Below are 66435 nucleotides of genomic sequence, written 5' to 3' on the forward strand. Positions count from 1 at the left end.
TAGATAGGAGATAGGAGATAGATAGGAGATAGATAGGAGATAGATAGGAGATAGATAGATAGATAGATAGATAGGAGATAGATAGATAGATAGGAGATAGATAGATAGGAGATAGGAGATAGATAGATAGATAGGAGATAGATAGATAGATAGATAGATAGATAGGAGATAGATAGATAGATAGGAGATAGTGTTAAATATTATATATTTACAATATTCTCTAGCAGACATGGGGTTGACACTCTACTGACATCATAGTCTTATATTCTGGGGACATGGGTGCGGTTAGAGTAGACCATTTTAGAAATCTCTTTACATAGCTACAAGATGGAAGGTAACACCCACTCTCATGAATATAAATGAGTAAGAAATACACATGTCTGGGTCTGTCCTTGGGAAGACCAGGGGAAGACCAGGAGGTTTGTCTTTGGGAACACCAGGGTGGGTGGTCCAGGCAGATGGACATCCATGGACGTCGTAACCAGCCCAAGTCCACCAACCAGATGACAAGCATGAACCAAGCTGTAACTACAAGATATCCAGATGATTTAACTTCTCTGAAGATGTAAGCTATTGACAATTGACTGATATTTGTGTTATTTGGACACTTTCCCTATTCCTGTGTTTTCCTTCAAGATATTAATAAACCTCTACACTGATTTATAACAAGCTGACTTCTTCCTATCGTGGATAAGGCCTACAACACGTGACATAAGTCTATCCCACAATTTCAAGGCCAGGTACGGATATTTAACAGTGGACACAAGTCTCACCGGCAAATACAAGATATTTAACAGATAGATAGATAGATAGATAGATAGGAGATAGATAGATAGGAGATAGATAGATAGATAGATAGATAGATAGATAGATAGATAGATAGATAGGAAATAGATAGATAGGAAATAGATAGGAGATAGATAGATAGATAGATAGATAGATAGATAGGAGATAGATAGATAGGAGATAGATAGATAGATAGATAGATAGATAGATAGATAGGAAATAGATAGGAGATAGATAGATAGATAGATAGATAGATAGATAGAAGATAGATAGATAGATAGATAGATAGATAGATAGAAGATAGGAGATAGATAGATAGATAGATAGATAGATAGATAGATAGGAAATAGATAGATAGGAGATAGATAGATAGATAGATAGATAGATAGATAGGAGATAGATAGATAGATAGATAGATAGGAAATAGATAGATAGGAGATAGATAGATAGATAGATAGATAGATAGATAGAAGATAGATAGATTGGAGATAGATAGATAAGAGATAGATAGATAGATAGATAGATAGATAGATAGATAGATAGATAGAAGATAGATAGATAGATAGATAGATAGATAGATAGATAGGAGATAGATAGATAGATAGATAGATAGATAGATAGATAGATAGGAAATAGATAGATAGGAGATAGATAGATAGATAGATAGATAGATAGATAGATAGATAGATAGATAGATAGATAGAAGATAGGAGATAGATAGATTGGAGATAGATAGATAGATAGATAGATAGATAGGAGATAGATAGATAGGAGATAGATAGATAGATAGATAGATAGGAGATAGATAGATAGATAGATAGATAGATAGATAGATAGATAGATAGATAGGAGATACAGTCCTATGAAAAAGTTTGGGCACCCCTATTAATCTTAATCATTTTTAGTTCTAAATATTTTGGTGTTTGCAGCAGCCATTTCAGTTTGATATATCTAATAACTGATGGACACAGTAATATTTCAGGATTGAAATGAGGTTTATTGTACTAACAGAAAATGTGCAATATGCATTAAACCAAAATTTGACCGGTGCAAAAATATGGGCACCTCAACAGAAAAGTGACATTAATATTTAGTAGATCCTCCTTTTGCAAAGATAACAGCCTCTAGTCGCTTCCTGTAGCTTTTAATCAGTTCCTGGATCCTGGATGAAGGTATTTTGGACCATTTCTTTCTACAAAACAATTCAAGTTCAGGTAAGTTTGATGGTCGCCGAACATGGACAGCCCACTCTCAAATGATCTGAAAACAAAGATTGTTCAACATAGTTGTTCAGGGGAAGGATACAAAACGTTGTCTCAGAGATTTAACCTGTCAGTTTCCACTGTGAGGAACATAGTAAGGAAATGGAAGAGCACAGGGACAGTTCTTGTTAAGCCCAGAAGTGGCAGGCCAAGAAAAATATCAGAAAGGCAGAGAAGAAGAATGGTGAGAACAGTCAAGGACAATCCACAGACCACCTCCAAAGAGCTGCAGCATCATCTTGCTGCAGATGGTGTCACTGTGCATCGGTCAACTATACAGCGCACTTTGCACAAATAGAAGCTGTATGGGAGAGTGATGAGAAAGAAGCCGTTTCTGCACGTACGCCACAAATAGAGTCACCTGAGGTATGAAAAAGCACATTTGGACAAGGCAGCTTCATTTTGGAAACAAAAATTGAGTTGTTTGGTTATAAAAAAAGGCGTTATGCATGGCGTCCAAAAAGAAACAGCATTCCAAGAAAAACACATGCTACCCACTGTAAAATTTGGTGGAGGTTCCATCATGCTTTGGGGCTGTGTGGCCAATGCCGGCATCGGGAATCTTGTTAAAGTTGAGGGTCGCATGGATTCCACTCAGTATCAGCAGATTCTTGAGAATAATGTTCAAGAATCAGTGACGAAGTTGAAGTTACGCCGGGGATGGATATTTCAGCAAGACAATGATCCAAAACACCGCTCCAAATCCTCAGGCATTCATGCAGAGGAACAATTACAATGTTCTGGAATGGCCATCCCAGTCCCCAGACCTGAATATCATTGGACATCTGTGGGATGATCTGAAGCGGGCTGTCCATGCTCGGCGACCATCTAACTTAACTGAACGCGAATTGTTTGTCCAAAATACCTTTATCCAGGATCCAGGAACTGATTAAAAGCTACAGGAAGCGACTAGAGGCTGTTATCTTTGCAAAAGGAGGATCTACTAAATATTAATGTCACTTTTCTGTTGAGGTGCCCATACTTTTGCACCGGTCAAATTTTGGTTTAATGCATATTGCGCATTTTCTGTTAGTACAATAAACCTCATTTCAATCCTGAAATATTACTGTGTCCATCAGTTATTAGATATATCAAACTGAAATGGCTGTTGCAAATACCAAAATATTTAGAACTAAAAATGATTAAGATTAATAGGGGTGCCCAAACTTTTTCATAGGACTGTAGATAGATAGGAGATAGATAGATAGGCGATAGATAGATAGATAGGAGATAGATAGATAAATAGATAGATAGATAAATAAATAGATAGGAAATAGATAGATAAATAGATAGGAGATAGATAGATAGATGATAGATAGATAGAGACAGAGTGACACAGATAGATAGATAGATAGATAGATAGATAGATAGATAGATAGATAGATAGATATGAGATAGATAGGAGATAGATCTTCCATTGAAATTAATGTAATGGTATGTGCCCACTCCAACCATCGTTTTGTTCAGTATAGGGGGGCAAAACACCAATGTTCTCCTAATGAGTGGGGTCTCAAAGGGGATGGGATTCATGCGAATCCCTTGCCCAGTTTGCGGAAAAAAACTTAGTGCGGACACGCTGCGATTTGCAAAGCCGCTGCAGCTTTGCAAATCGCAGCATGTTAATTATATCTACGGAAATGCCGGCGGCTTTCCCATAGATATAATTGTAGCAGAAAGTCCGCAGAGGAAAACTCAGCAAACTTTCTGTTGAAAGCGCCACGGTTCTTTCCATGGTGCTTTAGCGCTGCGATTACGGCCTGTGGGGCCTTAGTCTAAGGTATGAAAGGTTCATGGCTGAAAGATTTACCCCAATTTAGCAGCTGCTAGCGTGTTAACCCCTTACACCTCTTGTCATGTTGCCGCCTGCTCTACAGCTGGAACAAGGATCCATTCATACTCACTTTTGTCCATCATAGTAGATTTTACATGGCTCCCAGATTCTCATCAATTTGACTCATTTGATCTTCGCGTTCATGCTGATGCCTTTTCAAGACGTCGTAAACGGGTGAATTCTCGTTGCGGTGACACTAATGATGAGTGGGAATAAGCGGCTTGTATGGTTTAAATTGTGGACAAATAGTTTGCAGCGAAATGTTCTCCATCGAAACCACATGTTCTATTATGTGACTGAGACACAAGCGCTCATAAATCTGCCGCTGCTCTGTGCGTGAGGGGAGAGTACAAAGTAACCGCCGCCTTATGAAATCGCTGTCTCGCTGCCGTTCAGGGATGACCTCACGTCACAAATTTTATTAATTAGGACAAAGATTTATTAATTGTTCAGTAGTATAAAAAAAATAAATCTAACGTCGCTGCTATTATGTATTTCTTTGAATGGGATTCTTTAGTATCAGCAACAATGTAATCATCTATACAATGTCATAGGATATAGAATGAGCTTTAGGTTACAGATTACGGAAGAATGGTAACATTTACAGCGGAGCAAATGTTCCAAAATTATTTGCCACCCATCGTTATAACCTGGGGTCTCAGACACCCAAAAAGAACTCACGTGTCCTGGGCTTTGTTATTGTATCCCTGGTGTCTTCCAGCTTTCTCAATACAATCCCGGTGAGTCCTATGATTGGACCTCATGGGCGGTGTCATGTTTTGTTAAAGGTCACCTGTAAGGCTAAGGTCACCTCCGTGCTGGGATTATCCAATCGGGGACCCCCTGAATGGAAACCTAATCCGAACGGACCCTATAGACCAGGGATAGGGAACCTTTGGCTCTCCAGCTGTTGTGAAACTACAACTTCCATGAAAAACACGACCACATCATAACACCATCGCCTCTGAATTTTACTGTTGGCACCACACACACTGGCAGATGACGTTCACCGGGCATTCGCCATACCCACACCCTGCCATCGGATCGCCACATTGTGTACCGTGATTCGTCACTTCACACAACGTTTTCCACTGTTCAATCGTCCAATGTTTACGCTCCTTACACCAAGCGAGGCGTCGTTTGGCATTGACCTGCGTGATGTGTGGCGCCCAATCACCTGACCATGTTCGAAGTCCGTGAGTCCCGCGGAGCGCCCTATTCTGCTCTAATGTCTACTGAGGTAGCTGATATGGAATACCTGGCAGTAGGGGGCAGCACAATGCACCTAATATGAAACACGTATGTTTTTGGGAGTGTCTGGATACTTTTGATCACATAGTGTATATTACAGAGATCAGTTTCCTTCTCCTTATCTTCACTCAGACTGTTTGTTTACATAGAATCCATCTCCATATTCACCTGACACACAGAAGTCTATGGAGAGGGAAAGGGGAGGAGTGGGCTGTTAGCTGATTTATCTATGTAGCGGGGAGGGGAAGTTTTTTAAGTCGAAACTATCTAAATTTGATAAAGATTTCATTAGTTCCCAGACTGGTGTTCTAGAATTCCCATTCTAGAAATGTAACTGGCGGCGAGGGACTCGTGCGCTCCATCGGTTGTTATTGCTTCACCACGAGGAGGGTTATGACAAATCTCCCCAATTTCGAGCAGCCACGACATAGGCTCCTCTATAATAAACATTTGTAATATTTAATATAGATTTCTTTTAATAAACACGATCGGATTCATAGAATAGAAGATTGTAATGGAGCTTTCTGCCTACTAATGGCAAATGAAAGGAGAAGACAATATGTGGGGTCTCCCTCGAGGACGTCAGACATGAGCTTCGTCCTCCTATACTTCAGATACTAGAACCTCCTTAGAGACGTGGAAACTCGATTGTGTAAAACACTCAATTCCGCATAGAAAACCCATTTTCTTAAAAAATAACCTTCTAATTTTAGAATGAAACCTTTTGAGGTTTTACAAAGTTGTCCAAGGTAATTCACGTGACCGTGTTCGGATCCTACTGGTCATAGAATTTACGTCATGGACACATTTGTATCATTATTGTAGTGGTTTTATATTATAAACGTTGGAGCATTTGGCTTCTGTAACTTCTATGTATTCCGATACATTGCAAGCTGCAGGACGCCATTCACTAGCCAATCTGTTAGAGTGGCCGTCTAATAGCCTCAAGCTCCAAATCTGTGAACAAAGACCCTGTTCAGTCTATTATATTACAAGCCAAAAAAAGGTGTCTTCGCCTTAGTAAGGCCGTACATCGATACAATACACAATCTATTGCAGCGTGTGTTGCCCACTTGAAGGAGTCTGAAGGACTTTCTATGGATAATCTATTGAATCTTTAACACTCTCCTTCAACTTTACCTTCTTCTAACAATCCCAACAGTGATGACAAGAAGCATCTTGTCAATTTGTCGCACTAGACTTCAAGGTTGCGATGCCTCATTCTTCCCGGTGGCTAATGACTTCCTTTGTTAGTGATCACATAGAGAAGAGATCCATGGTCACCACTAGTAACAATTAACGTCTACCTTTGTATAGGTCACCAGATGCTATATGGCTGCTAATAGCTCAGCTCCATCCTCAGACCAGCACAGGTTTCGGTTCCCTCGTTGCCGCTCGGCTTCTTCCTATTGGCTGCTTCGTATAGACACAAGCCCACCAGAAGATCAGTCTATGGAGGGAGGATTTATATTTATATTGCAGCAAGGACTGAATTTAAAGGGATTCTACCATTAAAATCAAATTTTTTATCGATCAAGTAGGAATAGCCCTAAGTAAGGCTGTTCTTCTCCTACCTTTAGATGTCTTCTCTGCGCCGCCGTTCAGTAGAAATCACAATTTTCGTCGGTATGCAAATGAGTAAGCGGCCATTTTCTTGTGGCCTGCGCAGTCGGCTCTGCCCGAGGCCTAGAAGTTTGAAACCAGTGCCAGAAGAAGAGGACGTTCCTGAAGAAGATGGAGGCGGTGCTGGAGAGTTCTCTCGCAGCATTGGAGACACCCCCAGTGCTGTTTGAGCGCTTGGGACCGCCCCCAGTGCTGCAAGAGAACTCATTTGCATATCGACAAAAATCGGGATTTCTACCGAACGGCTGCACAGAGAAGACAATGAAGGTAGGAGAAGAATAGACTTTCTTAAGGCTAATCCTATGATTTAGTGTCAAAAAATTTGATTTTAATGGTAGAATCCCTTTAAACACAAAAAACATTACTAAGGCTAGGTTCACACCTGAGCTGGTCTCTTCGTCATTCACGTCCGTCAGGGGACCTGAGCTACAGACAGCTAAAATAGGGATTACCTAAGGACACCATAGACTACAATGGGGTCCGCCATTTTTATACTGAAATGATAGAATATAGGATTTTTCTCTCCTCCAATTTCTGGTGATTTCTGATGGAGACTCCGATGTAGCTGTCAACCTCAACTTAGCAATTCGTAAGAAAAAAAAAAAAGAACATGCGGTGACGTGCCCATACTGAGGGGGTTGAACCTAAAGGCCTTGATCAATCACATGGTTATTGGTTCCCGGTCACTGTCCCATCTACACATGCCCGAGGTTTCAACCAAGAGACTAGTAAGACCTGCTCAGTTGACATCTTTCACTTAGGCTGAGTTCCACCGGAGTATTTTGGATTGGAATTTGACGCGGAGGTCGCCTCAGGTTCTGGTCCAAATTACGGGGCAGCCGCAACTGAATGCTGGGTGCACTGCAGTTGCGGCACTGCGATCCGGATTAGACCCGAATGAATGGGCCTAGTCGGGAGTGTCTTCCGGCAGATTCACGATGAGCATGTTGCTCCTTTTTACTGGGAGCCGGAACAAACCGTCTCTCGGAAAAAAGAACTGACCGACTCCCATTAATTTCAATAGGAGCCATCTTTTCAGTCAGGCGGATACGGCCTCAAAATCCTGACCAAAATACCCCTTGTGAACTCAGCCTTAGAGAGAAAGTGGCTGGAAACTGAGTTGTCCGTCTTATGGATTTTGTAGTGAATGGCATCCTGCAGCTTGCTATGTATTGGAATATATGAAAGCCGCAGAAGCTAAATGGTCCAGCATTTTAATAAAAACTAGAGATGAGTGGGTAGTGAAATATTCAAGATCCGATATTCGTTTCGAGTAGAGCCTCAATATTCGACTACTCGATTGAATATCGAATCCCATTATAGTCTATGGGGAAAAATGCTCGTTTCAGGGGAAACCACTATTCGACTAAAGGGGAGTCACCAAGTCCATGAGTAGCAGGAGGAGAGTGTTTAAGAGGAGCACTGTGCAGTTAAAGCGCACGGACCCCATTATAGTCTATGGGGTCCGTGTGCTTTAGCTGCACAGCGCTTGCAGTAGCTCTGATATTCCGTTTGGGGGGGTGGGGTGTCCTCCTGCGGAATGTGAACTAATGTGTACATCCCCTTACTCGTCCTGCAGAACCAGCATTGATTGGCCGAATGCTATACAATATATAGCATTCGGCAAATCAATGCTGGTTCTGCAGTAGGATCTTCTTTGCTAGTCGGGAGTGCTGGCAGCTTGCTTTTATGCGGGAGCTGACTTTCTCATAGGAATGCATTGGCCAGCGTTGATTGGCCGAATGCTATACAGTGTACAGCATTCAGCCAATCAACAATGGTTCTGCCGGAGGCTCGTCTGTGAGGAGGCGGAGTCTAAGATCAGACCACAATGGAGACTGCTGTGGTCCCATCTTAGACTCTGCCACCTCACAGACGAGCCTCCGGCAGCACCAGCGTTGATTGGCCGAATGCTGTACAATGTATAGCGTTTGGCAAATCAACGCTGGTTCTGAATCGAATCTTTACTGCGAATAGCGATAGTATTCGATCGAGTACGAGTATTTCGAATACCGTACTATTCTATGGAATACCTACTCAATCATCTGTAATAAAAACCCATGATCAGTATATCCTTGTTGCTCGTATATCCTACAATAGATACATCCCTATAGAGCTGATCAGCACCAGCGATAGGCAGGAGATCTTTCCATGGCGGCTGGCCTTAAGTGCATAGTATAAGTAGAATGACTCTGACCTAGGAGGGGATTACCACCTCTAGGATGCAGAATGTGGGTAACCGATTGTAGACGACATCATTTCCTTTCATCTACTTAATACTACTAACATATAAATAGCTGAGGGCGCCTGTAAAGATTCCTAACCTGCTGCTAATCGCACCTCTCATCCTTTACTGGGGGTTTAATGTTACCACAAAACTTATTTTAGGAATTCCCATTAAACTGTGTAATCCGCCAGACCGTTTATATCTAGCCAAAGTTATCAGATCAGATTACCGTGTCAAAGGTTTTCTTCTATGTTTATGACATTCTCTTTAGGAAGGATAATCCAGGAAAATCTCCAAATTCCTAATTAACCTTTCCAATACGAGAAAGATCTAAAGATTTAACCATTTAAGAAGATCTGTCGTCACTTTCGACGCGTTTTACTGACTACTTGTAATTCCCACAGATCAGAACCTCGGCTGCATCTATTCCATCGCTCTGTGATGTCCTCAAATATCTATTGACAACTGGGTGTGGCCATTGCCCTGGTTAAAGGTGTGTGTCCCATAGTGGGGCTCTGATTGGACAGTATATCAGACCATGTAAGGACATACGTCCAGCTGGTAACACCCAGTTGTCAATTTATTCTTTTTTTCTGGAGGAAAACAGAAGAACAAAACAAAAGTAGAGTTATAAGAAAAGATACTCCAGAATTATTTCATGGGGAACAGATATTTACTTGGACACATTGGATATGAGATGTCGATAGGATCCCTTTAAAGGGGACCTATCATTGGATACCCATAAGAAAGGCTAGTCTTCTCCTACCTTTAGATGTCTTCTCCGCGCCGCCGTTTGGTAGAAATCTGTGTTTTCTTCGGAATGCAAATGAGCTCTCTCACAGCACTGGGGGTTGACCCCAGAGTTCAAACAGCACTGTGGGTGTTCCCAATGCTGCGAGACAACTCTCCAGCACCGCCTCCATCTTCTTCAGGAATGTCCTCTTTACGCGCCTTCTTCCGGCGGTGGCTTCAAACTTCTAGGCCTCGGGCAAAGCCGACTGCGCATGCCCACCAGCCACAAGAAAATGGCCGCTTACAATACTGTGTAAGCGGACATTTTCTCATGGCCTGGACATGCATAGTCGGCTCGTCCCGAGGCCTAGAAGATTGAAACCCAGGACAGCAGAAGACACAGGGAGAGGCCGTTCCAGAGGAAGAAGAGGCTGTCGCTGCAGAGTTCTCTCGCAGAAATGGGGACACCCCCAGTGCTGTTTGAGCACTGGGGGCCCACCCTCAGTGCTGCGAGAGAACTCATTTGCATACCAAAGAAAACCCAGATTTCTACCAAATGGTGGTGCAGAGAAGACATCTAAAGGTAGGAGAAGACTAGCCTTTCTTAAGGGTATCCAATGATAGGATCCCTTTAAGTTTCCATTAGGCTTAGACTACTCATTGACCAAAGATTGTCCGGTTCGTCCTGCACTAATATTAGTGAATGGAGTCGCACTGTGACTGCCGCAACTTATAGTAGAAGAAAGCCAAGTAGTATTTGACTAGAGGTCACGGCTGTGGCACACTTGAGGTTACGATGCGACTCCATTCACAAACATCAGCAAAGTAGTCACAGGGTAACCTGTTAATCTTTGGTCCTGTGATGGGAGTCCCCTAAAAGGCATGTAGAACTGCTAATGGTGAGATGTAGATTTGATACTATAACTTCTCCTACTACCTGTTATAGCTCATAGTATGGAACTGGAAGCTGAACACTGCGGCCAACACCCCTCTATGTCCCCTGCCGTCGATTGTCATATTAGCAGCTGAACCCCTGTGTTCCCTGTAGGATTTCACCAAGACCAACTTACTTACTTTGCTTTCCGTTCCATACGTCTTCCCATAACACACCTACGTATTTTTTTCCAAAAAAACAAAGAAATTAAAAAGGAAAAATAAACCTTTAATCACAACCATAAAAAATAACGTATTTAAGACGCAGAACACTACGAACAGACGAGCTATTTACAAGGCGCAGCTCTGTACACTTATAGTACACACGGAAAAAAAAATATTAATAACACAGGAAAGCAATATTTACAGCTTAAAAATAAAATCGCGCTCGTAATGATCATTCACAGAAACCATTAGGACAAACCAGGGCTTACAGGAACCTCTTAAAGTTGTAGATTTTTTTTTTTTCTTTTCTAAATTGGTGCAGGGATCTCCGGCTATATTGCTAATGCTTTTTACATTACCACAACGTGTGGGGAAATCCTGCCTGCCAATAAAAGCCTTTGCCTGAGTCGTCTGTGTCTAACAATGCGAAAGGGAAACAAAATGCACTTTGCGAAAGCAAAAAAAAAAAAAAAAAGGAAAATGTACCGTCCGCACGGCCGCGCACCCTAAGAGCAGGTCGGGTCAGCGGAAAGATTTCTTATATGTGGAGTTAGGAGGGAGTGACAGCCATTTACTATAGGTGAGGATAGGTAATATACCAAGAGCGGAGTCAGACAGAAATAAGGAAATAGCGCCACTGATGTCCGCAGGTGGTGCCTGGTATTGCGTTTCTGCCCCATTCGCTTACATTACACAAAACCAGACGCCACTGGCACAGTTTCTGGATAGAAAAAGCTGGACGATTTTCTAATCTTGCAAAATTCCTCTAAAGGAGATGTCTAGGAATTTTAAGAGCATTTGCAAAGGGCAGGAAACCTTTAAACTTACCTAGGTAGGAGTCACAAAGAGCGCGCACTTAAGGGCCTGCACATCTGTTTAGTAAAGAACACCTTGGCTAAACCTGCGCATGCACATGTGGACTGGTGCATGTGCAGGCATCAGGAGTAAATACAGGGACAGCTTAACAACAGGGCCAAGGACCTGTGTGCGGTTTATTGTCCCAAACCACTGTGACAGGTTCCCTTTAAATCCCCATACTGCAGTGTCGCCCCTCCGGTGGTCCCTACTGGTCCAGCAGCAATTGAACCACATTGAACACTCATAGCAGTCACGTGCAAGCGTCACCGATGAGACGATCAGATGAGATTATTACATCGTATTATCCATCAAGTATTACAATATCTCAGAGGTCATGTGAGGATATCCAAACCTTCTCTACTGGTTACACAAGACACGGGAACACTCTAAGGAAATCAGATCTACTGTGTTTATGTTAAAGGGATGGTGAATACCAAAAAGATTCAGAGACTCCCTGTGTCACGGCTCCACCCCCTCCAGTCCTATAAGACTATTTAGTGCAAATTTGTCTGCTTTCCTCCAAAAACAATGCCACGCCGTCAGTAGGTTGTGCTGGTATGGCAGCTGTGGGTAGGGGAGGCACTGATTTTGGGTAGAAGCAATCATCTTTTTCTAATCCTGTACATCCCCTTTAAAGGGATTCTATCATTCAGACGACATTTTTTCTAAGTACCACGTCGGAATAGCCTTAAGAAAGGCTATTCTTCTCCTATCTTTTGTCGTCTTCTCCGTGCCACTGTTCACCTACAATTCTGGGTCTTGTTGGTATGTAAATGAGCTCTCTCGCAGAACTGGGGGCATCCCCAATGCGGCAAGAGAACTCTCTCCAGCGCCGCTTCCTCTTCTTCAGCAGCGTCTTCTTCCTCTCCTCCTTCCGGCGGCGACTCGAACTTCTAAGGCCTCCGGCCATGGGCAGAGCAGACTGCGCATGCCCATAGGCCACGAGAAAATGGCCGCTTGCATAGTATTGAAAGCGGCAAATTTCTCGGGGCCTGTGGCATGCGCAGTCTGCTCTGCCGAGGCCTAGAAGTAAGAAGACACCGCCGGAAAAAGAGAATGAAGAGGCCGTACCTGACAAAGATGGAGGCAGCGCTGGAGAGAGTTCTCTCGCAGCATTGGGGCCGCCCCCAGTGCTGTGAGAGAGCTAATTTGCATACCGAAAGAAACCGGGATTGTTGGCGAACGGCGGCGTGGAGAAGACGACGAAAGGTAGGAGACGAATAGCCTTTCTTAAGGCTATTCCAACGTGGTACTTAGAAAAAATGTCGTCTTGATGATAGGATCCCTTTAAGCCTACCTTCTACTTCCTAAGGCAAACAATAAAGCTTTTGGAAACCAATGACATGAACAGGAACGCGAGAGGTTCTACAAACTTACGGTATTTTTCTAGCGCACAGACTCGGCCTGGTGTAAAGAAAGATACTATTAAAACGGAATTTAAAAAAAGCGACCCATTAAGAGGCGGATTAGGATCTGTACTGTACAAGTCACTCAAAGTTTCTGTATAAAGTATGAAATGTATTTTATGTAAGACATGACAAGGCCTTCTAGTCCTTGGAGTGGAGAATCCGTTCCAGATGTGCCAGGCTATTTTTTCTTTGCCGCTTGCAAAAGCTGTTGAGATGATCCAAGGAACGAGAAAGGTTTTCTTTTCGCACCGGGTAAAGCTCCTTCCGAAATACTCCTGGGCAGGCGTCTTTGTGCAATGCTGTCCTTATTTTTTGATAATCCTACAAAAAATAATAAGAGGCCTTAACCAGACTTGAAGGAGGTGACACAAAACATAAAGTGAGATCCAGCTCGCAGCCATCTGCAACCGGATGTAGAGACAAGTGTAAAAGGGATATCCCAAAATCTGCTGCTCTACAGAGACCCTGCCGAAGCGTTGCGGACATGTACGATTAGTAAAGGCTTCTATTAGCAATGAAAAAACTATTCTGGAGCCGTTTTTTTTTTTTTTTGTTGTTGTTCCTCCGAGAAATTTAAGGATAAATTGGGTGTTACCATTCCCCTATCATTAAAAGTAATTTTTTTTTGTCCCTAACACATCTTCTTCTACTTTTAGATGTCTTCTCTGCACCGCTGTTAGGTATGTAATCCGACTTTCGTCGGTATGCAAATGAGTTCTCTCGCAGCACTGGGGGCGGGCCCCAGCGCTCAAAAAGCACTGGGTGCGTCCCCAACGCTGAGAGAGAACTCTCCAGCGCCGCCTCCATCTTCTTCAGGAACAGGCCGGCCTCTTCACGAGTCTTCTTCCGGCGGTGGCTTCAAACTTCTAGGCCTCGGGCAAGCCGACTGTGCATGCCTGCTGGCCACAAGAAAAATGGCCACTTGCACAGTATTGTACGCAGCCATTTTCTTGTGGCCGGCAGGCATGTGCAGTCGGCTTTGCCTGAGGCCTAGAAGTTTGAAGCCACCGCCGGAAGAAGAACCGTTCCTAAAGAAGAAGGAGGCGGCGCTGGAGAGTTCTATGGCAGCATTAGGAACACCTGCAGTGCTGCGAGAGAACTCATTTGCATACCGAAGAAAACCGGATTATATACCGAACGGCGGCCTGGAGAAGACATCTAAAGGTAGGAGAAGAATAGCCTTTCTTAAGGTTATTCCTGCATGTTAGGGTAAAAAAAAAAATACTTTTAATGATAAGATCCCTTTAAGAATTTTTGGTGAAGCCGTTTTCTTAATTTTCCATATTTTTATCTACTACTACTACTAATCCATAAAAGAGGTTTCCAGGATAACTCCCTTTTACCAATAGGAGGACAGGAAAGGTTCAGATTCCCTTTAAAGGGTTTGCCAAACGCACATTGGGTGAGGTAGTAGCTGAGGCCAGGGTCTGGTTTTCATTGAGTATTGTGCCCAGGTCTTACTCTATTTAATCCCTGATACCCATGTAGATTTGGATGACAAATGTCCTGTGTATCGTGCAGCTCAGTCCCTTTATTTCTTACGTCAGATTTAGTTGTTACTACAGTCACATGGAGCAAAAGGTAAAACTAAAATTCTGCAATTGGTAAAACTGCTGCAGCGATATTTTATTAGAGAAAACAATTAATTATTTCCATTGTTTTATTCTTGTCTTCTCTGATAACCAATTGCAGAATTTAAGAGGCGAATTCTGTGAAATCTGATCATAAAGGACATATCACGGTTAGAAAATATTTGCGATGACTGATCGCAAGAACGCGCGGTACTGATGATAACTGGGAAATGTCAGGCTTTCATCACCGTCAAAAGTGAAAGATTAATGTCATAATTTATGGTTTGGAGCTCACCCGCTGCCCTTTTCACTCTCAGCGCTTTGCAGTCGACAGGGTTGTCCTGCTTTACACGTTTCGGGACAGGAAGTAGAACGTTCTCCTCTTTCATGGCACTGCCGGTGGCAAGACTGAAAATGCACGAGAAAAAGAAAAAAAAATAAATGTCATTAATATCAGAGCAGAGTAAATGAATACATTTGAGAGTCACTTAAAGGGGTTGTACAGAAATGTAACCCTGGTTTATTGAGGTCTCTATACTGCCTACAGATTACAGCGCCATAGATTGTATTGTGGCTGTGCTTGGCACTGCAGCTCAGCCTCACATATTTGAATGGCACTGAGGATAGGGAATAACTTCCTGATGAGTGGTGGTCCGACTACTGTTCCCCCACCCACAGATCACGACCATGCCACTGCATTCATTCTCTACGAGACAGTAGAATACAGATCTCGTGTCTCAATGGACTGGCAATGCAATCCATCAGGCTGGGAGAAAAGGACCCCTATTGTCTGGATTGGCGGGGGTCCCAGCGGTCCAATTTCCACTAATCAGGAAGTTACCCCCTATCCCATTGGTAAGGGTTATCCTCCAAATCTTGGACAACCCCTTTAATCCCTCTTTCACCTCTGTTAAATGAAATATTTGTGAGGATACACCAATGTGATAGTCAATATCATCCTTATTACACAAGGCGTAAGATATACGGTTATTTCCTACTACTGACCACTTCTACAACCAAATAAAATCTCACCTTAATAACTTTCTCTTTCTCTCGGCAGCGGACGTCATCGCCATGTAGGACGGCTTCTCACCTAATTTTCCTAGATTCTTGCTCAATAAAGATGGAAGTCCTAGTCTGAGAGAATAAGATAGATCGTATTACTTGGAGGTTCTCATAGACAGTATGAGAAATTCATGGTATGGTCACGACCAACACATCATCAGAAGTGAATGGCCGAACTTCTGGGAGAGAGATTTCTTTGTCCAGATGCTGTAAAATTTAGCTTGAAACTTAATGAGTGACCTACAGTGCCTTTCCCTTGTAAATCGCTGCCTTCAATGTCAAGGTGTCACTATTTCTGTCATTATGCAAAGGCATGGCTGGTAATAGAGATGAGCGAACACTGTTCGAAACTGCAAACACCTTCATTGTGCCAAGAAACTGAAATGGAGGCACAAAGTTCACAAGGCGGAAACACTGATAGGTGTCACCTGAATCTCTCCATATGCAGGACTAGGGTGACATGCTGGTTCTGACGACAGTAACCTATCTATCTGCAGGGATGGGGGGATATGCTGGTTCTGGTGACAGTAACCTATCTATCTGCAGGACTGGGGTGATATGCTGGTTCTGGTGACAGTAACCTATCTATCTGCAGGGCTGGGGTGATATGCTGGTTCTGGTGACAGTAACCTATCTATCTGCAGGGCTGGGGTGATATGATGGTTCTGGTGACAGTAACCTATCTATCTGCAGGGCTGGGGTGATATGCTGGGTCTGGTGACAGTAACCTATCTATCTGCAGGGCTGGGGTGATATGCTGGTTCTGGTGACACTAACCTATCTATCTGCGTGGCTGGGGTGATATGCTGGGTCTGGTGACAGTAACCTATCTATCTGCGTGGCTGGGGCGATATTCTGGTTCTGGTGACAGTAACCTATCTATCTGCTGGACTGGGGTGATATGCTGGTTCTGGTGACAGTAACCTATCTATCTGCAGGGCTGGGGTAATATGCTGGTTCTGGTGACACCTATCTATCTGCAGGACTGGGGTGATACACTGGGGTCTGGTGACAGTAACCTATCTGCAGGGCTGGGGTGATATGCTGGTTCTGGTGACAGTAACCTATCTATCTGCAGGGCTGGGGTGATATGCTGGTTCTGGTGACAGTAACCTATCTATCTGCAGGGCTGGAGTGATATGCTGGTTCTGGTGACAGTAACCTATCTATCTGCAGGGCTGGGGTGATATACTGGGGTATGGTGACAATAACCTATCTGCAGGGCTGGGGTGATATGCTGGTTCTGGTGACAGTAACCTATCTATCTGCAGGGCTGGGGTGATATGCTGGTTCTGGTGACAGTAACCTATCTATCTGCAGGGCTGGGGTGATATGCTGGTACTGGTGACAGTAACCTATCTATCTGCACACTGGGGTGATATGCTGGGTCTGGTGACAGTAACCTATCTATCTGCAGGGCTGGGGTGATATGCTGGTTCTGGTGACAGTAACCTATCTATCTGCAGGGCTGGGGTGATATGCTGGTTCTGACGACACACTCCCTTTAATATAGCAGCATTGAGAAGGCACGAGATAAATACAGACATGGTTGGGAGGGATCTACTTGAAGACAGTTACCTTTGCAGCATGCTAGTAGGAGGCTGGATCCCTGTGCCACGTGTCTCCGGGTTTAGGTTGCCCTCAGAGAGTATAACAGTGGAGTTCATATCCGTGGGCTCAGGCCCCACCTTTAAGTTAAACGTGAAACCTAACTTCTGGATATCCTTGTCGTGAGCCATAAAGCCGCTGGCACTTCCCAGATTCTGTCTGACACTTGGGATATTCGCCACCTCTTTAGTAATGGTGATGGTTTTGTTCATACTTTCGGGGGTGTACACAATGGGGGTGAGCTCCTCGCTGATGGAATCCTCTGCGTTATTGCTTTTGGTGACTTGAGGTGCTCCAACATTTTGAGAATCTTGTGGAGAATCCATAAGTTTCCTTCTGGTTCTCTTAAGAGGGAGAACAACTTCTACTGGCTTTGGAGGAAGATTTTCCTTTATGGCTATTAAAGGGGCATCTATAGAACAGGAAAGAAGAACGGTTACTGAAGCTTTAAAGCGACTGTCTGACCAATGGTGCCCCTTATGGGTCCTGGCGGCTGCTATACCCCGCCCCTGGTATTTCGGCCTCCTCAGACTATATACTAGTCAAGCACTTGCTCGCCAGGGTATGGAGAGATTATTTCTGGTACAGCAAGAGCACGAGGAATATAAAAAGTACAGACTAATAATCCGCCACCGCCAACAATAATTATCAGGGAATTGGCCACATACACATTCATGATCAGATCCACTGACGACCGATCAAGACCAAAGATGGTGAGAGAAACTCTTTAAAACTGCAAAATGTTAAAGGGATCCTATCATTTAAACTTAATTTTTTTTATGCCTACCACGTAGGAATAACCTTAAGAAAGTCTATTCTTCTCCTACCTTTAGATGTCTTCTCCGCGCCGCCGTTCGGTTAAAATCACGTTTTCCGCCAGTATGTATATGAGTTCTCTCGCAGCACTGGGGGCGGTCCTCAGTACTCACTCAAACAGCACTGGGGGCGTCCCCAATGCTGCAAGAGAACTCTCTCCAGCGCTGCCTCCATCTTCTCCACGCGTCTTCAAACCTCTAGGCCTCGGGCAGCTAACTGCGCATTCCCGCCGGCCACAAGAAAATGGCCGCTGACAATACTGTATAAGCGGCAATTTTCTTGTGGCCGGCAGGCATGCGCAGTCGGCTTTACCCGAGGCCAAGAAGTTAGAAGCCACCGCCGGAAGAAGACTCGTGAAGAGGCCGTTCCTGATGAAGATGGAGGTGGCGCTGGACAGTTCTCTGGCAGCATTGGGGACGCCCCCAGTGCTGTTTGATCGCCAGGCACCGCCCCCAGTGCTGCAAGAGAACTCATTTGCATACTGGCAAAAAACGGGATTTTAACCGAACGGCAGCGCGGAGAAGACATCTAAAGGTAGGAGAAGATTTGACTTTCTTAAGGTTATTCCTACGTGATAGGCAGAAAAAAAATTGAGTTTAAATGATAGGATCCCTTTAAATTATATTTGAAAATGTTAAACATTTAGACAGTGTTAAAATGTGGTTATGTTCATGGGAAATCCTTTTAACTAAACAAGAAGTTGAACCTGTCAGCAGGCAGTTGTCTCCTATGTATGGCCAGAGCCTGGACGGTCACTATAACAATGTCTATGTTCTAATATTTCTATATCTGTCCATACCCTGTTTATTTCATGACAGGCTTTCCTATAATGGTTGCCTTTGTTCTGTCGTCTGGTTCTGGTCTCGTGACATTAAACATCCCATAGACTTGTTTGGGGTAAAAAGTGTCAGAATCTGAGAATTTTCGATAATGAGAAGTTAGACGATTGCCTGTGTAAGTAACTTTGTTTCACCTTCGTGTTTTGCCCTTTGACCACAAGTTATTGGCTGGCTACATTCTGCACAATAAGAGTTACATTGGACGTCGGGGGAATGATTTCTGAGGTGATGGGAAGTAACTAAAAAGACCCCTCAATGCCTGCTCTGTGTGAACACTAACAAGACTTGTCTCAAATGAGATAGATCACAAAAAAAATAAAAATGAAATTAAGACCCTACAGCTTTTCCGTCACTTAATAGATAATATTTCACCGAGCAGAACAAGGTTTTGATCAGAAACAGATTTCAGGCTCTTGTGCAAGTCAGTAATAGAAGATTTCAGTCCGAGGCTCGTAGGAGGCAAGGACATGGAGCGAGGAGAGTCTCGCGGTCTTAAAGGGAACAGAATATACTTAGGATTATGGGGGTTTGGGCTCCAAACTCAATGACCTGCGTCCTAAAGAAAAATCTCCAAAACGGGGCTACATAAAAGTGTTGCATTCGACGCACACGTGTATACACCTCGCATCGTAAGGACAGGCCATTGGTTTTGGGGCCAAAAACCGGACCGCGTTTCACAGTTAAGTGCTTGCCGTGTCTGAGTTCCAGCACGTAGCCCCATGTGTAAGCGGCCATTTTCTTGTGGCCTGTGGGCATGTGCAGTCGGCTCTGTCGCAGGCCTACAAGTTTGAAGCCAACGCCTGGAAGAAGACGCGCAGAGAGGCCGTTCCTGAAGGAGATGGAGGCGGCGCTGGAGAGTTCTCTGGCAGCAGTGGGGATGCCCCCAGTGCTATTTGAGCGTTGAGGCCCGCCCCCAGTGCTGCAAGAGAACTCATTTGCATACCGACGAAAACTGGGATATATACGGAACGGCGGCGCAGAGAAGACATCGAAAGGTAGGAGAAGAATAGCCGTTCGTTCAAAAAATGTGATTTTAATGGTAGAATCCCTTTAATACATTAAAAAGCCAATACCACACAGCAAAACAGTCAACTCCAAAATATCGAGCAGGGCACTCTCAGTATCTTCCTATTACTGGTGAACCCATAAGAAACTAATAGGGGAGTAGAGTCACCGTGTTGGCGTCGCACCCCATGTAGCTAAATCCAGAAATACACAGATATAGATTCCAGGCTACTATTCATGCAAAGGGAACCGCAGACACAGACACCCCTATCAGACAATAGATACCCAATAAAGTTGTGTTAGAGCAATCTCATTGGTCTCTCAACCCAACCTCAGCCCCTATAGCCGTGATGGCGAACCTATGACACGTGTGCCAGAGGTGGCACTCAGAGCCCTCTCTTTGGGCACCCATCCGTGGAGCAGATTGTACTGTGTGGGGGCCACCGTGGAGCAGATTATACTGTGTGGGTGCCACCGTGGAGCAGATTATACTGTGTGGGGGCCACTATGGAGCAGATTGGACTGTGTGGGTGCCACCATGGAGCAGATTATACTGTGTGGGGCCACTGTGGAGCAGATTGGATTGTGTGAGGGTCACAGTGGAGCAGAAAGCTCTATAACCCCCATTCGTATGACCATATTTTGCAGGTCTGTAATTGTGTGCAATTGTGGACCCGCACATTATTAAGGTTAAATTGCCGTGTTAGCACTTTGTGATAAATTAGTGGGTTTTGGGTTGCAGTTTGAGCACTCTGTCTCTAAAAAGTTCACCATCACTGCCTTATAGCAATCTTGGAGACAAATGGAAATGGTATTAGGCTATGCATGGGCTCCCTATATCACAATGGATCAGCCGCTCTCAAGGGAATGCCAGCTCCTCCCTACTACCATCTATTTAATTCTAAACCCCCGTACAGTGGAGCCTTGGACACATAGGGCTGATGACAAATGCAACCCCTGGTTGTGCGGGGTTGGAAGTGCTTTCTAGTGGTTTAGCCAAATGTATGAGGCCTCAGACGTCTTATGAATAGCAAATCTGAAGAAGCAGTATTTTTTGTATTGTATGGCTGGGAGGGGGTCACTCGCACCCTTCAAAACTGGCTTGTGTATGGTGCAGCTCTTGGCCGTGAGTTTATCAACATTGTAAAAAAAATATAGTCAATTCTGCAAAAAATAATCAATAAAATGAAAAAGCAAGGTAAAGGCAACAAAAGGCAGAATGACAAACACAGAATTTTTTTTTCTTCTAAATAAACTTTTCAAACATGTGAATGGGAGCTAGAAAAACAAAAAAAAACCCCACAAGTACATTAACAAAAACCAAAATAAAACTTGCGACGCTTCAGCAACAATGTAGCAGATCATTTCCATTTCCATTTGAATGCAGCATTGAAAATACACACAAAAAAAAAAGTAGAAAAAAAATAAAAAAGAAAAAGCCAAACACTAATTTGATAACAAAGGCCATTAATCAGCGACATCGCATGCCAAGTATTACTCATATATGCAGCAAATCTTTACAACAAAGAGGCAGGACTGCCGGGAGTAACTATGGCTACCTATCTGTAATGTCAAAAGGAGCCGTGTGGGTGAATCTCAGACTCCTGGTCTCTGTGGTAACCTACATTTGTGCAAACGAAATAAATATTAGCGCCGTCGATGTAGCTGCGCGTGTTGTCGATGCAAACGACTGGGAAGGGAAAGAGTTAAAAACCGGGGGAAAAAAGTTTCAGAAGAGTCATCGTGGGAATGTCACGACATCCGGCGGCTCCCCATCACCAGCCCCGGGACTGCTAGAGAGCCGTGTGCAGACTGATCCCGGGATCGTTATTTGCAGGACTGACCTCAGCAAAAAAAAAAACATGGATGGTTTTAGGATAAAACCCCTGCACCAGGAACCCCCCAACGTCATGACAAAGGTGCAAGGTGAAGACGTTACTGCCGCTTTTACTTTCATGGGAGGTCACGGAATTTTAGAAGAAAAACTACAATAATAAACCGCAGCCCCTTCCTGTCACCACTTTCCCTGGGGGGTACAGTTTTGTCCTTTTTTTTTTTTTTTTGCAATATTTTTAAGGTTGGGGTTATACAAATAATTTTTGCAGGTTTTATGATATAGAAGGCTTTATTTTTATGCATTTTTTTTATTTTTGAATATTATTTCTTGAATTTTTTTAAATTTTTTTCTCTCACTCGTGATAATTTTTCGTACAGGTATCGTGTGCGCTTCTGGGGTTAGAGTCTGTGATTTTTTTTTATTACATTGTGTCGCCATAATACACCTTTGGATTCATGTTAACATTACTCTTTCTTTATTTCCCTTGTACCTGGGGCTGACACATTAGACCCCAGTTTCAGAAGGCGACCTCCTAAAATAAACTGAGCAACTGATCTGTGGACTCTAGGACCCAGCGGCTCATACAGTTCCCAGCCCCCCACCCATTCCATCATGGGAGTGATGTCCCACTTCACCTAATGTTGTCTATAACCCATCAGCCCTAACAGTTCCAGAATTGTCTGAATACGACGGCAACATGTCCTGTGGGTGACAGGAGACAACCAAATAATTTTGGGATACTCTGTCCAGGGAGGTCTATCCATGGTTGTGTATCTGTACAGCCACCCAATGGTAGTAATGTGAATTACAACATGACAAGCTAATGCTTGTTTTATACTATATCTGATCCATGGGGTCTGACACCCAGATCCTGCACAGATCAGCTGTTGTGGAGGATGGAGCAGTAACAGTAACAATAGCGGAGTTGCAGACCCATTCACTATAGGTCCTCGGCCCCGGGGAACTGCATCACTGCTTCCATTATCTGAATAGGAGCACTCGCCCCTCCACTGCAGTAACTTCAAGCACCCAGAACAGCTGATCTGTGGGGGGTCCAGGTCCACAGAATCAAAATATTAGCACCCAGAATATCCCTTTAAGCACATTTGATTTAAGGTAAGTCTATATACATCATTAGGCCTCATGCACACTGCTGTCCTATGGTGCTCCTATACCTCTCTGCACCTCTATATGGGGCACAAGTTGTTTTTCTAGGTGACAATAGATCTGAGGCATACTACATTGTGTGCTGTATTACTAGGATTTTCTCCCCTTAAAGTATAATTTCAAGGGATGAATATGGCGCCCCCTGTAGATACCATACGGCAGGACAAGTGGTGGTCGTGTGCACAAGGCCTAGCACTTAACCAACTCTACACAGAAAACCAGCCTTTAACCGTGCCTACCTAACGGGGGCGCTCTTTCTGCACCATGGTCAGAAGAGCCTAATTTCAAAAGGAAAAGACTTGTTAGATTTTTCTAGGCCTCCTCTTGTGCGGCGTCGCGTCCAGCCGTTCCCTGCGTCCTACTCCGAATGCCTAGGTTTCAATGAGCTCAGAAAAAATGGGTCATGGCAAGGAATTAAAGATTATTAAATCTATCAGAACGTTATCAAATTATATCAATACGATCAGTCCGAATACGGACACGACAGGCCGATTCCTCGGGCTCAAGCACACGACCAAGCGGGGTCAGATTTTTATGTTAAACAGAATGCACTTGGATGATAATCGAGAGCCTTGCACACTCCATTGATTTCAATGGGGGATTCCGTTTCGTTTTCATGGATCTGCTCTATAAATATTGAAATGGAACGGAGCATCAGAGCCTTGGGCTGCAAACGCGTCGTGTGCATGATGCCTTAGTCACCCAGATGACTCTTCTCCCCGTTTTTTTTCCAAAATGTGTTCCAACTGTAACCTGGGAGCTTGTGGGGTTTTAGGTTTCCCCCGGTGAATCTCCTGACCGTTCCGCTTTAAGAGCGCACGGTACTGATTCTCTGTCAGGAGAAGACAGCCCACGCTTTAACCAAAACTTACAAGGAATCCAGAAAGAAGAAGTAAACAAACAAACTGCTAGTGATTAGCTTTATGATATGCAAGTTAGCAAACTCCCTCATGGCTGCGTTTGATGAATAGAAAAACAATTACCATTTTGCATAGAAACGAGACACCTACATAAAAAATAATTAGTTTTGTGGGACTCCAGAACAACAATCATAATGGCTATTAGTGGATAATACAGGTTGACTGCAGATTCTGACGTCTCGCAACATAACAGACAAGAGATCTGAATCCATCTGATGGTGACTAGAGATGAGCGAGTAGTGAAATATTCGAGATTCAATATTTATTTCGAGTAGAGCCTCAATATTCGACTACTCGATCGAATATCAAATCCCATTATAGTCTATGGGGTCCGTGCGCCTTAACTGCACAGCGCTTGCAGTTGCGCTGATAAAAAGTAAGCTCCCTCGTAACAGCAAGCTGCTGCTCTCCTGACTAGCAAAGAAGGGCCTGCGGCAAATCAGCGCTGGTTTTGCAGCAGTCTCGTACTTGCTAGTCAGGAGAGCTGGCAGCTTGTTGTTACGAGGGAGCTTACTTTTTCTCATAGGAATGAATTGATCAGTGTTGATAGGCCAATCTACAGCATTCGGCCAATTAATGCTGGTTCTGCCGGAGTATAAGATCGGACCACAGCAGTCTCCTTTGAGGTCTGATCTTAGACTCCGCCTCCTCACAGACGAGCCTCCGGCAGAACCAGTGTTGATTGGCCGAATGCTGTACACTGGCCAATCAACGCTGATCAATTCATTCCTATGAGAAAAAGTAAGCTCCCTCATAACAGCAAGCTGCCAGCTCTCCCGACTAGCAAGGACGAGCCTGCCGCAGAACCAGCATTGATTGGCCGAATGCTATACAGTGTATAGCATTCGGCCAATCAACGCTGGTTCCGAATCGAATATTTACTGCAAATAGCTAGTAGTATTCCATCGAGTACGAATACCGTAGTATTCTATGGAATACCTACTCGATTGAGTACTACTCACTCATCTCTAATGGTTACTCATTGATTATACCCGGGGCTGGGGAGTCCGGAGGCCGAAGCACAGACTTGGACTTAGCCATTGAATTCCGAGGAAAGTAAACTTGTAACAACTTCTACATCTAATGATACAATATTAATAACTGTGGAATTGAATGAAAAATAATGACTTTATTTAGAAGCGGAGTCCCTGTTGGTAACTTTTTTTCCGACTAGGATTCCGCAGCCCTGGATATACCCCAAAGAAGGTTTGGCTGGATTTTTAATGTTTGTCTTATTCAGAATTTTTTATGAAATAAAAGAATATTAAAAATAATAAATTTCCATTTATTTTCTGTATGTTCCTGAGTCTTATAGAAATCATACACAGCGGTTAAATCTTCTGCAGGTCTGTTATATCCTCTTGCCCTAATGCAGAAAGCAGATGATAACAATGGGAGCTGAGCTGCAGTAACAGCGCCCGGCTATGTGCATTATAATAGCTGATCTGTATGAGGGCCGGCTGCCCCCCTGTTTATGGCCCACCCTGGACAACCCCTTTAACTATAGCAAATGCAAATCTCCAGGCTCACAGAAAAGCTTTATAGGCACTTTTTGCATGTGACAACTCTTACCAAAAGATTATTGTCTAGCGCCCAGGTAGATATAGATATACTAACTACATATACTACTATATTTATGGAATTTATTTATTTATTTTAATGGACAAATTCTCATTTTTTGTTTGTTTTTAAAGACATTAAGTCAAAAAGCAGCAGCACAAGCGTCGCTATGGAAGAAAACAATTGTAGATCAGCTGTTTCCGAATGTGCATATTGTGCAAAATCCACCAAAATACGAAAGGGGGAAATAGCCAAGTACACGAGGGTTTAGGGCTCTTGTTGACAAGTGAGATCCATACAATTATACTGGATATTAAATATGACTCTGCAAATATGGACTAATGACCAGAGTATCACAGGTGGCCACGGCTTTGCAATTTCCGTGTAAAGTCCACCTTCCGTTTCAACATCTTGAAGTGATTAGGACCAAGAACCGGTTCCCCAGAAGGTGCAACTAGATCTATATAAATCTTCATTCACACTCAAGTGAAGGTTAGGGGTGGGGGGATGGGAATTTTTTTTCTTCTAACAGGAAAGCAGTGAGATTTGTCATGGATTGAACATGACGGAGCCCGGGTTACCGTTTTGTTGCGAGGCTTCTTGTCAGCGGGTTATTATATCTTCCTGAGATTTAGATCTTTGGGTTTCGGGTTGCACGGCTGATAGCGTCTCCCTTACAATGAAATCCATGTGTAATATCCACGGGGGACACACAAAGATTAGACTAGTAGTTAGAGATAGGCCGTGTGAGAATGTGCCCCACGCTGGATGATAAACCTGATGGTCCTGATGATAAATCTGGTCCAAGTTTGTACAACCTATTAGTTGGTTCATTCCGAGCCACAAGTCTAATTTTGATGCAATTTGGAACACTAAAATGGTTCAGAACTTTCCGCACATCTTATTCTCATTTAACAGATCATGTGATTCAGACCCAAAATGTAATGCACTTTATTTCAAACTCTTGTAGTTTCTGCCATTGGGTAATTTGCTAACTTGCTGTTCTCTCCCTGTTACTAGGGAAGTTCCGAAGTTTAGAAACCGACTGAGTCAAGATGGGATACAGTCTATACACACATTTCCCTGCCTGTACACTGCACAGAGAGGAATCTGCAGCTTTTCATAGATCATACTGAGTGTAAGCTACTCCTGGCAGAATTACATGTATAGAAACTAGTAGTGGTCATAATGGACGGGCGAATCAGAAAAATCCAGTCTAAAACTAGATGTGTCCCAGTTTGTGCAATTTACACTGAGGGTGGGTTCACATCGGCGCCCCGGTCTCCGCTTTCAGGTTTCTGTCTTCTGCTGACAGGAGATGGAAACCCGGTAGACAGTGTCTGCCCATGAGCGTTTTGCGGTTTTTGGGACAAAGCTGTCTGTTTTTTTAACCAGCTTTGTGTCTGGTTAAAAAAAACCCAAAAAACCCCAGTTTTGCCACAGAGACCAGAAGACGCTCACGGGCAGACACTTTGCAAAACTGACCGCTGCTTTCCGTCTCCTGTCCAGGCAGAAGATGGGAACCTGAAAGCGGACACCGGGTGCAGGTGTGAACCCACCCTAAGTTGAGTCAAGTTGCAATCAAGAAAATACAACATTCACCGTTCACACTGCTCTCTACATTTGCATCCCCTGCACTTAGTAATAACTATTAAGGGCATTGAAAATTTGTCCCATTTAGTGGTCAGTAGATTAGTGGACGATGCAATGTAAGCAACAAAGTGTGCTTGTTAGTATACCTGTGATGTATAGTATTGTATAAATACACGACACCATATGCTTCTGTGCATTAAATAACCATGCACTATATGATTTTACAGGATGGTCCCCTATATATATATATACACACACTATATATATATATACACTATATATAATATATATTTATATATACACTGTATATATATATATGCACAAATTTTTTGATAGTCAAATTAAAATGTACATATGCACACGCCAAGACGACTTCATAAGTCTATTATAACAAACACCCCTCCCCAGTGTCCCATTACTATCATTCGGTATATAAATCTACATAATAGGTCTAAAGCAGTTTAATATCTCGTTCTTTCTGGAACTTTCTCTATGACGATGACTTGCATTTCTACTTCCTGATCTTGCAGATGTTAAATTTCATTTCCCAGGTAGACACAAGAACCAAATCAAAAATAATTCAGACTCTCTCAAGTACTAATGATATATTCAGAACTGCTACAAGAGATAGCGGGAGACAAGGAGCGCTGAGGGGATGAGGATGCGGCTGTGTCGAGGATATTCAGAAGAATACACTTACTTTCTTGTCCGCTCCAAGGCTTGACAGCTGACACGGCGCTTTCATTCGGGACTTCGCTGCTTGCGGACTGAAGTTTAGGGTCTGGTTTCTCTCCGCCTACGAGAAGAAGACGACTTTCTTACATCACAGTTGTATAGACTGAGAATCTTAATACTGTAAAATTAATTTGTCCTTATTGATGAGTAATTAATAATAATAGTAATACTGATACTCTATCCACAAGATGGGTCAGGGGTATCTGGACCCCACCCATACACGGTACAGACCTGCTCCTACTACAGAGAATGGGAGAGGGGCTGCAGTTCCAGGTACCACCGAAGTGATCATCTATCTGGCGTCCAAACACTCGAACCCCGAACCAATGACCTGGAAGCCGTATATAAGGTATATCAATCAAACGGCAATGCAAAAACATGAACTTACAGCATGGAGTGGTCTGTGTGTGTGACAGATGAGGAAAGGACAATATGGAGGACATATCCGGTAAATCAGTTCTATTGAGATCTTCGACAATGGTCTGGTCGGCCCAGACAACGGCCTTCTCTCTCTGAACCAAGTGCTTGAGCTCTTGGAAGTCCGACTCGACGACGGTGTCTGCTAATCCGGCCTGTTGTAATAGTTCATATTGCTTTCGGAAGGCAGGCAGGAAGGTGTTGAGCAACCTAGAGGAACAAAAAGGAAAAAGTCATCAGTAAAACACAAAACCATAAATGTAAGAATACTGGGTGTCAGGCAGAGGATTTTTCACTCGGCTGTCAGTATCAGGATGGAGGTCTAACTTTTGGCAACCCCGGTGAAAAGGGAAGTAGAGCCAGGCGATCACTGCTGCCTCTTATTCTGCTGATCAGCAGGGGCCACGGGCCGGTCTCCCACTTATCTGACATTGATAGACCCCCCCTATGGGCAGCAAGTCAATACTGTGCTCCTTGGGAGGATATGCCAGGTAAGTGTCCCCTCCTCAGATAAGGCCTAGTATAAGGAGCACTGGTCGTACATAAAGTATGCACAAAACTGAGTATATACTACACTCCAGGTGCAAAAAGCAGTCCAAGGACTTGTGCACACAACAGTGTGTATCGACAGCCATGTTTTTCCCAGATAACACATAGACCCATTCATTTCTATGCCGTGAATTTTCGCTGGCCTGTGAACCTGATGCAAAGCTCAGGAGGGATTCCTGCCCATTTTGCAGCCTGGGCTCACTGAGGAGGGACAAGTGTGACACACAGATGTCATCCATGGCCCGTCCTTGCCATTCAACAACGGGCCGGCTACAAGTGCAAGTCCCAGTGATTATCAATGTATACCATGTAATGATTAACTTCCCCTGTGGTGGCGCTGCAGGTGAATGTTCAGTGAAGTAAGTATGGCTTTATCTACCTCTTGTGTCACCCCCTCTGCCTCATAGATTGTAAGCTCTTGCAAGCAGGGCCCTCAGTCTCATTGTATGAACTGACTATTGCTCTGTAATGTATCTTTATTGTCTGTACTTGAACCCTACAAATTGTACAGCGCTGCGGAATATGTTGGCGCTATAGGAATAAAATGGATTATTTTACTATTATTTTCAAAAATTTTCATTGGCCAGACAACCTCTATATGATAAAAAAATAAAATAAAATAAATTATTTATATATATGTATATATTTATAATTTTTTTTTTTTTTAAAGGGGACTGTCCAAGAATTACGAACTCATGGCCTATCCTAGATTTCGGATTGACAGCTCCTGCACCGACGAGCTGCATGTAGCTGCTTCCCTCTATTACATACAACACAGGGCCGGAAGCAGACGGCTCTATTCCCTACATAGTAGTAGCCAGATGCCACTTCTGCTCCCATTGACTTCAGCCGATCAGTGCGGGAGGAATGGCCTAAGGAAAATTCCTCAAAAATTCCTAATTCTTAGACCATCCCTTTAAAGAGGTCTAGGGTTGAGTCGATCTTGAGATTTCAGGATTGATTTTAACATTCGATTTCCGATCATTTTACAGCCCATCCCAATCGTGAAATTTGCTCGATCGCCGATTGGGATCCGATCTTTCCCGATCGCTCACCCCTAAAGAGGGCCTTTCCTGTCCTCACACACCTGTGGTTTTATATACCGCCAGTCCACGGCTATGGGCTAGTACTGTCAGGGGGAGCGTTCCTCACAGCCCCGGGGGCACATAACGGGAAAGCCGCTGAATTCAGTGCACTGTCTGCTTTCTAGTGCTCTATAAAACCGCACGTGCAGGAGGACATCAAAGGCCCCCCCTTGAAAAGAATCAAAAATGCAAACCCATCGTCACCTACTTTTCACTGTATCTATATTCTCGTTCCTGGAGAGACACAAGCAGGTTCATGTGCTCGATCTGAGCTTTTAAATCTTTTACTTCCAGTCTTAAGTGGTGACGCTGCAAATCATTGGAAAGCTCCTGAAACAGAAAAAAATAGAAAAAAATAAAAATCTAAAAAAAAAGTAGAGTGTGTGTGTGTATGTAGACCGAAGCAACGCATACATCAACTTCCAGGTGGACGTATCAGGGAGAGGTTATGAAAGGCCCAACTTATTTCTAGGCCTCTTACAATTAACTACTGGTAGGGGATAAATTATTAATGAAAATGTCACCGGAGCTATTTATAGAAAAGGATCATGGCTACTCTGCGAGAGAAGCTTATGAAATATTAACAAGTGAAATCTGTGAAGAATCAAAATCCATCGGAAATTAACTTAAAATAGAAATATGACAATATTCTAAACTGGTGCGGTTGGACGGTCGCCTCTCGCCTGTTTGAGGCCTTGAAAGAAAAAAGACTTTTTTGGTAAAAAGCGTTGGAATAGAGATTTGGAAATGTGACGAGACCTTGTAGAGTGAAACGTTCTGTAATATTGTAAAGGCTTGATAAAAAGATACAAAAGCTAAACCCAGAGAAGGCCACAGACGTTGCAGACAACTATGTCGCTCAGCCCATCAGGGTCCACGTGGTTGGGGAGAGGAGAATAGGTTGGTGTCTGACTCTTCTGGTAGTAGATCATCTCTAGAGATGAGCGAGTTCTGTTGGGATCAGCAGATCCGAACAGCACGCTCCATAGAAATGAATGGATGCACCTGGTACTTCCGCTTTGACGGCGGCCGGCCATTTAACCCCCCACGTGCCGGCTACGTCCATTCATTTCTATGCGAGCGTGCTGTTCGGATCGGCTGATCCGAACAGTACTCGCTCATCTCTAATCATCTCCACAAGACCATGTGAGGTCATGTTCATTGGTCATAGGCAGGTCAGACACATGCCAGTCAATGGGGCCAAACTGCAATCCCAATCACCACACAATAGTCAAGGCTGTGCTTGGGAAGTAGGAAAGAGGTCGCGGGGCTTGTCTTATCAAAGATGTCGGCCCCCACTGGTCTTCTATGGCTGACCTAAGGATAGGATGTCAGTACTATACATGTGAAATCCCTTTACTCTAAAGTGTATATGAACACAGCACTGCTCAGAGAGGACGACACGTGACATGTACAGTCACAAGAATACAGACAGTCCATTACCATTGGGATCTGCTTGTCCGGACCCAGCAACTTCATCTCGTTTTCCAGACGACGGAGCCAGTTTGTGTTCTCCTCGAAACGTTTCATCTCCTCGTGCTTCCTCTTCTGTATAATGGCCTGTTTGGTCTTCAAAGCGTCAAGTCTGTGATCCCTCTTCAGTGTTGCCTACAAAACAGATTCCGTTAGACTGGGAGACAAGGCGTTTCCGGAAAAAAAATACAAGTACCAACAATGTAAAGCGATGCTCCCCCTTTCTTCCCGCTATCATGTGTTTCATAGTACCAGTCTGCATATTTGGGGAACCTACTGGGTGGTCTATAATGCCTTCACCCCGATGGGACTGCAAACGGTGCACCCCCCATAGTGACACCCTGTTCACAACATCTATAATACTAAATGCACAAGCACATGTTTATCGTTAAAAAAAAAAAAAAAAAAAAAAAAAAAAAAATTTAAGGGGATTCTACCACTAAACCAACATTTTTTCTAATTACCACATTGGACTAGCCTTAAGAAAGCCTATTCGTCTCCTACATTTCTCAGTCGCCTCCGGCCTGTCCTTCCGTAGAAATACCAGTTTTTACCGGTATGCAAATGAGTTCTCCTGTAACAATGGGGGCGGGCCCCAGCGCTGAAAGGGCAATCCTGCATCCTCCCCTTCTCTCGTTGTCTTGCGTCTGGGTCGACTCCGACACCTGCACAGTCGGCTCTGCCAGTGAGACACCAGTAGAGGCGACTGCGCATGCCGGCCGGTGCCCATTTTTGGGAGGCCGCTCTTGTAGTTCAATACAGGAGTGGCCTCCCAAAAATGGCTGCCGGCCAGCATGCGCACTCCGCTCTGCTGGTGTCTCACCGGCAGAGCCAAAAGCACAGGCATCGCAGTTTGACCCAGACAGAAGAGGCGGTTGCAGCTGAAGATGGCGTCGTCGCTGGAGAAAGTTCTCTAGCAGCAATGGGGACTCCTCCATTGCCGTTTGAGCGCTGAGCCCGCCCCCATTGCTGCGAGAGAACTCGTTTGCATACCAGTAAAAAACGTCGGGCCGGAGGCGACTGAGCAAGGCAGGAGACGAATAGGCTTTCTTAAGGCTATTCCGACGTGGTAATTAGAAAAAAATGTTGCTTTAGTGGTAGAATCCCTTTAAAAACCTTCACAAAATTTGCAAATGTATCAGACGTCGCACTTCAGTTTGTTGCTGAAGAGTAAAAACGTTCCTCTTAATTTTAAGACGTATTTTTCGCCGGAGTACTAAGTACTTATTGGGGGGATTCAAATTTTTGTATGTTTTTTTACTTTTTTTTTTTTTAAAAAAGAATATTTGCACCAGCGATGACATTGCAATCTATGGGACATACGATTGTACAATGACAGATACAAAGGCCGGCCCTATAGTTAGTGGCCCGGGAGCCCTGACGAGGACACCGGACATCTCCCGCCCTGTATGTTGTTATTTCTCAGTTATATCATGGAATAGACGGGCTTGATGATTCACGTCTCCTCTAAGTTCTGGAGTCTTATTGATCGCCCGGCCGTCACAGATCTCTCGTCTCCAGAGTTACTTTGTCGTCCTCTCAGGTCCAGATTACAAAACGTAATAACTGGAAACAGCTGCCGAGCAAACCTCGAGGATAATAACAAGTATCCAGCCTCGTACTGTTCTTACTTCACGTCCGGAAGATTCCGCCTTTCATTTTAATAATAGGTGCTTGAAATTGTGAACATTCAAAATCGAATAGACCGCCATATGGTCGTCTCACCAATTCTGAGCTCTGTAGCGAAACTTTCAAGAATTAAGGCAGTTCAGAGATGCCAACCATATGTCCGCTGAAAGCAAACCGTGAAAACCTCCCTGCGCTTCCATGGAGGGTACGTAATCTTTTTTTTGTAAATGTATTTCCCTTAAACCGTCGTCGCCGCGCACAAGGGGAGACGCCGCAAAGTTAAAACCATATGGCATTTAATCAGGTTTAAGCCTTCTGACATTTTTAATTTCGCAGAGGCTTGCAGAACTTGGCAGGTGGAGAAGTCGCACGACGACGTCATGACATTCACGTCTGAAGGACTCACCTTTAACGCCTGCTCCTGGGAACACATCATCTGGATCTGCTCGTGGTACTGCCGCTGGTAGATGGCCTTTAGCTCGGTCTGCTCCAGACGCAGCTCCAAGTTGCAGAACTCCGTCCGGATCTCTTCTCGGTTGGTGAAAATGTATTGGAGAAGCTCTTGGCACCTGCGAAGGAGAAATTAGGCTTAAGGGTAAGGGCCTCACGTAGCGGAAACTCAAGTGTTATTGCTCGCTGCGGAAGAAATGAATAGCACAGGCAGATACGAGAAACTTTCTGATATAGGTGGTGATAGAAAAATGCTTCTTTCACCTCTTATCACCCTTTCCCCGCTAAACTGACTTTCAATTTAAAATGTCTGCTATATCAGTCCCAGGAAGAACTGCAGGTCACATGTATAAGATTACACAAGTCTATAGAAGTCTATGGAGAGGGAGGAGTAAGCAGGAGTGGAGGGAAGAGAAGCAGAAACCAATGCATTTTAAGGCGACCCCCTTACCCTGCAACTCTAAAATCTCTGTTATATTCATCTAGAGGTCATAGGTATCAGATTATATAGGTCTATAGTAGTCTATGGAGAGGGAGGAGTAAGCACGAGTTGAAGTGGAGAGAAGAGAAGAAGAAACCAATATTCATCTTTAAGGCAACCCCTTTCCCCTGCAACTCTAAAATCTCTGTTACGTCCATCTTGAGATGGACTGCAGGTTATTGGTATCAGATTATACAGGTTTATAGAAGTCTATGGAGAGGGAGGAGTAAGCAGGAGTGGAGAAAAGAGAAGCAGAAACCAATGCATTTTTAAGGCGACCCCCTTCCCCTGCAACTCTAAAATCTCTGATATATTCATCTCGAGGTCATAGGTATCAGATTATACAGGTCTATAGAAGTCTATGGAGAGCAGAGGACAGGAATGAGCAGATGGTGAAGGAGAAATAAGCAGAGACCAAGGCTTAGGTTGATGCTGCAGCTAAGTAAAACTGTCTCATCCCAAGTTCTTTATTCCCATCCATCCAGGTCAGTTCTTCTCTAAAGATGTCCTGCAAGATCCCGAGGCAGGGAAGAAGTCAGGAGCAGACTCTCCTCTACTTACTGTGTATAATGTACAGCCCCATTCACAAGCTCAGGGAGAAGAACCAAGGACAGGTAGAAAAACGCTAAATAATACAAGGGCTCAGTAAGGGCTTGTTCACACGGGGCAAAGAGGGGCAGATTTTGTGTTTCTGCTCACGCAAAGAAGAAGCGAGCTGCCCTTTCTTCAGGTGGATTCTGCGGCTGAGTCAGCCCCGGCGTCTGCCTCGCGACAGCATCCTCCAGATTAGGCCAATTGATTTGGGCCTACTCCGGAGCGGGAAGCGCATTTTGGTCCTATTCTGACGCGGTCCCGTGCCAACTAGCCCTTACAGTGACAATCTTACAATGGATTCACCTGTGCTAAGATCAGAACAATAGAGAGGCGGACCACAAAAACAGCGGTCACCTATGGAGCCTGGTGGACTCTATTGTCTATAACGGCCGAAAGCGCTGGACGAACACAGATGTGAACTAACCCTTAATAAGAACTGTGAAGGGAGTGCTGGTGGTGCTCACTACATTAATGTGTAAGTACATTGCACACGTGAACTTAACAGCGGGCAGGAAATCCACAGCTTCTTATTGTAGTTTTATTTTTAAATAACCTTCCTGGGAAGAGAAGAGATGACTATTCAGAATGGAGAGAGGCAGCGCCTTGTGTTGGTTCTAAGCCTGGGGACACATGTGAAGAGCTCAGACCCCAGCTGTGCCGCTCTGCTAATGCGCAACAGTAGGTTTTAATGAAAGTTGTAGACGGTTCCTGTAATTCTCAGTGCATTCCCTCTTACGTGGATGGTGATGCTGTTCTGCTAAATTTTTAATACAGAAGAGTCTACAGCTTGCGGAAAGCTTGTGTTAAGTGTATTCTGTGCCAGAGTCAATCTACCGATGACATCACGTTTAAGGGGATACGGCTATAAAAAGACTGTCATCCTATATTTCAAATACACGTCTAATATTACATGCACTATATTTAGCTCTATACAAAAACGTCATGAGGGTACAGCAGACGACTCAAAGCCAAGTGTTTAAAGGGATAGGATGAGATTTTATTCTGCTACGTGCTCCCTTTCACTCCCATCCATTGGCTTCTTATGGCACTGGCCCTATGGGTATGCGGAAAGCACAGTGTGCGCCCCCCCCCCTTAATAAATAATAATACATTTTATTTCTATAGCGCCAACATATTCCGCAGCGCTGTACAATTTGTAGGGTTCAAATACAGACAGAAAGATACATTAAAAAGAAAGTCATTTCACACAATGGGACTGAGGGCCCAGCTCGCAAGAGCTTACAGTCTATGAGGTAGAGGGGGTGACACAAGAGGTAGCAGGGGCGATATTGCTTATACAGGGGTCAGACACTTCTGTAATAGAGGTGACTGTCATTACACAAACATAAAACTTTGTGAGCCGTTGACAGTCGTGTCCTTTAACATGTGGATGGAGCTTGGACAGAAAGTTACCCTGAGATGACATCATATCATGTGGGGTAATGTGGGGGCGGGGACAGAGGAGGGTTAAGGGTTTACGTTAGACATTGTGATAGGCCTGTCTGATAAGATGCGTCTTTAGTTTGCGTTTGAAACTGTAGAAATTGGGAGTTAATCTGATTGTCCGGGGTAGAGCATTCCAGAGAAGTGGTGCAGCTCGGGAGAAGTCTTGTATACGAGCGGGGGAGGTTCTGATAATAGAGGATGTAAGTGTTAGGTCATTGAGTGAGTGGAGAACACGGGTTGGGCGGTAGATAGAGATGACGGAGGAAATATAGGGAGGTGCGGCATTATGGAGAGCCTTGTGGGGGAGGGGGAGAACTTTATATTTTATTCTATATTGAATAGGCAGCCAATGTAGTGACTGGCACAGACCTGAGGCATCGCTGGAGCGTCTAGCCTGGTAGATGAGCCTGGCCGCTGCATTCAGAATAGATTGTAGAGGGGAGAATTTAGTGAGGGGAAGACCGATTAGTAAGGAGTTACAGTAGTCGAGGCGAGAATGAATCAGAGAGACAATGAATAGGGACCCCCGTTTACAATCTGTGTAGCCCATCCCAGAATAGGTTACCGCTGTGTAATGTTATTTTGCTGGAGATTCTATAGTGCCGACATATTTCACAGCGTTGCATAAAGATGGTTGGCCCGGTCACTGACATTTTAGATATTAACCACCCGGACCGCCCATAGACTTTATACGTCCGGGAAGTGGTTGCCTTGTTCTGACAGGACGTACCTGTACGTCCAGTCAGAACACAGCAGCTGCACGGAGATCGTGCAGCCGCTTTCAATGGGAGCCGGCTGTAACTTCAGCCGGAGCTCCCAGAGAGATGGCAGGGAAGATTTATTACCTCCCCTGCTATCTCGATCGCTGTGTATACACATGATCCACCGGTAGCAGAGTCTTGCAAAAGCTGCGGGGTCCTACAGGACCCCAGTTCAGCTCAGTAAGCTGTGTATACAGTGTGCAGGAGTCTGTATTTCTCCTGCAACTGGGGTGAAATGTACCAGCCCCAGTTATAGGAGAAATCAGCCTCAAGTACAAAAAAAATAAGTGATCAGATGTACCCAAAGGTCTCTTATTACCTTATGGGGACACCATCTGAAAAAAAAAAAAAAAAGTTTTAAAAAAATGTAAATAAAATAATAATAATAATACGCTAATAAAACGCCGTTATTAAAGGTTATGGCCCCACCCCCGACGACACCATACAAATAAAAATTACCGTAACAAAGAGGAAAAACTATATTATAAAGTTTTTCAGTGACACTTTGTGTTATTAAATAAAAACAAAAAAAATAAATAAATTGAAAACCAGACACAATTTCCCTCCTATTTTGTTTATATTTTCCTGGATATAAAAAAAAATTATAAACACATTTCAAAATAAAAATAACCTAAAAATAAAGCCGTATGTGTCCCCGAAAAAAGACGCAAAAATTAGTTGACTGAGACATACGAGAAAAATTTTACAGACCTCCAAACCGCACAGACAAAATAAACCTAAAATGTGTCTGGTCCTGGACCACAAACTGGCCGGTACTGAAGTGGTTAAAGGGGTTGACAGACCACAAATGTATATTTCATGCCAATGACCAGTTCATAGGCTCGGCCATCATTATGTGATGTGTCGGTGGACACCTGGATTCAACACAGATCAGCAGGTGCAGCGGACGGGGAGGGGAAGAGGCTCAGCTCCTAGTCCAGTAATAGGTTCAGCGCAGCAGCCCACAGTATGGCGGCATCGGGACCCTGCAGCGAAGAACCTATTACTTTAATCAGAGCCGCTTCTCCCAAGTCCACTGCTACTGCTGAGGCCACTCGGACCAGCTGATCTGTGCGGGGTCTGGTTGTCGACCCTGACAGATTATATACTGAGGACCTATCAGTGTAAAATAGGCATCTGGGGACGGACAACCCCTTTAAATGCAGATGTATATAATAAGGGACATACGTGAAGCATACTGTAGTGCGCTTTCCTCTTCTTCCATATAAAAGCATGCTGCATTGTAGGTACATCTCATTTGGAGAAGAATAAGTGTACGCAGCCAGCCCACACAACGTGTTTGTGTATGAGCGTATGTCAGTCTATGTGGGGGTGGTACAGCTCAGGGTCTACATCTATGTCATATTTATCTTTAGTCCTTGGTGCCAACCAATCCAGCAGGTTTGCAAGGACCAGTCGCCATTCCAAGTATATATCCATTCATAGCACTGCTCGCATACACGTACTGCTTTAGTATCTGTTGTCCTTGTTACAGCATTAGTACAAGTCTTTTTGCCTTCGCTCTTTGTTTGTGCACCTGGGGCCTAAAGTTTTATCTGGATTGCAAGTCAAGACATTAAATACGCTGCCTTATATCTGGTACGCATATCCCTTTCACGTTGCGGTTAGGGGCCACGGCGCCACCGCTTTGCATAAATTGCAAAAGACAATACCTCATAGCATCGCTTCTCCTCCGCTTCTGCCAATGCCTGCTTACTTGCTTATGGCATTGCAGATAGGTGCCATATTGCCCACATCATAGTCACAATATCAGTAACATTGTACGTGACTGCTGCAGCCATTGTATCAAGCAGCAAGCCCTGGCGGCATAAAAACAACTGAGCTGCACGGAGCGGACCAAATAATAAAAATAACAAAAAGTAACTGCTTGTAAGTCCCATCCCTGGCAAGACACCTAGAGGTACGTTTCTATGTTTTTCATGAGCTCAGGCAAATCCCTTTAACCAAACCAAAATTTTTTATCTACTTGTACCCTTTATAGTGACTTTGCTAAACTACAAGACCAATGCGCTTAGGTTGAGAGTCAGTTCCATTGTTGCTTTAGACTCCAGAGGAGGAGATGGACGGCCAGCCTGCAAATCCATCGCCTCCCCTGGACGTGACCACTGATGTTATCCCACTGTAAACAGCAGCTTAAGCCCCTGCAAATAGGTGTAAAACCTTAAACACGGTAATCCACCTTGATAAGAACGCGAGCTGCCGTATCTCTATCCGCACCTTCTGACCTATAGAAAATACCTCTTAATTTCTGCCTGTTGCTGCTTTTCGGCAGATAATTGGTTCTGCTTGCTTTGCTCTGGGATCTTTTGCTCTTCGTAGTTCTTCAATTTCTCCTTCAGCATCGCGATCTAAAAAACAAACAAACAAAAAAAACGGAAATAGGATCCCCGTAGATAAAATGAAAAAGGGTTGTACCAAGTCATTGTTCCCTACTAGGGTTGAGCCGATCTCGAGATTTCAGGATCGTTTTTCAAAATCTGATTTTCAATCAATTTTCCAGCCGATACCGATCGTGAAATTTGCTCGATCGCCGATCAGGATCCGATCTTTCCCGATCCCTCAACCCTATTCCCTACCAATAGTATTCGGAGACCCCCCACCAATCCCAGAAACGGGGCTCCGGTTTCCCCTTCTTAAAGCATACGCACTGCCGTTCATTCTGAAGTGCCAGGGATGGAGTATAGTGCCTGGTTACCTTGGGTCGTCTCCTAGAGAATGCTCAGTCTGGCGCACTTGGGCCCCAATCTAAGAATCGGTGGGGGTCACATCAGTCATGGTGTCAGATCATAAATAATCCCTTTAATATGAGAGGAACCCCACAGTGATCAGCGGCTTCGCTCCCACTAAACAGCACTGGATTTGGATGGGAGAAGTCGCCATTGCTTGTTCATTATAGGCACAGCGGCCACTACAGGCATAATGTAGTATTACATCCAGCTAATAGCTGACCGTGTAATAAATAAGAGGAGGGGGATATCACACTATATTCATACAGAAGCCAATCATTGTATCCCCCGAACTTACCTCTTTCTTCTGCTGCTCGCAGATCTTGGCGTATTGACTAATGTGACTGTCCAGGCTCACCACATTACTCTTCACCTGGTAATAAGCAACATTGAAAATTTCGGTCTTTAATAATTAAATTATGTACGAGCGATGAAAGAGACGACATGACGTTATAGATTCAGAGGTTTAGTCAACGGCAGGCGCACGGGGTGAGCGACGTGTAATAACAGAATAGATACAGGAGCCGAAATAAAATCAATAAATGGTATATTAAAGGGATCCTATCATTTAAACACTTTTTTTTTCTAGTTGACGCGTCGGAAGAGCCTTAAGAAAGCCTATTCGTCTCTACCTTTATCATTCGCCTCCAGCCCGCCGTTCGGTAGAGATACCAGTTTTTACCGGAATGCAAATGAGTTATTTTGCAGTACTGGGGGTGGGTCCCAGTGCTCAGACAGCACTGGGGGCGTCCCCAATGCTGCCAGTGAACTCTCTCCAGCGACGCCTCCATCTTCAACAGCAACCGCCTCTTCTGCGTCTTCTTCCGCCTGGGGTCACATTCCGGCGCCTGCACAGTCGGCTCTGCCATCGGGACGCAGGCAAGAGCCGAGTGCACAGGCCGGCGGCCATTTTTTTGGCGGCCCCTACACGCGCAGTACGCTCCCGTAGTTCTATGGAGAACAGGAGCGTACTGCGCATGTAAGCAGCTTCCAAAAAAAAATGGCTGCCAGCCGGCCTGTACACTCGGTTTTTGCCTGCATCCCGATGGCAGAGCCAACTGCGCAGGCGCTGGAGTGTGACCCTAGACGGAGGAAGACGCAGAAGAGGCGGTTGCTGTTGAAGATGGAGGCGTCGCTGGAGAGAGTTCTCTGGCAGCATTGTGGACCCCCCAGTGCTGTCTGAGTGCTTGGGCCCGCCCCCAGTGCTGCGAAAGAACTCATTTGCATAACGGTAAAAACTGGTATTTCTGCCAAACGGCGGGCTGGAGGTGAATGATAAAGGTAGGAGACGAATAGCCTTTCTTAAGGCTATTCCGATGCGTCAACTAGAAAAAAAAAAGTGTTTAAATGGTAGGATCCCTTTAAATATTATAATTATATTATTGATTAATTTAGAATTATTAAACTTGTATTCTATTCAATTAATAAAAAGTTAATTTTTATACATTGACTAAAGGGAGTAGAGTTAGCTTTTGTTGGGGAGGTGAGTGACGTAGTGAATATACAATATACGTATATACCAATATACAAAATGTGGTTCTGGGCAACAAAATGTGACTTTTTAAAACTCTGCCTTTGCCACTTTCCCGCCAGAGGGGGCGCCTTTATGAGGCGGGTGTGCAGTCATATAGGAGGTGCACTCTGCACAGACTCCGAGGCTATGAAGACGGATGCGAGCAACGCTTCTATGGCATTACAGAGACTACATAATATATCAGGGACCAAAACTATTAACACAGATTGCTCAGGAACGGTGGGGGCTAGAGAAAATATTCCAACAGTGTTGGAATCAGTGGAGCAACGACTATTAAATAGGAGACTTTTGTATACAAGAAAGAAAAACGTTACCCACCAGAAAACCCCTTAAATTTCTAACATTCCTGGACAACCCCTTTAAACAAGGAGTCACAAAACCGCAACGTGTTAGTTATAAAGCAAACACTTACAGGTAACGAATGCAACGAGAAAGAAACGGTAAACTTGTCACTTACGGCAGATTTGATATCCTTGGCTCGGTTGGCATATTTCAGAGTATTGTACGTATCATCGTACGACAGCGACGAGGGGCTAACGGCGGCGATCATGATAGTGTGACAGTTTCCTCCCAGGGAATCTTTTAGGAGCCGGGTAAGCTTACTGTTTCGGTAAGGTATATGTTGCTTCTTTGTCTAAAGGGCACACAAAGCACGGTCCGCCATTAATAATTTGTAGGGGTGGAAAACGTATACATTGCTGTAATCTGGCCATGGTAAGGAAGAGGAGACAAGAAGATTTCTATACGCCAGGACTCTCACTAACCCTAGGGATGGCCGATGCAAACCTGTTTAAAGAAAAGTGTGCCCCCTTTTAGACACCTTAAGCTCTATCACCAAACCCAAGCATACCCCACGGCCTCCACGACGTTACAGAGCACATTCCAGGGATGTTATAATAGACCTTTGTTATGTTTGGCCGTCGGTGCACTAGGGGCGGGCCTATAGCTCCCTGGATTACTACTCTTGTAACTAAGACCCCCAATATCTTCTGCCTCTGCCATCCCTTGCAGTAGGAATTGACCCGCTCACTGCTATGACATCATCCATGTGATGCAATGTTCTCAGAGCTGAAGGCCCGCCCCCAGTGCACCATGTGACTTCAAAGTTGTTATTCTCCAAATCTACAAGAGTGACCTAGATGACAGAGGTATGAGGTTGATTACCGTAATGTGCTATGTAATGCAGTGGTGGAAATTGAGGGTGCTTGGGGACCCTAATGGAAGTTTCATACCAATGACCGATCCCTGTTTGAGTCTGACACCTGGACCCTGCACAGATCAGCTATACTGGGTTCTAGATGTTATAGCAGTGGATGGAGAGTGTGCGCAACAGCTCCATCCACTGTATAGTGGTGGTTCCAGGGAATTGCAGCACCACTCTTATTCCTTGAATACCTAGGCTTAAAGGGATCCTATCACTGGATACCCTTTTTTTTCTGACTAACACAACGGAATAGCCTTAAGAAACTATTCTTCTCCTACCTTTAGATGTCTTCTCCGCGCCGCCATTTGGTAGAAATCTGGGTTTTCTTCGGTATGCAAATAAGCTCTCTCGCAGCACTGGGGGTAGACCCAAATGGGTCCGCCCCCAGGGCTGCGAGAGAAATCTCCAGCACCGCTTCCATCTTCTTCTGGAACACCCTCTCCCTGTGTCTTCTTCCGTCCTGGCTTCCAATCTTCTAGGCCTCGGGTAAGCTGGTGTAAGCGGCCATTTTCTTGCGGCCGCTTACACGGTAAGTTGGTATAAGCGGCCATTTTCTTGTAGTCGGCTCTGACCAAGGCCTAGAAGATTGAACCTCAGGACGGAAGAAGACACAAGGAGAGGCCATTCTAGAAGAAGATGGAAGCAGCGCTGAAGAGTTCTCTCACAGCATTGTGGACGCCCCCAGTGCATACCGACGAAAACCAGGATTTCTACCAAACGGCGGCGCGGAGAAGACATCTAAAGGTAGGAGAAGAATAGTCTTTCTTAGGGCTATACCTATGTGTGAGTAAAAAAGAAACAGTATGCAATGATAGGATCCCTTTAACAACTCTTAGGCCCCAGTACAAAATAAAGGCCCCCACTCGTTATATATAATACTGGTCTGTTCTAGGCATTTGTTCCCCCTGAGATTCCAAAGCCTGGTAGTGATTGCTACCCCTGCACCCCTTAAGGCTACGTCCCTGTAGCTTCACGCGCTCCGTGTCCACGGCTGTAACGTCAGGCTGATCTGTGTGGGGTCTGGCTGTCAGACACTGACAGATCACAAACTGTTGGCACATCACAACAATATGAAAAATTCTTTCGAGTCTGGACAATCCCTTTAAGCTACAATCTTAAATATGATCTTGGAGATGGCCACACCCCTTTAAGCACTCCCATTGGTCCTGTATAGACACGACTGAGTGTTTGCAATGTCCATAACATTGAAAAATTCTTTTTTTATACAATATGAAGATAATCTGCATAATGTTCCGGTTTAGACCCCTGATGGCGCGAAGTCCGCGGATCCTTGGTGAGCGGAGTATCTGCAGTAAATTAAGGACAGGCGTTGCCTCACTTGAACCTCAAGGACAACCTTGCATGGCGTTATGTTTTTAATTCAAGGAATTATAGAGAAGTTATGGTTTCCCTGACAACTAAACTTTCCTTACATCTGCACAACCTACCATAAAAAATAAACAAAAAAAAAAAAAAATATATATATTTTGATCCATGGATATTTGAGATAAATGCAAGAAATTGGGTTTGCAGTTGTAATAACAAATTTCTTGGATTTTGACAATATTTGGATCATTTTGTGATCCACCGCTAGGAACCCCAGTGATCAGCAATTGTTCGACCACTCTGCAGTGCCTCTGCAGGACAAATGAAGAATTACACCATTCTTATTAAAATCAATGGGCAGCTCAGACAAGCCAGGTCCCCCGGAGTCTTCATTCTCTTCATAGCCACTCTTCGCTTAGGAAAAGGTCCCGATCAGAGAAATTAGCACAAAACCCCAGCAAGTGTAACCTGATCGTGTTTTAAACAGGAATAAAGAGGAAAAGTAATGGCAGTCTTATCCGAGACCAGATCAATTCTTTCTGATTGGTGGAGGTCCGAAATCCAAGACCGCCGCTGATCAGCTGTTTGATGGGGCTGTGGTGCTTGTGCAAGGGCAGTCAATATTGTTTACATTTACATAGAACGCCCTTTGTCTCCTAGTGGCCGTGTGATGTAATGATAAGCTTGTCCCATAGAAGTGAAAGAGATGGAGCTGAAATTAGATTGCAACACACCCACCTGTCCCCGCTGCTCTGGATCCCCAGTCTTGGGGCTTTTCTGGCCGTACATGACCAGTGAGGCCAATTAGTGGCCTCAGGAAAGGAAAGGGATGTCACCTGTGACATCCGCAAGTGATACCCCATGTCCTTTCCCAAGGCTGCTGATTGGCCTTGGTGGTCACACGTAGCAGGGGCTTCCGCCACCAGGACAGGCGACTGGTTTTTTTATTTTTCATATTCCCCAGCCTCCTGCTGCAATACTAAAAAATCCTGGACAACACCTTTAATATTGATGACCCTTCCCCTACTGCAATGAGCTAATAAGCAGAGGTGTCAGGTTGACCCATCCCAAACAAAGGTCATCAATGATCCGAGTCCCAGAAAAACCTGTTTCATAAAAGTCAAGAACTTTCCCGTTATGTGCTGGACGCCCTATAAAAAACAAAATTACATTTAAAACTAGACGAAAAAACAAAAAAACAAGTTCCCAGAAATGCTTTGCACATACATGAAGAGCCCGTGCCCTGCTCAGAGCGGAATACAAAAAGAAGAAAAGCGACCATATGTTATACTTGTTACGCCAGAGAATATCTGGCACAACAACTGACAGATGTAAGTTATGCAAACCTAGAAATAAAGCTTATAAAAGTTGGCCAATAAAAACATTCCCCTTTGCAAAATTGTTGTAATATAGCATTACATAGCAGCGAGGGCCGGGCCTTCCACACAATCGTGTAATGGTAGTTCACGGGCTTACTGAACAACACTGACACACCACATGGCTTTGATCAAGGCGCAACTTGTTACGATCCACCCCGGCCTAGAGAAACAAGTCAGAGCCTGAAGCTCCCGCACAATACAGAGTATACAGCTGACCAGGGCAGCGCTTTATATACATGCTGTGCTTAAGGTGACACAGAAGCAGACACGTGGAGTATGAACAATCCCTTTAATACCTTCCATTCCAGTGCTGGCCATCAGCAATACTGCTATTATCGCATACAGAGTGGCTGTAGAGGTGACGGCACCAAAATGGGACCGCTATGGCCAAATACACTTCTGATCGGTGGAGTGACAGTCAGCCAGATCCACACAGATCAGCTGTCCAGGGCAGAGTCCGATGCCTGTATTGTACGTGGCACTGAACCAGTTAGTTTTGATAATAAAATGGCAGCTGTGGCCAATAAAATCCATCCGGGGGTCAAGTGTTCATTTCAAGGGAGGTATACAGGGAATTTGTCTGGAAGGAGTAGACCACGCCCCATTAAGGTGCGGTGTGGATCCAGTAGGGGGCGCTACTGCACAGCTAAAATACCCCAAGCCTCTGCATTTCCACAGGTGTAGGTACTAGGTATGTCTCTCCTTAACCCACCACATGGGGCGGTGCCTCGAGCTAACAGTCATAGGAGGCAGCGCCACCTACTGGATCCTCGGCAGACCAGGCAGCACCTTATTTTAACCTTCCCTTTCTAGCGTCTACCTACTGAAGAGGGGGAATGCTAACGCCCAGTTGTCAATCTAATCATACATTGCCATGAGGAGTAACAGAGGAACGTACTGAAAGTTATTTTCCTGCAAATCCAGATATTTACTAAAACACATGAGGGGAGAGGACAGGTCCTCTATAAATAATGATACGACACCTATAGACAAAAAGGATGGAAATAACGTAGCTTTATATCAACAACAGCTGAAGGGGGGGGGGAACAAAGCTTGGGATTATTTCACTGTACGCAGCCGGCGTTTAGGGTAAAAAAATAAATAAATATATATATATTTTATTTTCTTATAAAGCGTGTGGTGGTGCACAGATGTGAGCAGCGCAGGATCTGACAAGCGAAGCCATATTGGACTTATTAGATCACGTAAACAAGTTTGGGGGCTTTTCTGCTCTATTGAAGACTTAGTTTAATTACAGGCTATTTGGGAACACAAGGGGGAAAATAAAAATATTCTAGAGAAAATCCCTCCGACACATTGTATTTGCTCGGGCGTGGAAGACGACAGCAGATGGGTTGCATCACCGCCATGTAAAGCGGATGTAGGATCCCGCAGTCTAACGGGGAAGTCCAGGGTTACATTTTTTGTAAACACAGGGAATGTATTAAAATAAAAATAAGCTACCCATTTAATCCCCTGACTTTCTGACTGTCCCCGCTGCAGCTGATGACATGCCGTACACCCACGTGCTTGCTGCAGCCAGTGACCTCAGCGGTCTCGTGTCATGTAGGGATCGCAGGGGTCATGTAGGGATCGCAGGGGTCACGTAGGTGACATGTATAATGGAGAGGCGATACATAAGACCTACACGTATCACCTCTGGTAGACCCGTTCATACCTTACACAGCCAGACATTGCTCCTGCCAAGGGTCACGGCTGAGCCCTAGAGGGTTAGTGAAACAGGACTGGCCATCACCACGGCTTCTTATTATACACATAAGACGACCCCATTAAAAATATCCAGGGATCCTTGCCGGCACTTGGGAAAGCACAGAGCTGCCTTAAGTCAAATTTGTCCGACTGCAACTACCACTAGGGGGAGCTTTAGGGTACATTCACACAGTGGAATTTGGAGAGGCATATAAAGTGGTCTTCTGCCTCAAAATCCTCTCCAAAAACCATCCTTTTGGAACGGTCAGCAGAAAGCTGAAGCCGAGCCTTAAAGTTTTCTACAGCGGGTTTGCAGGTGTGATGAGTCTCATATACAACGGTGTGAGGTCACATGCTGACGTTTCATCAGTGGAAAGTAAGAACAAGCATGTGTTTTGTTTTTTTTTTGTTTCTTTTTCAGCCTCCGACATCAACGCCATTGAATACAGGCACTAAAAATATAGCAAACCCCCCCCCCCCCTAAAAGAACACAAATGTAAATAGCTCTCTATCAGTATATTGCTACATACATTTCTTCTCGTAGCTCTAGCACCAGACAGGCATGGGAGGCTGACAAGCAGCGCTGTTTGGTGGGTTAGTACAACAATGGAGAAAGCAAAGGGACGAGTAATGACAGCGCCGGAGACATTTACTGACAGACAAAAGGAAGTAAACGGACACTTTGTAAGTGAAAGTAACAACATTGGGCGACTCCGTCGGGTCTTTGTTCCGGTTTCCCTCACGATACAAGCTGACTGTCAAGCACAGACCATCTCAAGTGAAGGGACGGCAGGTTTATGACAATCACAAAATCTCCTAGGTTCACATGTTCTTAGTGGCCACGGAAACAAGTTCTTCCTAAATGGCCACCGGTTTCTCAGACCACTTGGTCTCATTTAATAAAACCTGAGATTCTGCACCAAAACATAACGCGCTTAATTTAAAATTGCCGCCAGTTTTTTTGCCTCACGTTGCGGAAACACGGCTTCCTTTGTTGCAGATTTTTGATGTGCTTTTTTGAGTCAAATCTAGGAGTAACCACAAAAGAAATGGGAATACATAGGAAGCTCCTACACTTCTCCCTTCTGCTCAATCCACTCCTGATTTTGGCTCTAAAAACTGCAACAAAATCTGCAACTAAAAAAAAAAAAAAAAAAAATAAGTGCTTTTCCGCAACGTGGGGCCTCAGCCTAAAGTTGCTGCCCCAGCTAGGAGTCTCCCTTTTGCAAATTTAGGACCCGTGCACACGGAGTAAACGCGTGCTCATTTTTGCATAATACATTGAAGTCAATGGAAGCCTGATTTTTACACATGTATTCTGCAAAAATGAGCGCGTTTACTCTGTGTGCACGGGCCCTTACTGATCGCTCCCAGTTATTAAGGAAATGAATGGCAGCAACACAATGAGAGGGTGGGGGAGGGGCAGGTCTCTCTTGGTCTACACAGGGAGTGTAAGGAGAGTCCATCTATCTAGCAGCTTGTGTTATTACGGATAGGATGTTAGTCATAGACACGAAGCATCTTTACTTATTGTGCTCGAATTCCTCTTTTGGAATCAGGGACCTTTTTAGCTGTATTATAACCTGTATTTGCAGTGATGGATCTCCTATATTATGTTGACTTGGCCTTTTCTCAGCTATTTGTTCGCTATTTTACAGCTTTACACATACAGAAATCAGTAGTAGAAAAAGAAGGTGGGGCACAGTTTGAATGGGACACACCCCAGCCTCAGAAAGAAATGTTCTACAGCCATAATGGGGCTATTAGCAGCAGAAAAATGAAAAGGACTTGACAGACTGCCTAGAAAGATATTTAAATTTTCATGAAAACGCAGGTACCCCTGGGAAGGGGGTTGTCCCCAACATAACAGTATATCACCTATCCAAAGAATTGGTGGATTACCCTTGCTTGAATGGCGTGACAGCTATGTACACCTGATGCCTTTCCATTCATATCCACCCATTCTATATAGAATGAACGGAGTGGCACTGCACCTGTAGTAGCCATTATCACCTGGTAGAATGAATGGAGGGGCACTGCGCCTGTAGTAACCATTGTCACCTGGTAGAGTGAGTGGTAAGAGTGGAGCCACTGTCACCCTTTAGAATGAATAGAGTAGCACTGTGCTTGCCGTAGCCATTGCCTAGATATCGATGTTACGGGCAGGCGACACATTGCTACAAGTTGTTCCAACAAATTCCCTAATGCAGTCTTTCCTTTTCTGTGGCCGGCCTTAGTTTGTCAGTCTGTTGGTTGCAAACTGACAGAATGAAACACACATTTCGGTGCAGGCAATAAAACAAGACCATTAAGTCTTCTTACTCACCTTTGGATCTGCCAGAGCATTAATCACATTTCCAAGAGCCAATAGGGAGCGGTTAATGTTGGTGCCCTCTCGTAAGCGCTCACCTTTAGCGTTGGTGGCACTTGCCCGTTCGGAGCCTGCCAGATCAATAAGACTCATTTTGGCAATCCGAACGTTTTGATTAATGCTGGCACTTTTATCTTGCTGTCTTAAGTATATCTGAGAGGGAAAAACAAAAAATGTGAGATTAGTCAAAAATGAAAGTCACAACTGGGGAGATTTAACAATGCAATACAAGATGACCCTGCAAAACCAGTGACAGGGCTATATAGGAGACCTGAAGATAGAACAACATACCTATGGGTTGTATTAGTGCAGCATCACCAAGGAGAACTTTGGGATCACCCAGATCTCCTTTTTGATGATTCTGCAGCAAAACAACCCCTATAGCTATGTTGGTCTCCCATCTTTAGCCCTGCCAGCAGTTATTTGTATGGTCAGAGCTGCTAAACAGAGGACAGGGGGCCAAAATACCTAAGTGGGTTGTTTTAATGCAGCATGAACAAGGAGAACTTTTAATTTTATTTTGCATGCCCGGCAGATGCTACCCGGGTGGTCCTGACCGCTAAATACCCCTCACTCTCTGAAATAGTCTGTCTGACAACCCCTCACCTGTGTGTGACCATTGCAGCCGTCTCCTGGTTGGATGTTGTGAAGCGGCTTACTGCAGAGAGATTTTGACTCCTTTTTGTGAAAGCCTGCATTTCTTTACTCTTTCCCTTGCTTCTCTATGGAGAGCGGTCCCTGCTTCTCACTGTTTATGGTACATGGGCTTGTATGCAATGATGGGGGAGGGGGATCACTTCAAGCAGTTATATCTTTGGCATTAGAAAAGTGATTCTAGTTCTATTCTTATCTTTCATATGACACTACAACTCCATGTACAGGTCTGAGGGTGTCAACTGAGGAGGCGACCGATGGTCCGTTCTAATTTGAAGTAAACAGAGCAGATCGGAACAAAACAGAAGCCCCTATAGAGGTGAGTATATGTGGGTAACACAGAGTGTCATCCAACTGCAAACTCGGTACTATATTGGATGCACACTCGGCTGTGCGCCTGGGGTCATAGTATAGATTCTCCCTGTATTATTTCCAGAGGTACACATATAAATATCCCAATCTTTATGGTGTTATAACATAGGATACCTCTGGAAATAGTACAGGTAGAACTGAAACCATAAAGTCATATGAAAGAGGAGAATCTCCTGTCCCAGGACACCATCCGGTTTCTACATCTAGGCAAACCATCGATGGCAGCAAATTGCTGAATATAGGCGGATCATCGATGCAGACGAAGTCGCAGGCAGAGGCTAGTATAAAATAAATGCTTGCAGTGACTCATCCCCCTACAAGCTCGTAGACCGTATAAAGTGAGAAACAAGGTAAAGAATAATGAAATGCAGGATTTAACAGAAAGGAGCCAACATTCCCAAACATCAAGGTTTAGTCCAACTCACCTGAAATACGGCATGAGATCGTGAAGATGTTGCATTCATGTCGGTGGGGTGCTGAGTTCTGTTCTTATTCCCGTAGTCAAGCAGTTGAAGAATATTCTCTGCAGATTTGGGCTGGAGACAAGTAAAAAAATAAATAAAGAGTCATTAAGTGCAATGTAGGGGCAGATATAACTTACTGCTTCGTGATAACTCACAATAAAAGTCATTAAAAGCAACGGTGCTCCGGTGACTCTACAGGAGCGAATGCACCAGGCCCTTACTTGCTAAAGGCCTGTACCATAAAGCCTATGAATAGGGCGGTACAGAAGCTACTGAAGAGTGGACAGTTGCTGTCAAAAACGTATAACAAAGGAGCTCACAGCTTGGCCCCCCTAACTATATATTCACAGATTCTTAAGATTATTCAGAATAGAGAGATGATCATTACACTGCCCCCGGCAGGCAGAGGTAGTACAGTCTCTAGCTGTCCACGTGATGTTGTGCTGATGCATCCTGGGATTGATAGATCATAGAGTATGAAGTGGTTAAACTAAGATGCTCCCTGGTCTGCTTTGAATTGATCCTGGGCACAGTGACAGTGAATGTCCTACATGGTACATTTGGCTTCTGTACCTTGACACCTTTTAGGGTTCTTGTCTCGCCAGACACCTACCTGATGTAATGTTAACCCTTGAACGACGACTCCTTTCTGAGCATCTTCTCGCACTGCAAGAGGACCGGAATTTGCAAGGAGGTCACGGATTTGCTCGTTGTACACCTATAAAAAATTTTCAGAATTTTATTTTTATTGGTTTAGTTTTTATCTAGAATATTATACAATTTGAAATTAATCTACAGTACTCAGTGTCTACTGCTCTCACAATACCGATGCCCTATCCATAGGATTGGTTAGAAATATCAGATGGGCAGGGGTGAGATTGTACATAAAGCAGATTGGCTGCAGATTTTCCTTCTAAATTAGAGCATATTAAAGTACCAGGGAAATGAATGAGATTTTAAAGGGAAAGTCTGAGATAATTTTAAAACCAGCCTATATCCTAAATACACCATCTACCTGTCACCCTTAACCGGAAGCAATGACATTTTTGTTCATGCGCTTGTGGCCAGTGGCTGGCTGCGAATAGGACCGATGGGTCGTCATTATTGCTGGACATGGCAAGGACCAGATTATAATAATAGTTATTTTAGTAATTCCAACAGGGGAGCTTTACTGCAGATATTACAGCCAATTCATAGCGAAATCTTGCAATGCATGCAATGACCATGTGCGTTAGACGTGTTTTTCAGAGCTAGCACATTGACCCATTCATTTCAATGGCCCTGTGTAGGTGGGAAGTAATCCCGGAGCAATAGTCAGGACAGGTCCTATTTCTGTCAGTTTTGGGGCCATGGAGGAGCAGGCAATACATGGATGTCATCCGGCTACATCTGCATGCAGCTACGATGTCATATGGCAGCAAATGGTAGTATGGGGTCTGGGCACCCTGCTATGTTATGGGCAGTAGAAGACTGCTAGATGGATTACAGCTAATAGAATATCTTTGGGATCATTTCTAAGGCAGGAAAAAAAATAAGAGTAAATAAAATGATAAAAAAAACCAGGCAATTTAGCAGAGGCCATGGAGTTTACTGTACTGACCCCCTCCTACAATGTAGCGCGTGTCTTTTATCCTCCGTACACAGTGAAGAGAAAGACATGGGACAGTAAAGCGTAGCAGCGGCCTTCACAAATACATTCAGCTTGTTTTGATGTAAATGACTTGAGAAGGCGCCATTATAAAGAACTACTATAAAGAGAAGGCCAAAGAGGAGCCTCGCGAGAGACGCCAGAGAAAAGACTGATCTGTAGACATGAAAAGGCCTCACATCCAGGGATCTTCTGTAACCAGAACAATTGTGACCGATTCACACAGAACACGCGCCCAACGTGACTACAACCAGTACAGAGGAGACAGACGGCGAGACGGTAAAGTATACAAACCTCCAGGTAAGACACGGCCACGTTACAAAGTTTTTCCTCTTTCATGCTGTCGATTCGGTTATACAAGTCCATCATGGTCAGATACATCACCCCAGGTTGTCCAGAGGAGCCCAGCATGGTGTGCGTCTTGCCGGCCCCTGTGGCGCCATACGCCAAAACTAAAAACAAAAAGAATGAAAACTGACGATCCCCTAAACACATAACACAGTAAAATATCTATGACCACTAGATAAAGGTCAGTGAGTGTTACTGGCTGATGTAGGGGTGCAGGTCTATGGGGTACAAGGGTTGCAGTGTTATATACCTACTACAGGGAGGTTTGACCTGTACACCAGGCAATGTAAGAGATGTAATGTGATAAGAGGGGTGGAAGTTTTCAAGTATTGGTTAAAGGGGTTATCCAGAGACTGTTTAAAATCTTAGGCTACTTTCACATTTGTGTCTGAGTCTCCGTTGCATTGTCCGCACGCAGACCTTCATCCACCAATTTCATTACGGTAAATATAGGTCCACACATATCCGCAATGTTAGGGGTCTGCCTGTTGCCGCTGTGAACATGGCCATGGGTGTAGGAGAGCCTTTCCCGATAGATTATATCAGGGGACAGTAGGGAAGTTGATGCCGGGGATGTCTGGCAGTGGCTTACTCAGGTGATCTAAAAGGAGGCTGCTGAAAATGTTACACGTGACACATTTTCATAGTCTCCGGTGCCCTCATGAGCACTAACAGATAAAGCCTCTTTAGACTGAGGTGTATAGGAATAGGAGCTACCATTTACTAAGTGGCACTCTTGATCTCTCTGCACCATTTTTGGTGAGGTTGCCCTCATCCCAGTTCTGCCTCGGATGTATTCCTGTCCATATGGAGGTGACGGGAAACAAACTAGGTGACGTAGCTTCCTTTACTACATCTTTGCTCCTTTTCGTTGAGCAGTACGTTGCTACAAAGGAGGCCGAATGGTGCAATGGTCACATACTCCTCCATCCACTACCACCTTATGGACAGGAGCACCACATGGTCGAGAGTACCACGTGGTAAGTGTCTGCTCCTAGTCATATACACACACATTAAAGTGGCCAATCCCTTTAAAAGGGAATGTCATGTAATAGAAAAACATGGATCCTGCATTCTATAACTCGCACCATACGTGTCCATGGAGTCTGGTATTGCAGCTCAGCCGTATTGAGGAGAATGAGACTGAGCTGCGATATCAGACACAACATGTGGACAGGTAGGCTGCTATTTCTGATAGACAACTCCACCGCTGGTAGTGGAGAACCTGTGAACCCCTGATGTGCATATCCTGAAGTTTTTTTTTAATCCGTCTTAAAAATAAAAATCCCTTCCACCTACCTGTGCAGTTATATCCATTCAGCACTCCATCCAGTACTATCCTAGTGGTCTCCTCATAGACTTCCTCCTGAGTTGAATGGTCATCAAAGACGCAGTCAAACACAAACTTCAGATCTTTATTTTTCTTCTTGGTCATGTCTCGGTTGGCGGTGCTCCTGCCATGAAAAAAATTGACTTCTTCGATTTTCGGGTCGAAAACGAGAATGTGTCTGTCGACGACTTGCACGACGTTGGTGCAGTTGGCCGCTTTCTCTTTTTCATTTGGAGGACGGACTCGGACCACCACTCTTACGTGGCTGCAAACATCGTGAGCAGCCATGTCTTAATATTCTGCGATCCAGGGAGGGGGAGGGGGAAGAGAAAAAAAATTCTGGAAAATAAAAAGAAAGAGAATAAAACTCAAATAACGATAACACTCAAATAGGCAATTTCATAGAGATATATAAACCCCGTTGTCACATACATTACTGTCATAGACATTACAATATGCAGAGAATTTCCTATGTTGCCTGCCAGGGGGCTCATGTCAAGCTGCAAAGGTTGCCATATTGTGAGGGCAGCCATGTCCTTCTAATCCGGGAAAACCCTTTAAAGGGATTCTACCACTAAACCAACATTTTTTCTATTTACCACGTCAGAATAGCCTTAAGAAAGCCTATTCGTCTCCTACCTTGCTCAGTCGCCTCCGGCCCGACGTTCCGTAGAAATACCGGTTTTTACCGGTATGCAAATGAGTTCTCTCGCAGCAATGGGGGCGGGCCCCAGCGCTCAAACGGCAATGGGGGCGTCCCTATTGCTGCCAGAGAACTGTCTCCAGCGACGCCTCCATCTTCAGCAGCATCCTCCCCTTCTCTCGTCGTCTTCTGTCTGGGTCAAACTGCGACGCTTGCGCAATCGGCTCTGCCAGTGAGACACCAGCAGAGCCGAGTGCGCATGCCGGCCATTTTTGGGAGACCACTCCTGTATTGAACTACAAGAGCCTTATATACTTGCTAATGTCTTGGGTTGCACGCCATGCTTCTCGTGCATCTCGAATCCAGCGGCTTCACTCCTTCAGTTTCTATCCTCCCTCCATCAACTACGTTGAGCTCACCAAGGACTAGAGGACGGGTTGGGAGGGTCTTTACTATTTAGGCGCTCCACCCATATCAAACCAAACATGTAGCCCATGTTCATAGGACCATAACACTCTGGGCTCAGCTGCAGGCTACACAATGACCCGGTCGGGAACAAAAAAATTAAACTTTTGCATTTTGCCATCAGGGGAAAACATCTGATCCCCTGGGACACCGAAATCCATTCTATAGTTTTTGGTTTTGATTGTCATATGAAAAAAGGAGCAGGTGAGATTAGAGGAAGTCATTGTTGTGCATTATCTGCGTTTCGTGCTCCTTCGAAATTAATAAACCAAGATTTTGAATGGGAAAAAGAAAAGGAATAGATTTTATTATATGTAATAAAAAAAAAAAAAAGGGTACGATGTGGATTTCATACTAAAAAACCTTAATTAGGCCTGAGGGAATATCGGGATTGGTAAATACATTAGACTAGGAGCCGAATATGACAAGCCAGAATGGAGGGAAGCACATTGGTAGAAAATAAGAGCGATATTAAAAGGAACATGGCATTAAAGGGATTCTACCACAAAATATGGATTTTCGATGCTTTAGATGTTGGAATAGCCTTTAGAAAGGCTATTCGTCTCTTACCTTTGGACGTCGTCTCCGCGCTGCCGTTCCTTAGAAATACCGTTTTTTACGGTATGCAAATGAGTTCTCTCGCAGCAAAGGGGGCAGGCCCCAGTGCTTAAACGACAATGGGGGCGTCCCCACTGATGCCAGAGAACTCTCTCCAGCGACGCCTCCATCTTCAGCTGCATCCTCCCTGCACATGCCAGCCGGCGGCCATTTTTTCTAGGCTGCAATTGCACGCACGGGCAGTACGCATCTCTAAGTCTACGCTGAACAAAAAATGGCCGCCGGCCGGCATGTGCAGTTGGCTCTACTAGTGTCTCACTGGCAGAGCCGACCGCGCAGGCGTCGGAGCTGACCCAGACGAAAGACGACGAGAGAAGGGGAGGATGCAGCTGAAGAGAGTTCTCTGGCAACAGTGGGGACGCCCCCATCGCCGTTTGAGCGCTGGGACCCGCCCCCATTGCTGTGAAAGAACTCATTCGCATACCGGTAAAAACCGGTATTTCTAAGAAACGGCGCCGCGGCGACCACGTCTAAAGGTAAGAGACGAATAGCCTTGCTAAAGGCTATTCCAACGTCTAAAGCACAAAAAATACATATTTAGTGGTAGAATCCCCTTAAATACCAAGAAACAAAACTTTATAGGACGTGATGACGTTTAGAGAGCCTTCGCATAGAATCAGTGTGGGACCCATAGATTTCTGAGGTCGCATATCAAAGTGATTGTCCAGGAATTGGTGAAGAATCACGAACATACTGACTTGCCCCCAGCACTTTGTTGTCCGCCAACGCCATGCCTCGGTCCGCTGGTCTTAGTGGTCATGTGGGAGGCAGAGCTTACAGGCTCCGAAGCACAGTACGCTACTGAACAGAGCACCAGGGACAGGGCTTTGTTTTACGTTACCCATGATACCTGGATCCCCCACTGATCAGCTGTTCGATGAATGGCCACTTTTGCTGTTAAAGTCACGACATTGATGCACTGATAAAGTTACTTGCTCAAACAAAAAACCAAAACACGTGGAGTGTAACGCACCGCAACCAGATTGTGAAACACCTGACTGAATTGTAACCTAGCACAGCGCTGTCTTTTAGGGATATCGCAGGTCTTTCTCTTACTAATGTTTGCTTAGGATTAGCGGCCATATGTTAGGAGTTTGTTTTCCCTGTGCCTGGTAATTCCTCCTGTGAATTTGTGGGATAATATTAAAAAAGGCATTTTTGCACTTTCCTCTGGACTTTATATTCCAGGCCTCTAGAGTGGGCTGGTTATATCTAATATATCTATATCTGGTTACCAAGACACATAAGACTGACCCCCACAATCACAAGAAGGCCCTGAAGTCTCCCCTATTCAGGAAGGCCTACACCCCCCCAATAACACTACTGTCACCAAACCAACATCCGAGCAGTCTCCCCCTCACCTTCTGTCTCTATCCCTCTCCCCTCATAGACTGTAAGCCCTAAAAGGTGGTATAAAAGTTTGACAAGGCAGATTCGTGTTCATTTTCCTCCTTGTGGCAGAAGCAGAGCGTTGTCAATCTGCCGCTGATCAGAACTAGAACTGCGGAAACCTTTGCCTTCCCTCAGTTCTTCTTGGTACTTGCAGACAGTGTTTGGCAGATCTGGGCAGGGAGGTTGTTCCCGCCGCCATCTTGGAGAGCTAAGTCCAGATCTTCTGTGGATGTAGACTTGCCCCAATCCGTCTGTCTCTTCGTGTCATCCCAGACAGACTGGATGTTGTTGAGATCAGGGATCATCACTTCCAGGACTCCTCCTCCAAAGGGCATAGGTCACACCAAATATTGGTGAGATTTTCATTTATCTTTCAATTTAATAGACAAAAATAAACTATTAACCCTTCTTTTTAGTACCCTGCAGCATTTTATTCCCACACCCGTCTAAAACTTTTGCACATTACCATATAGGCTACAGTAGAGACATTGAATCAGGAGGGTCCCCAGTCACACATGAGCTCGGGAGGAATCGGCAGAACTTGTATCACTGAATGTGAATGGACTTGATGTGACGTAATACAGGTAACAAGACATGACATGTATAGGGTTACAGCTATAGGTGACGGGCTGTATACAGGTGACGCTTGGCTCTCGGCTATGGCTTGGGACCGCTGCAGTTACACTTGATGTGTTTAATGAATTGGTTTTAAGTCTCCAGCTGTGAGCCTTTCCACTGGGAGATTTAAGAGTCAGGAGAGAGACGGCAAATGAAGAAGCCTCCCACACAAATCAGGGAAGTTGGCATGTCAGCCAGAACATTACACACGGTTGTGAACAATCGTCTTTGTGAATTTCAGAAAAAAAAAAAACGACTGCGCTTCGCGATGATGAGAGAAAATGGCTGGATTCATTTAGAAAGCTCGGTAGAAAGAAAATCGAGACAATCCTGGCAAGACGGTGTCATGTTGAGCGAGCGGAACAAGACTTCTCTCTTTAGGCGACTTTAGACACCAATCGCAGTGTCGTCCTTAGACTCCTCCACTAATGTGAGTCGCATTGCAACCCCGAGGGTGACGGCAACTCCTAGTCACAAAAAGATGGAGATGTGTTGGATCTTTTTGGGACTAGATGTTGCTTTGTACCCTAAGCCTTAGGCCGCATTCACGTGGTGGGATTGGCTGCTGATTCAGCCCTCCATTGAAAGCTCCACAGCGAGTGCTCTTGTACTTCGGTGCATGTCCATCAGCCTCCTACAAGGAGACGTGCTGGATCCTGCACGACATTTGGCCAAGAGACTCAGAGGAGATCTGGTGACATCAAGGAGCGAGATGTGAGGATGTTGGGCTTATGACTGCATAGACACAATGGTAGCAAGAAGATATAACAGTGGGATTCCCACTACACCAACTCAGGTCAAGGCCAGTCCGGAAGTAAGGCAAAAAACGCAAGGGGAAACAGACATGGACATAGCTTAATGCCATTCAAAGGCATGAGGCTGAGCTGCAATACCACGCACAGCCTCTATGCAATGTACAGCGCTGTGCTGGAAAACGGGTGAAGAGGCCACACCCATCGATATCAGGTCCAGAAAACCTCAAAGGTTTATAACGAAGTGTTCCAAAAGAATCTCTCCGTACTGAAGAGGAGGAAGTGAGCGCGGACCAACAAGTCCTTACCAATAAAGAACAAGCCATTCCTGCTTTTAACCTCGTTATGACTTTTTCTTTCACTTTACAAAGTACCTTGCACAGTGGGGCATGTCGTAACTAAATCTTCACAGAGTGTAGCCCTGCTCCCTATCTTTACAGACATCAGATCTATGGGGTCCAGCATCGCCTTTTACTTTCGCAGCCTTCCCACTTTCTTGAGCCATCTTTGTTCTTTTTACACTGCTAAAAGGTAATGTAAAGTTCCCGATACTTTCTAAGTAGCTGCTTCAGGTCAGATACCAGGCAACTCACCGGGCACTAGGTGGTCAGGTGAATTGTCGTCACTTAGATGGTAGCTTCAGGAAGCAGATACTGTCTGCAGTGGAAAACAAACTACATGCTACACAAGCCACTCCATCTGTTACTTTGCAGCGAAAAAGTGGCTTCTGTCATCTACCAAGCACAGCACCATAGTGGCTGGAACTGGTACTGCAGTTTACTGCAAGCGAAGGGAACTAAGTGACATGTAGTACCATGGACAGCCACTAGACAATATATGGCGCTATGACCGATCTCAAATCAGTGTCTGTGCCTGATACTACATAATCAATATACAGATGTAGCAGAGTTAAAGTGGTTGTTCTGTTATGGACACTTATTCTCTATCCACAGTACAGGTGATAAGTACACGACTGCTCGGGACAAGATCTCCGGGTTCCCTAGCGATCTGGAGGACGGGGACGGAAAGTCCCCTTAAATCCTCCTTATGAATGTAGTGCTAGTGAACTTGTGCTCCAGTCACTCCTAGCAGTGACCCATTCATTTCTATGGCCCCATACACACAACCAGTCGGCACACAGATAACATCCATATGTACCCTCCAGGCTGCTTAACCAAGGCCCTGTAACACGCACATGGTAGTGTGTGCCGCCTAACTCTGCTACATCTGTATTGTATGGCTGTAAGAACTTCCTCTTCACTTTCTGCTGCTGTATTCGACCGAGGGATTGGCGCGGTGGATTGCCGATGCCTCTGAATGTATGAACAGGCAAGGGCAAGGCAGGGACTCCCGAGCCATGTAATTCACGGCGAGGTATTTTTCTGCGTCCTGCTGCGATCTCTGCCTCTTATCGCAAAACAACGGTAGGCAGAGTTAGAGCGAATTCTGTCACGAATTTGGGCGCAGAATCTGCTCCCAAATCCATGGTGGATCCCTTTGTGTGAACATACCCTCATACCCCTTTATTAGACTGATCACTAGCCCAGGAAGTCTGGAGGTTATAGTATTAGATTTTGTGAAATTAAAACAATCTACATTGACAAACCCGATCCGGAGAGGTGGTTGAGGTCGGACCGTGTTTTTCTTTCCGTGTCCATAGAGCATCCTTCTGCAGTCTCAGGGACGTCATCGGCGCGTACATTACAAATTTAGATCTGCAGACAGGACTAATCTCTGTAACATATACAATGTATATGCTGAAGGACCGCTATGATGAATCCATAAAACACTTAGATGTAAAGTACTAATAAACAGCATAGGGAAATGTGATCTAGAACAACCTCCTACAGGTGCAGGGCTGCATTTCAATGTCGCCTCCGTAAATATATCGCCTAAAACCAGGCGTTTGGCAATGGACGGAGGAAACCTCGCAAACACATCAATAATGCATGAAGGAGGGAGATGCATCTGTAAATAGATCTATTATATGAAATCCCGGCGTCCACTGATATTAGTGGTTTTTGACAAGTGTGATAGGGAAATCCATATTTCCCTGTAGGCTGTGACATTATTTTTAGCTGATATTAATGGCATGAGGAGGAAGAATATGTGCGTATGGCAGGGATATCCCCAAATATCACAATTCAAAAGTGCAATGAACCTGCTGAAAGGACTGCTGTGTGGGCTGCTGCTGGCGGATGACAGGCCTGCGCTAGAGACAAATACCACCCTCACATCCCAGGGGAGAAGGGGTGGGGGCCAAACATGGCTTTTTAATGCAAATCTCTCCTCCTAAAGGGACTCATCAGGGATATCCTGAAAAAAAAAAATGATTAATGGATGTGTACACAGGATCAGACTTTATTTTCCAGACCTGTTTAACCTGTGCCCTGCCAGGAATATATACCGTCACTTCGCGTACGTCTATCAAAAATACATTTTAAGGGGCTGATGGATTAAAAAAAATTCCAATGTTATCTGCATTCAGGAAAAGAAAGGAGAATAAAAGATTTATCTGTTGATATGATGCAGCATTATGGGGGGGATGCCTGGAACATAGCAACAGCAGAAGCTAACCAGGATGGTGGCAGGGGATCCCCAAGAGGGAAGTTTTAACTTCAGACTGGAAAAAAAAAAGCAATATTTAGGCCTCATGCATAAGCTGCGCCCCTGGTTGATATTTGTGCGCCAAGGACTTAAGGACAGGATAAGGACCTGTCCTAAGTTTTGCCCCGCATGGTAATACATGGATGTGTGTATGGGGTCATAGAACAGAATTGATCAGTGTGTTAGCTGTGAAAGATACGGCTGGCGCACTAACAACAAATCTGGTTGTGCGCCTGAGGCTGTGGTCCGATTCTCACATAGCCTTAGGTCCCTTGCATGGTGGAAAATGAAAAGAAATTTGAGGCGGACGTGTACCTCAGATTCCTCTTCATTGTCTGCCCACTACTGTACGTGGTCGATTGCATTGGCGTTACACTACTGATTTGCCCAAGATGAATGGGTCTTATCGGTGGGGAGTCTGGAACCACGGCAAGATTGAGCAGCGCAGGACACTTATTTTTTTCCATGCCCTGCTCCGAAAATAAAGCAGAATTAGGGCGGAATCTGTCACTGAATTCGGGGCAGACTCCACCTTAAAACCAGCGGCATATTCTGCCAAGTGAACATACCCTTAAGGTCCCTGCTCAGTTAAGCATTAGATGACACAAGTCACTGCTCTGGTCAGGCTGACCGCTCATGTCCTGAGAAGGACCTGGAAGTAATTACTGGCAGCGAACCTTGGCAATGCCAGAACAGGAGCAGCCGAGTATTGGCACATGGATGGTCATTTTAGGAAAAAAGCTGCAGGGGTCAATACGGTTTCAACTTTTGTTGATCAGACATATAGATCGGAGCGACAGGAGACCGATGTCTGATGAGGAAACTCCTTTACCTTAGTTTCTTTGCTTCGTATAAGCCGCATACATAGGAAAAAGCCCAGCACCACTAGGAAGGAACAAAACCTCCTCAGGTTACATTGAAGCACAGGAATAATGCCCTTTGCAATTCTTCCTTGTTACACCATCATGCAGTGATCTGTTGTTTTGGCCCTTCAGAGAACCAGAACAATGGACATAAGGACCCCCAAAACAGCAGACTCCCGTGGTGACTAACAGATTACATTGACCATAGCAGGGTCTGTCAAGTGTCAGCAATTTTTGGCGGTCATTGCAACAGAGACTCCAGCACACATGTGAACCCAGCCTTAGCACTCATTATTAGCTTTGGCTATAATGGCAACAAGCGCAGGCACCGCACTGCCCATTATACCAGGGCTAACCAAAGAATTACACAGGACGATTGTCTTCAGGACTTTAGCAGGGGGCTGATCACTGTCACCAGGTGCTTTATGGAGATAGTCTGCTACACTAATGTCCGCTCTGCTGGCTTTTTGGGAAAAGTCCGGATTGCATTCCCAGAATAACAGTTACTACGCACTGATGGGAGACTGGACCAAAGGCATGGACAGAAGACTCGGCAAAAGGAAAAGAAAAACCCAAAAGGTGTGGAGAAAAAACTTTTTAAAAGGTTAAGACCCCACAGGACATCCTGCAGCAAAAAAGAGCTGCGGGAAAAAAAAACGTGGTTCTTGCAACGCGTTAAACAGAAAGTTTTCAGAGTTTTCTTTTGCAAACTTTCTGTTACAATTATAACTATAGAGAAACCACCAGCGGTTTTGAAAATGGCAGCATGTCTGCACCACAGATCAGCTGTGCTAGCCCTCTCTGGGTGCTGGAAGCTGCTAATAGATTGGTGATGCATGCTTCTATACAAGTAATAGGAGAAGCAGAACAGCCCTGTCACCTGTATGACTCTGGTGAACTGCAGCACCACTCCTATTACTTGAATAGAATCGGTGCTGCATGCGCGCCACCCATCCACTAGTAGCTTTCAGTACCCGGAGGCTGCTAGAACAGCTGATCTGTGCAGGGTCCACATGTCAGACTCCAATAAATCACATACTGATGACCTATACACTGCCAGGAACTGAACTGTGTAATGCTACACGGGCTCTCCTATTTGTAGAGTGGCCGCACTGAGTGTGTATCCCACCACCGCTATGCCGCAGAATATATTCATCCAGATCTCTGTCCACGGCAAATGCTCAGCTGCAAAAAAAAATTCTGTCGCCCCCTGCCAGAATACCCAGGAAGGAAACACAACGAGACATATCACACAGCATGCGTCACATACGCATAAATACAAAGCACACATCTATACCCATGCTACGACAATGCCCATCATGAGGGGTGAGGCGACAGCTATCAAAAATGATCATAGTTCACTTACATACAGCAAACTATATGGCCGATCTGTTTTCCCCAATAGCACTGCGAGAGCCATCAAGTAATACTCATCTCCTGTACAGAAAGCCAAGTCTATACAGCTAACCACAGTGAATGGATCAGGTCCAGTATCCAAGGAAAGGGTCGGCCACTACAAGTAATATTTATTTATATATATATATATATATATATATATATATATTATAGCAAGCAAAGATCTTAAAACTGTTAGAAACTAAATTCCACACTGTATAAGGATGCAGCGTGACTTTTCATTGTACAAAGGTCAAGCTTTCCAAAATGGCTATAGGAACCCGTCTAGACCCCATTTCCATTTTTATGAAAAAGGTGAAAGTGTCACAACGCAGCTGCTAAGAGCACCTGGTGGGGCCTATTTCCATAAATGGGGTTGGACGCGCCTCCCTTAAGTGATTTGTGAATTTACCAGACAAAATGGCGCTGTATACTATACATTACTAAAAAAACATCCAAAACATAATATTTCATACGTGTAAAGACCCCTGAGGTCGGGAGCACTTCGGTATTATTGGCATTTACATCCCATATAATGTATGGTCAGCAACAAAGGTAAACAGACCAGGCAGAATGTGAACAAAGCTCAAGGCTAGGCCAACATTGCCTGCCCATAGACCGCAGACCTGTGCTGCTTGCATTGCAACAAATGAACATCAAAGTAGTCAGGTTGAAATCTGCAAAGTGATACAAGTGTAGTTGTCAGAAAAGCAGCAGGTTTAGGTTTGCTATGACTGTTGTTTAGCAGTCACTTGTGGGTCACAACCCTGTGCACCCTTATTGCCAACCTGCAATTTACAGTACACATACACATGCACACCTGGAACGGCCACTTTATAAGAGACTCCCATCTAGTAGTGACTTCACAACCACAGCAATTCACATGGTACACAAAGTTATCATCCACAGGTTTCAGAGGACACGGGATGTGCAAAGAAAACGTTCCAGGATGCGCCATTACTCCACCTCCACTATCCTGCCACCTTTCAGGATGGGTTCATTGATTCTCACTACTTTACAGATTCTTCCCCCTCCCATCAGCGGGGCATATCTGAAAGGTTTTTGGCTGCTCAGTTTTTGCTCTTTTGCTCCCTGGACTCTTGTCATTCTGTTTCCTGCACTGGTGTCTGCTGTTCTAGTCCATCTGTGTATTCTGACTTGTTAGACTTGTAGCTAGACTGACCATCCATCAGAGCGATCCCCGACCTCCTGATCACTCCCCGTTTGCGTCCGCTGGATCCCTTTTCTCGTTGTTGTTCCTCGATCACAACATTATCTGTGTATTCTCCACAAAATAGGCGGTGTATGCAATACCGGCCCCAGCCGAGGTCGCTCAGGTCACTCAGCTGTCACAAATGGATTCACAAAAGTGATCAACGGAAAAACTTGTCATCGGTGGACTTTACGCTGCACTCCGAGGTCACATATCTAATGTCCACAGGGATACATACAGATGCCATCAAAAAGGCCAGGGGTCTCTAATGCAGCGGCCATTCAGTGTCTGTACAGATGTACACACATAATACATGCACAATCATCTGCTCCGGTCCTTTCTGGCAGGTCACGAGGGGAGAAGGGGGTCACTGGAGGTCGTATGGCGGGGTACAGAACTAGATCACACTGATGTGACTGATATGTGACCGCACGGCATGTAGACCGGGGTCTTTGTGTTTGCATATGTGTATGAATGTATATATCTGTTTGCATGTGTATATACAGTATATATATGGATGTATATGTGTTTGCACTTATATATGTGTGGGTGTGTAAATACTGTATATATTTATGGCTGGGCATCTGTATATCTCGTGTTCCCACAGGTTAATCAATAAATATGAGTTTGTATATATAGATAGGGGAATTTCTATATATTTTTAGTGTTTGCATATATATGGGGAAATATAAATATTTGTGTTCATAGATAAATAGATATATACCCCATAGAGTGCTATATACCTCACTATATAGTACTATGGCCTCACATACTACTATATACCTCTAAGTATGACCTCTCATACTACTATATACCTCTGTATACAACCTCACACAGTACTGTACACCTGTGTTTTACCTCACACAGTACTATATACCGTTGTATGTGAAATCACTCAGTACTGTATACCTCTGTATATGACATCACACAATACTATATACCGTTGTGTGTGACATCACTCAGTATATACTGCCGTTTTACCTCAGACAGTACTATATACCTCTGTATAAGACATCACTCAGTACTGTATACCTCTGTATATGACATCACACAATACTATATACCGTTGTGTGTGACATCACTCAGTATATACCGCCGTTTTACCTCAGACATTACTGTATATGACATCACACAATACTGTATACCTCTGTATATGACATCACACAGTGCTATATACCATTGTGTGACATCACTCAGTATACACCGCCGTTTTACCTCACAGTACTGTATACCTCTGTATATGACACCACTCACTACTATATACCGCCGTTTTACCTCACACAGTACTGTATACCTCTGTATATGACATCACACAGTACTATATACTGTTTTACCTCAGACAGTGCTCTATATTTCTGTGTTTTACCTCAGACAGTACTGTATACCTGTGTATATGACATCATAGTACTATATACCATCACACAGTACTATATTCTGCCGTTTTACCTCAGACAGTACTGTATACTGTATGACATCACACAATACTACTGTTTTGCCTCAGGCAGTGCTATATACCTCTGTATATGACATCACACAGTACTATATACCGCCATTTTACCTCACACAGTACTGTATACCTCTGTATATGGCATCACACAATACTATATACTGTTTTGCCTCAGACAGTGCTATATACCTCTGTGTTTTACCTCAGACAGTACTGTATACCTGTGTATATGACATCACAGTACTATATACCATCACTCAGTACTATACACCGCCGTTTTACCTCAGACTCGCCGCCGCCTCTCGTTTATCTTTCAAATCCGGCGCCCTTAGACGTTAGAGCCGCAGTGGCCGTGACGTAGGCAGTGGGCGGGGCCTCCGCTCCTCATCCTCCTCCGGTGATGATTTTCGCCCCTAGAAGCGGGTGTGAGCACGTGACTGGCCTCGGGTGACCTCTCCGGGGTGAGCCTGGGGGAGCGACACCTCTGAACAATACTAAAATCTCCCAGGATTGAGTCTGTAGGCTGTCGGCTCTTGGGGCGGAACTGTATAAGCAGAGCTTTGTTGTGTGGGGTCCTATTAGTAGAGCGCACAGGCCGCTGTCCCCTGTGTCACTGACTTCCGGTCCGCCGCTTCAGCCTCTAACACCATAGTAAGT

At 44.6% G+C, this 66435-nt stretch overlaps 1 protein-coding gene across 1 annotated transcript; it reads right to left on the bottom strand.

Annotated features, from left to right (window-relative positions):
- Positions 1-13255: 13255 nt before the first annotated feature.
- Positions 13256-54054, bottom strand: KIF18A (kinesin family member 18A). The gene is made up of 17 exons (XM_075283599.1): positions 53735-54054; positions 52382-52539; positions 51053-51157; positions 50401-50511; positions 48905-49102; positions 41417-41593; positions 39724-39798; positions 38938-39047; positions 33353-33515; positions 31288-31452; positions 30053-30174; positions 28182-28420; positions 27759-27854; positions 17292-17733; positions 15681-15785; positions 14944-15056; positions 13256-13398 (listed from the first exon to the last, which is right to left on the bottom strand). The coding sequence occupies exons 1-17, from the start codon at positions 54051-54053 to the stop codon at positions 13256-13258; spliced, it is 2841 nt and encodes a 946-aa protein (XP_075139700.1). The 5' UTR covers position 54054.
- Positions 54055-66435: the final 12381 nt, after the last annotated feature.

The sequence above is a fragment of the Leptodactylus fuscus genome, chromosome 7 (assembly GCF_031893055.1).
Source record: "Leptodactylus fuscus isolate aLepFus1 chromosome 7, aLepFus1.hap2, whole genome shotgun sequence".
Lineage (NCBI taxonomy): Eukaryota > Metazoa > Chordata > Amphibia > Anura > Leptodactylidae > Leptodactylus > Leptodactylus fuscus.

What these genes read in the sequence shown, in the direction of transcription:
- KIF18A (XM_075283599.1), bottom strand. Translation starts at nt 54,053, where the DNA reads ATGGCTGCTCACGATGTTTGCAGCCACGTAAGAGTGGTGGTCCGAGTC. An exon ending in CCCAGGAGCAGGCGTTAAAG is followed by an intron (nt 31,453 to 33,352) that starts GTGAGTCCTTCA and finishes TCTGTTTTGTAG; the next exon opens with GCAACACTGAAGAGGGATCA. An exon ending in GAATATAGATACAGTGAAAA is followed by an intron (nt 28,421 to 30,052) that starts GTAGGTGACGAT and finishes TTGTTCCTCTAG; the next exon opens with GTTGCTCAACACCTTCCTGC.